Source organism: Apium graveolens, chromosome 5 (assembly GCF_009905375.1).
Source record: "Apium graveolens cultivar Ventura chromosome 5, ASM990537v1, whole genome shotgun sequence".
NCBI classification, from domain to species: domain Eukaryota; kingdom Viridiplantae; phylum Streptophyta; class Magnoliopsida; order Apiales; family Apiaceae; genus Apium; species Apium graveolens.
In genome coordinates, this window is record NC_133651.1 from 40,816,005 (window position 1) to 40,887,600 (window position 71,596).

At 36.1% G+C, this 71,596-nt stretch overlaps 7 protein-coding genes and 1 non-coding gene across 12 annotated transcripts in view; 5 read left to right on the top strand and 3 right to left on the bottom strand.

Moving 5' to 3' along the window:
* The first annotated feature begins 6,749 nt into the window (after positions 1-6,749).
* On the top strand, positions 6,750-8,613 carry LOC141660899 (uncharacterized). The gene is made up of 3 exons (XM_074467880.1): positions 6,750-6,936; positions 7,028-7,165; positions 8,228-8,613. The coding sequence occupies exons 1-3, from the start codon at positions 6,787-6,789 to the stop codon at positions 8,405-8,407; spliced, it is 468 nt and encodes a 155-aa protein (XP_074323981.1). The 5' UTR covers positions 6,750-6,786; the 3' UTR covers positions 8,408-8,613.
* A 1,358-nt stretch (positions 8,614-9,971) lies between these two features.
* On the bottom strand, positions 9,972-12,528 carry LOC141661464 (protein NRT1/ PTR FAMILY 1.2-like). Its single transcript, XM_074468477.1, has 4 exons — positions 12,315-12,528; positions 11,877-12,094; positions 11,182-11,729; positions 9,972-11,068 (listed from the first exon to the last, which is right to left on the bottom strand). Exons 1-4 carry the CDS (start codon positions 12,412-12,414, stop codon positions 10,264-10,266), a joined length of 1,671 nt encoding a protein of 556 aa, XP_074324578.1. The 5' UTR covers positions 12,415-12,528; the 3' UTR covers positions 9,972-10,263.
* Positions 12,529-28,027: 15,499 nt separating this feature from the next.
* LOC141662461 (small nucleolar RNA R71) lies at positions 28,028-28,134 on the top strand. The gene has a single exon (XR_012550577.1). It is a non-coding gene; the product is annotated as a small nucleolar RNA R71 (small nucleolar RNA).
* A 2,693-nt stretch (positions 28,135-30,827) lies between these two features.
* LOC141659995 (uncharacterized) lies at positions 30,828-31,370 on the top strand. The gene has a single exon (XM_074466950.1). The coding sequence runs from the start codon at positions 30,828-30,830 to the stop codon at positions 31,368-31,370; it is 543 nt and encodes a 180-aa protein (XP_074323051.1).
* Positions 31,371-42,717: 11,347 nt separating this feature from the next.
* LOC141723883 (peroxisome biogenesis protein 2) lies at positions 42,718-47,235 on the bottom strand. The gene is made up of 8 exons (XM_074525823.1): positions 46,888-47,235; positions 46,410-46,523; positions 46,153-46,306; positions 45,480-45,616; positions 45,226-45,326; positions 44,439-44,556; positions 44,080-44,246; positions 42,718-43,020 (listed from the first exon to the last, which is right to left on the bottom strand). Exons 1-8 carry the CDS (start codon positions 47,023-47,025, stop codon positions 42,894-42,896), a joined length of 1,056 nt encoding a protein of 351 aa, XP_074381924.1. The 5' UTR covers positions 47,026-47,235; the 3' UTR covers positions 42,718-42,893.
* Positions 47,236-47,725: 490 nt separating this feature from the next.
* Positions 47,726-53,566, top strand: LOC141723884 (tRNAse Z TRZ4, mitochondrial). The gene is made up of 12 exons (XM_074525824.1): positions 47,726-48,107; positions 49,232-49,321; positions 49,871-49,915; positions 50,004-50,058; positions 50,227-50,270; positions 50,401-50,814; positions 50,901-51,166; positions 51,264-51,411; positions 51,519-51,569; positions 51,763-52,163; positions 52,257-52,893; positions 53,174-53,566. The coding sequence occupies exons 1-12, from the start codon at positions 47,730-47,732 to the stop codon at positions 53,492-53,494; spliced, it is 2,850 nt and encodes a 949-aa protein (XP_074381925.1). The 5' UTR covers positions 47,726-47,729; the 3' UTR covers positions 53,495-53,566.
* A 5,080-nt stretch (positions 53,567-58,646) lies between these two features.
* LOC141723887 (uncharacterized) lies at positions 58,647-67,141 on the bottom strand. 5 transcript variants are annotated; one of them, XM_074525829.1, is made up of 17 exons: positions 66,986-67,141; positions 66,106-66,258; positions 65,867-65,964; positions 64,082-64,409; positions 62,697-63,126; positions 62,406-62,494; positions 61,996-62,130; positions 61,515-61,851; positions 61,151-61,269; positions 60,985-61,057; positions 60,551-60,771; positions 60,419-60,475; positions 60,270-60,324; positions 59,711-59,800; positions 59,449-59,619; positions 59,085-59,144; positions 58,647-58,998 (listed from the first exon to the last, which is right to left on the bottom strand). In XM_074525829.1, the coding sequence occupies exons 4-17, from the start codon at positions 64,129-64,131 to the stop codon at positions 58,906-58,908; spliced, it is 1,980 nt and encodes a 659-aa protein (XP_074381930.1). In that variant the 5' UTR covers positions 64,132-64,409; positions 65,867-65,964; positions 66,106-66,258; positions 66,986-67,141; the 3' UTR covers positions 58,647-58,905. The 5 variants fall into 5 exon arrangements, with proteins under 5 accessions (XP_074381930.1, XP_074381928.1, XP_074381926.1 ...); XM_074525827.1 differs by having other exon boundaries at positions 61,972-62,130; positions 64,082-64,388; positions 66,986-67,140; XM_074525825.1 differs by having other exon boundaries at positions 61,972-62,130; positions 66,986-67,140.
* Positions 67,142-71,238: 4,097 nt separating this feature from the next.
* Positions 71,239-71,596, top strand: part of LOC141659996 (uncharacterized) — a 438-nt gene continuing 80 nt past the window's right edge. The window contains exon 1 of the mRNA XM_074466951.1: positions 71,239-71,596. This exon is cut by the window's right edge and continues 80 nt beyond it. Within this exon, the coding sequence (XP_074323052.1) occupies positions 71,239-71,596 (358 nt within the window).

Consider the following 71,596-nt stretch of genomic DNA (forward strand, 5'->3'; position numbering starts at 1 on the left):
TGTATGTAAGTTAACAGATAGGCTCTGATACCAATTGTTAGGTCACACACACACTGTAGAGGGGGTGAATACAATGTATAGTACACTCAAATCGAACTTAAAGAACTTGAGTAACAGAAAACAAACTTTATTGAAACAATAAACTCTGTTACAATATAGAACTGTTACCTCTCAGTGATGAACAAATATCACGAGAGCTGCTAGGGTTATAAAGAATAATAACTTCGATAATGATAACACTTCTAGTGTAAACCCTATGCCTGTGTTTATATACTACACAGTTACAAGATAATCGCTAATTGATATGGAATATAATTCTGCTTCCTAAAATATATCAATCAGATATCTTCTATTCCAAGTATTCCATTCTTCACGAAATTCCTTCTTCATGCATATCTCTTCTTATGTTTTATCTCTATCTTCTTTCCTTTAATCAGCTACTGTCCTTATCTGATTGTCCTTCAGTACTTAAGTTCTGATATCTATCTTCTGATGATTATCTCCTGATAATATAAGTACTGATATCCTTAAGTCCTGACTTCCAGTATAAGTACTGATCAACAGTTAAGTACTGATCTATCCTGTTCACACAAGATCTGAAAGCTAAACATAAGACATATTAGCCATGACATTATCAAATATATCTAACATTTTCTCCTTCCTACACACATGGGCATCCCCAAATACTTACCCGGATTCTGAACTTCATTTACACCCAACTGCTGGCACACATCCCTTGTATCTCGTCCAATAGTATTCGAGGAAAAATTGACTGATGACTTTGTGTAATTAATCATTTGTCCTGATATACTCTCATACCTACCCAGAATCCGCTTCATAATATTAGCTTCTGTCTTTGTGACTCGAAAGAAGAAGTAACAATCATCCGCGAATAATAAATGTGATATCGTAGGTGCACCCCGAGCAATTTTACACCCGTGCAATAAACCAACCTCTTCATTCCTTCGAATAATAGAACTAAGCCCCTCCGCACACATGATATATATATACGGAGATATTGGGTCGCCTTGTCGCACCCCCCGGGATGGAATGACCTCTCCAAAAACATTCCCATTTCGAATAAAACTATAGGAAACTGAATTGATCAACCCCATTATCCGTTCAATCCACAAGTCAGTGAATCCAAACTTTATCATCATGTTTCGAATAAACTCCCATTCCAACCTATCATAGGCTTTTGAAATGTCTATTTTAAACCCTGCAATTCCCTTAGTTCCCTGAGACAATCTTTTCATATAATGATTAACTTCAAACGCTATCAATGCATTATCATTAAGCAATCTCCCCTCTATAAATGCGCTCTGCTTATCCGAAATCAACAATTTCAAACAAGGTTTTAATCTATTCGCCATGACTTTAGAAAGTATGCGAACTAACACATTACACAATGAAATTGGTCGTAGATCAGTCATTGCTTGAGGTTCTTTAACTTTTGGAATTAGACATACCAGCGTTTGATATATTCCACTTGGGAGCTCTCCCGTACTCAGAAAATGCTGGCAGAATTGGACCACATCTGTTCCAACTATGCACCAATAAGTTTGAAAGAATGCCGGATTTAAACCATCTTGCCCAGGTGACTTATCCGGGTGCATGGAGAACACTGCACTTCTGACCTCCTCATACGTAATCTTAGCCACTAAGTTTGCATTCTCATCTTCTGTCACCTGATTCACTATTTCTCGGTCTGATAACTTGCCATTCAGCCCCAAAGTTTGGAACACTTCTGCATAATAATTCGTAATTACTCCTTGTATTTCCTCCTCAGTTTCTTTCCATTTACCCCCTGCATCTTTAATACGTTTAAACCCATTATTCGTTTTCCTTGCTGATGCAAACTGATGATAGAATTTCGTATTTTGGTCCCCATGCTGCAGCCACATTTGCTTCACACGTTGCTTCCAATACACCTCCTTCCTTTCCAGTAAATTCAAATACTCCCATCTCACTGCATTATACGTTTGAATCCCTGGTACATCTCGACGAGCTCTGAATTTCCTTAAGTTCTTTCGACACTCCAAAAGTTGTTGATTAAATTCATGACTGATACCCCCTCCCCATTCCTCCAGTCTGAGTGCACAATAACTCATTTTCTCCAAGATTGGTTTCCCTGCTGTATGTTCCCAGCTATCCTTTACTAAATTAAAACAATCCTTCTCTTTTATCCATATGTTCTCAAACTGAAACCGCTTACGCCTTGGCACATATACTTGTTTATTTAACTGTAAGTATAGAGGTAAGTGGTCTGAGGTAGCCACTTCAAGAACCCGAACTTCAGCCAAAGGAAACAAATTCCTCCATTGCTGTGTGGCTAAACCCCTGTCAAGCCGCTCCTGCACCCAGTTAGCCTTTCCCCTCGATTTCTCCCAAGTATATTTCTCTCCCACAAACCCCAAATCCACTAGCTCACAGTCCCTTATAACTTCCCCAAAACCATTTAAGCAACTGCGTGGATGGTCCCTACCTCCTCTCTTCTCATCTGCAAATATTAAGTCATTAAAATCTCCGATTATACACCATGGGAGATCTGATTTACCAGCCAGAGTACGTATAATATTCCATGACTCATATCTCTTTCCTCTCTCCGGGCATCCATAAAAACCAGTATATCACCAACGCCCAACCTGATCATTCTCTATCTCAAAGTCAATAAAATTCTTACTAGCTGCAGTTACTTTACACCCTCCCTCATTCTTCCACAATAAAGCTAAACCTCCACTGTGACCCTCCGCATCAATAACCTAACAGCCAGCAAAATGAATCTCCTTACAAACTGCTTCTAATTTAGATCGTGTGGTTAACGTTTCAGAAAGAAAAACAAAACTGGGCTTTAATTGATTTGTGATTTCTTTCAGAAATCGAACTATACGTGGTTGGCCCAGCCCACGACAGTTCCAAGCTAGTAATTTCATTGTTCTAGGCGGGCTTGCTCCGCAAGTCCTGCCTCTCGCAAGTTTTTTGGCCCAGTAATTTGTTTAGGCCCATTTGATAAAATCTCTGCACTGTCATCCGTGATATTTTCCCCCTCAACAGGCCTCCTTTTCGGGTCAGTTACAATTATCTCATTATCCAATATAACTCCTCCCGCGCTCCCAGATATTTGATTTGATAAATTATTTTGCCGGATTTTACTCCCAAGATCTTTCTGCACAATTCTAATCCCCCCATCATCTCCTAAAATCTCGCTTGATTGCCCATCCACTTCCATGAATCTCTCCTCCACCCTATCCCTGCCCTGCACGGTGGTTTCTGCCGTTGATCTTCCTCCTGTTTCTTCCCATGCCTTGTTGCCCTCATTTCCATTTCGAAGCCATTTTTCTCCCAAGTTTTGGGAACTCATGTTTCTTGTTGGTGCTCTTAACCAGGTTCCATATGCCCGAGGTATTTCTTTTTCAGGATTGGCATACATCAGGCTGCAGTCTCTGTCAGAATGACCAATTATTCCACAAACAAAACAGAAGCTACTAAGTCTCTCATACTTAAAATTCACCCAGCTCCATTCTCCTCCTTCTCTTTTAATCCTCATACGTCTTTTAAGTGGTTTATCCAGATCCATTGTCACCCGTACTCGAGCATTCATTCGCCATCCTCCACTCAAATTTGCCGGTTCAGATTTCACAAATTTCCCAACAAAGTTTCCTATATTCATAAATATTTGCTCCGAGTTGAAACCCTTTGGGAGATCATATACTCGAACCCACATATCACTTGTATGCAAATTAACCAGATGTGGATCCTCATTACCTTCAAGCCTATGGTATGCTAATAAGCTCTGCTCAAACGTCCATGGCCCCCCTTCTACAACCTTCTGCATATCCAAGATATGGTAAAAAACAAACGAGTATCGATGGCCTCCGATGTCATGGATTTCCATTCCTTCCTTTGGACGCCACAGCGAAGCAAGAACATTTTGCATGGCCTTAAAGTTAATATTTTTCTCTGTAAGAAAACGTCCTACCAAGACATATGTGGCTTGTTGATTTCTGACTTCTCCATCCGCAACAATTACTCCTCCTTCCCCCTCATCTTCCACCGTGAGCTGTGCATACAGATCCTCCAAGCTTGTTGCCGGTGCCGACATCTCCTTTCAAACTTTGACTTAGACACACAGATAATATGAAAGAACGGAATAATGACCTATACCCTTGTCACATGAACAAGACAAAACTTGCACGTAGGCAAGACGATCAGCTAAATACTTCCTATAGTTATTATATTTGTTCCCTACTTACATTGTTTAAACTTACATCAGCAAACTGTGAAATCCGATATATATGTGTATTTATAATGTTGATTTATATATAATTATTGTTTTTAAATATCTATTTCAATGATATATGTATTATAACAGTGGAGTAATTATTTGTAAGTAAGGATTCGATCAAAACAGGTATTTGTTTATAAATATTGAACAATGATATCAAGAGTATAATCAGCTATCTCTTTTGTATTTTTAATTTTATTGCAATTCGTTGATGCATATCATTTTTTATAAGACTAAATATTTGACAAAAATTGTGATACGGTTATGAATATTTTTATGGGTGTACATGTTTGATGACAGGAGCCATCGAAAATGAATATGATGCAATTTCCGATTAAGTGTCAATCTAGGTCTGAAACACCTATATAATTATAGAATAATTCAGTTTATTCTCCAATTAATATTACAAATCTTTCAACTAATGGGTTAATGCTTACTTATGTTAGAGATATGAACAACATGTATTGGATTTTTGGAAAATGAATCAAAAAAGATAAACTCTTGGATATGAGGGGAATACCATGGTAAGAACTGAATTACCTTGCACTCTTTTTTCTTTTTTCTGTGCATTGCTAATTAGTATGCCTTGGAGCCTTTAGACAGTTTTATAAATTTTAAACTAAATTGGCTACACATAATTGATATATATTATTAAAAAATATTTCTATATAATAATTTGCGAGACGGGCTGTGAAGCGCCGTCGAGTAACATTGATTATTATATGATTAGATAAGACAAATTTGCATAATGAAAATTATATTCTTTAAGAATTTTTGAATCTCATTTTATAAAATTTCAAATTAATAAATTAGCTATAAATATTTTTTTTATCGTAGATAACCCGCAGCCGCTACCCATCGGGTGCGCATTGGGTAAACCCTACGGGCTCACGCAATAGCCTGCAAACCACGTGAATCAGGATAAACCGCAATTAAACGACAAGCTCTGACTCAGGAGGCAATAACAATGATTATTATATGATTACATAAGGTAAACTTGCAAAATTGTGAAAATTATATTCTTTTATGAATTTTCGAATCTTATTTTGTAAAACTTTAATACTAAATTAGGTACACATAACTGATATATGTCAATAATAAATATTTGTATATAATAAAATGCGAGACGGCGCCGTGAGGCCCTGTCGAGTAACATTGATTATTATATGATTAGATAATGTAAATTTACATTATGAAAGTAATATTCTTTAAGAAAATTTGAATATTATTTTATAAAATTTTAAATTACTAGAATTAGCAATACATAATTAATATATGTTCTTAATAAAATAATTCTATATAATAATATGCGAGACGGCGCTGTGAGACATCGTCGTGTAACAATAATTATTATATGATTAGATAAGGTAAACCTGGAAATTTATGAAAATTATATTCTACTAAGAATTTTTGAATCTTATGTTATAAAATTTTAAATTGCTAAATCAGCTACACATAATTAATATATGTTATTAATAAAATTATTAAAAAATGGATTTAGTATCACGCAATTACTTCAATTTTTATATAAAAAAAATTAAAATAACAATAATTTTGCGGTTTCTTTGGAAAGAATACTAATTATAAGAATATATGACGTACTTGGAAAATCAAACTATTTGGAGTTAGTTTTTATTGCATGTTTATTTTGCAAAAAAAATCCGTTTGTAAAAATATGCTTATATAGAGATCGAGTCATCATATTATACTCGATTCATCATATTGTATGATATAATTACTTTATAAAATCTATATTATGTTTTATAAGATACATGGAAAATTATATTTTTTTATATAAACAAATAAAATGTCTTATAGTTCTTCTTTGTTGTCAAGTGTTACCAATATATATTGTATTTAACATTGATATACAATTCTACATTACTAAATTTAATACTTTTAAGAAGATTTTTAGCTGTTTATAATTTTAAGAATTATTAATGTCATATTTAATGTTATCATTCACGTTTAAGAGTCATAAATATAATGAGGAGATTCGACTGAAAAATACAATAACACAATGTGTGATTATATATTTTGTACAATGAGATTTATTTATATTTTTAATATAAAAAGATGATAATTAAATAAATATATAAATTTAAATTTATTACCGGATAAACACGAGTTAAGTAATCTAAATAATATCATAATTTAATGATGGTATTAGCACGCGTAGCGCGGGCATAGGTCCCTAGTTTTTATAATTCGTGACAAAAATATGATATTTTTATCAAATTGAACAATATTTCCCAGTTGTTTAATTAATTAAAAAGGCTGGTGCTAAATGCAATAATATTTTACTTTATACAGTAATCTAAAATTACTTATAATAGAGAGACGTTTTGATAGTAATATTTTACTTTATGTAATAATCTAAAATTACCTATAAGGCTGGTGCTAACTGTGTGGAGCAAAAATTTACTGCATTTAGCAATTATGTTAAAAAACTAGCTCTCAGACTACATAAAACATTTTTGTACGGTAACACATGACAAAGAATGGCATCAAAGATTTCAAAGAAATGGCTGGAAGACATGTCGAAAGGCATGGGGAGGGAGCTAGAGGCTGTCACGCTGCAAGGCCTGGAGATTAATCTCGTACAAAAGGGTTTAGTACGATGTACCTTCCTCGTCCCCCAAGACCTGTCTGTAAGTATGTTATAGTATTAGATTCCTTAATTAGTTTGTTATTAGTATTATCCTTAATCATGTTTTTGATGGGGGGGGGGGGTTAATTTAGGACAAGGATGGAAAGTGGGACAGTGGAGCGATGGCAGTTTTAGTTGATGATGTCGCAGCTTGTACTGTTGGCACCTCTGCCTTTGTTAAAGCCTCTGTTGACTTTCATCTCTCTTTTTATTCCCCAGCCACAATCCATGTAAGCCTCTGTTGCTCACACATGTCTTGTTTTTTTTTTTCCATCTATGGGCATTCCATATACGTACTACTCCTACTATCATCGGTCTGACGAGCCATGGACACACTCTAAACACTAACATCAGTTGACTTGTGCATACAAGGATGTCCATCGTTATTAATGATACAAAGAACAATCACAAATTGTCATCTAATACCTTATTGTGTGTCCATGGTCATATGGTAGAAAATCCCATTATTTATTTAAATTTTCTGCCAAACACGAATCAGACCAAACATATTAAATACTACGAAACTTGAATTTATTAACTGTAGAATTATAAAACCAATTTAGAGTTGGGAACAGGTACCAAAGCTCCAAATTTTATGAACTTTAGAGTTGCTCATTTGTCACATGTACGCCTGTTGTATTTGAATTATTTGTGTAACTTTGATTGTGGTTCAAAACTTGGACTATGTAGGGGCATTAATCATTATGTGTCATGTATGATCTACTATGAGTTAGTTGTATTTCTTGTTTGGAATGTGACCATTACTGTGAGAGGATTTGAACGGATTTTTACAGGTTCAAAAAAAAAGACAAAGCATTTTTAATATTTTGATGTTCTAAAATCTAAAGTATGCACTTAAAGGTGAAAATTGGAAACTGTTATTTATTGAAAATAGCACGTGTATTTTGATTTTCGCTATATACATGTCGATGAACATCTATAATTTTTCAACGAGTCAGTTGGATTTGATCATTCCGGTGGTACCTGGGCGAACATTACAGACTATGCAGATCGTACTCGAGTCAATACAGACTGACCTGACACCCGTGGTCGGTTTAATTGGATATTCGTGTAAATATTTCCAACAATGGGTCTAAATTAGTCGAAATAGTCCTACTTTATAGTTACAGACTTAAACACAGTTTAACACAAACGTTAATATGCATTATTTTCTTCCCTATTATTTTAACTTTTTATGAGAGTTTTGATGAATTTACGCCCCATTCGGATCTTGTTGGTGTAGAAATTTCGAGTAACATGGCAATCATACATATTTTACGGTGTGAAAACAGGAAAAAGTTGAGATAGAGGGAAAGATAGTAGGAGAAAAGGGAAGGCTAGTATCTGTGATGGTGGAAATAAAGAAGAAAGACAATGCAGAGCTAGTTGCTGTAGGCAGAGTATGGATGACTACTGATAACATTAACCGTTATCCGGATGCTCAAAATACAACCACCCCTAGCAAGCTTTGAACCTTACAACAACACAGATTGATGGATATAATACTCATTTGGTTAGCTGCAATCTGTTTCTCTTCCAGTCCATTTTCTAGATTTTTTAGATAGGGATGTACCAGAAGTTTATTTTGTAGAAGCCCATCAGATGTAGTTTGATGTACATTATTTGGTCGAAATATGTGAACCATCAACTTGATGAATTCATTTATATTGATATTTGATGTGATGCTGTGTAGTGAATATAGGGAAATTAAGTTAAAACGAAGATATTTTGGTGGTAAAGATGATGCCCTCATTTGTAAAAGTTCATCTTTTTTTGGTAGTTCGAATTCTCTGACACACCGTAAGGGGAGAGTATTTGAACCATCTATGTACCGTAAGAAATGAGGATGTGATACTAATAAGCCAAGAGGTTACAGATATCATCCTCTTGGTCCGTGGTACCATGTTCGCTTCTCTTACGGGATGTCGAGACAATTGTTATTATATTTGTTTCTATTATTATTATTCATTATGTAACTTAAAGAGGAGCAATAATTCATGCAAAATGGGCCTCATAAAAGCTGTAAGTTTTGAGTCAGAAAAAACTAGGCACAGAACGGACCATTGACAATACTGATGAACAAAAAATGTTAAAAGTAAATACCAACATTAACTAACTGTTTTGTACACAAAGGCAGCCCTTCTTAATTGATGAACAGTAATTTGTAAATATATAATTAATATTTGAAAATTGTAAAGATGAACTCTATTATTTGTAATTTTGAACATTTTCTTAAATAATTATGATATATAAGGTGGAAAGCTGAGTATGAAGAAAACGGGGTTACATCTGCAAGAGAGAAGACACCACAAAAGCTGTCTTATATATGTGTGAGTTTGTGACATACTTCCTAGCAGAACTTCTGACAAGTGATCACTCACTGTTTCATTAGTAATTGATAAGATAAAGTAATTAGATAATTATACATAACAAGCTCTGTAATCAGTTAAGTCCGGTGTTCTAGTATGTTCCCAGCACAAAATGCTCAATAACTTTTTCTACTCTACTCTTCTGAGCCTGAGGTATCCTACATCGTTTGTGTTTATCTCGCCCTGTCGGTTTCTATCTTGGAATAGATAACATAGCAAAACATGATCAAGTCTGGGTTTGATAAGGCACTTAGCTTTCATAAAATCTCCAATAATTTGGAAAATATAATGCCCCCCCCCCATAAGAAAAAGTGTAATCAATCATCATCCATCACATTCAAATGGTCCCTCAGCTTATGGCCTTTGGTTTTGTTTTTCAAGATTCTCTGATGAAGCCTATACTGTTGATGTATGTATTATGCTTCTGTTCTTTCATTTGTTTTCAAGATTCTTGCTTTCCATCAGATTTGATGCTTACAACTCCTGTGACTTGCAATCTAGCATTCTAACCCAACAACCTTATTAATACCAAATTTGTTATGTAATACTATGATATTTCATCACAAATGGTGCAATGCATTGCAATAAAGTTGCTTGTATATTTCCCTTGAGCAGATCCGTTGAGGTACTGGTAATGTATTCTCACAATTGCCCATACTTCAAAAACTATAGCTTAATTATATATATTACACAGTATTTTTACTAGAAAGAAAAATACATTAGTTGATTAAGAAAATTATCTGCCTAATGGTCACTAGTCTGTAATAAAGGGTACTACTATCTATGTAGTTACAGATGCATTTCAGGACAAGTTAAGCTGGTAGTAGCATAGATTTTGTCAATTCTTTGCCATTTTCAGATTCATAATGTACTCGAGAGCTTAGCTTCAGCAGCTCTATTGCAGAACCATTGATCGTCTCGTCTGGAATGTCGTTTACTTGTTCACAAGAACCATAAGCCTAGCTGCAGAACATGAAGTAAACTATGTTCATGGCACTTAAGATAGCAAGAAGCCAATAATAGCTATCATACTGTGCTTTGTTTATGTTACTAGAAGTCCAACTCTCTTTTCCCCCACTTTTTGTAGCATGATCCACCGTGCTGAGGATGAGACTAGCTAACAAATTAGCAAACGCCATTCCCACCCCGACTAAACTTGAGGCAATGCTGGACATACTCTTAGGAAACTGGGAGTAGTAGAACTCTGTTTGGCCAATGGCGTTAAACGCCTCAGCTAGTCCATTTAACACATATTGTGGCACAAGCCAATATGCAGACATGTCTACGACTGCACTTGGATTGTTCAAGTATCCTTGTTGGATTGCTTTACTGCGACGAAAGTGCTCCACAGCCGCAGAAGCTACCGTTCCCAAGAACGAAAGGAATAGGCCAATCCCCATTCTATGTTTCATGCCAATATGGACGGGTTCTCCTCTAATTTTCGAGGCAACTGGAAGCACTATCCTATCGTATATCATGACCCACACGAATAAGGCAATGATCGTAAACAACCCGAACGAGCCTGCTGGAACTTCAAAGTTTGAAGTGAGATGCCTGTCCATGGACTGTGCTTGGAAATATGGAAATGCACTTTGGCTTATGTTGATGGACATCATGATTCCAGCAGACCACAGTGGGATGACTCTAATCAGAACTTTTAGCTCTTCAACCTGATCCACCGAACAAAGTGTCCATGGGTTCAAAGCTATCCCATCGGAACCAACTTCTTCTGGATTCCTAATGATGCAAGCTTTATTCAGGAACCTAAAGCCCAGAATAAAAAAAAATACATTCACTTTCGTTTCAGAACAAAAAGTATTAGAATCTTAGAAGCCGATAGGTGATAATGTCATCTAAAAAATCTCATGGAATGATACCTGAATTTGTTAGTTGGGACATGATATGTTGATTCCTTTAGATGATACCATACTTCTGAATCTGTAGATGAGATATCTATATCCCAATTCCTACAAGCAACTACAAGAACTTGTATAAAACTAGTTAACAAGCAAGTTCTGATTTTGTGTTTGACATAAAATGAAGACGCAATAAAAAACAAGCAAGTAGACAAGAACATCAGAATTGCAGGAACTCCGAACCCGACTTTCCATCCAACATGCACTTGAATGTATACAATACCAGTCAATGCAATCACAACAGAAAGAGCTGCAGAAGCATAATACCACCCGAAATAGCGTTCTAACACTCTCAGATTATTTGAATTTTCTCTGTTATCTATTTGATCTGCACCAAACGCCAGTGAACAAGGCCTGATGCCACCAGCTCCTATGGATATGAGAGCAAAAGACGAAATCAAGAGAAAATACTGGGACGGTGAAGCTGATTTGCAGGCTTGTATTCGGGGATCACAGGGGTCAGGCCTTGCTTCTGGAATCATGGCTGTTAACCAAAGAAGAAACATCCCCTGTCATTTTGAACAAACAAAATGTATATCCATATGTTAGAACACCTTTCACTAGCCATGACAAGAAACGCTACATCTATATACTCGAATAGCTCTAAACTATCATTTAGTAACACAATTTTAACAGAGAAAAACAGAGAATATTACCAAGAAACTAAAAATGGAACCAAGGCCAATGGTGAGGAAACGGCCGAGATAAGAATCAGAGAAAAGAGCTCCAAAAATTGGCATGAAATTTGTAGCTGCAGTCCAGAAAAAGATCACATTTTGGGCTTGTGTAAAACTCATTCCATAATCCTTCATTAGATATACTATCATGTTAGGCAATAGTCCATAGCTAGCAACCTTCTCAAATGCCTCATTTGCTGCAGATACATGCATGTGGGTAACATTAACAGATTTTACCATCAATGCTTAAAGAAAAAGAAAGGGAAGAGATTTACTGGTGCCCTGGTACCACCCTCTCTCCCTTATAGGATGTCGAAGGTTCGAATCTTGTCAAATACGAGATACGTGTGTGAGTGTGTTAATTTTCATTATAAAAAAAATTGAACTTTGAAATTTTGAATATGTAATGCAGTGTACCTATAATGAATGGCATAGTAAATAGGCCACCCTTTCTCCTCTGTAGGGGTTCTTCTTGTTGGAGCTGGTACTTAATTTTGTGATCTGTAGACATCTCCATGTTTATCTTACTTGAAGAAAATATAGTAACAAACACTTCTACAGAGAGACCATTATGTAGTTACAGAGAGATTGAATGAAAACAAATCTTGTTTTTCTTGCTTCTTGTGGGGAAGGCATGACCTTTATATATACTAAATGGAAGTTGGGTTCTCTGAGCTTGTGACCTAATAGATATTTTCTAATGGAGCTCTTAATGTACAGTTAGTGTACACTAACTAAATTTTAGTTTAGTCTTGTATGTCAACAAATTCTGCTCATTATTCAGTACAAGGACTTACACTAGTAACAAAATTTTATGGAGATATTATGATGAAAGAGATTGGTAGAATTTTCATAACCATTGTTAAATATTTGTAGGGAAGAGGAAGAAGAGCATGAGGCATGTCGAGACTAACACGAGTTTACGTAAAACGAATGCACCTAATTCAACCATTCTTATTTCTAAATATGTCAAACGACCTACGACACATATCAAATCACCCGTGTTATATGATAAAAAAAATGAAAAATATTTGGGGTATTTAAAATCACTCTTAAATATAATCAATTCTTTTTGTGCCACCCTCAATTTCGGGGTTAGGAAATGAGGACTCACACACCATTACCTAATATAATAACACCGAATATAATAAACCCCGATTAAATACTAGCATGATCTAAACTGAATTAAGTATGAGACAAGATGACAACTACCAACCAGAATAAATATATTACAACCCAAAATAATAATAAATCCAAATTTATTCGATTCCAACATGAAACCGACAGATAACCCATTGTATCTGATCCAACTTATATAATTCTTTCAACTTATACGCTTGCTCACACACTCACAACTACAACTACCTGCTCTGGCATCTGGAAACCTACGGCATGGTAGGGACCGCCAGGAATGCTCTGGCGAGCGGTGCGCCTAAGTCTGGTCATCTTTTTCTTAACTGCCATGGTTAGCAAAATATATGAGCAAAGAAGCTCAGTAAGTAATTATATAAACAGTTCTATAAGGCAGTAACAATATCAATATCAACATATGAGGCATTTTACTTTAAATATTTAGGTGGCAGATTTCTATCTCTGGCTATGAAAGGGTTATGAAGAAGGATTTGGGACTTCAGGAATCAAGGCTCAGGTTAGGGTGAAAGCCGACATTCATCTCAAATCATTAGCAGGACTTCGAAGTGTTTCTCAACAAAAGGAAATAATCGATCAGATTTTGAAACTTATCATCAATGTAAAGTGACAGGGTTCACAACATTACAATCAAAACGAAGACTCGAGATATTCCATTTCATTTCATCTTTTAAAGAATAAGGAGCAACTGCTCCAAGTATATAAACATTTTCATCTTTATAGAGTATAAGAGAACCCTTGATTGAAATATCCATCTTTAAATTATAATACGGGTGATCAGCCCGTACCAACCTCCATCTGGTCGTTATGGTACCTGTGGCATTATAGCCTTATATTGGACTAGCCCTGCTAGCCTCTTATGTGACTGAAATAGTCCCACTAGCCTCTTATGTGACTGGACTAGTCTCACTAGCCTCTTACGTCTCTATCCAATCCATCGGGAATTCGTTTGGAAAACCTTGTATTGGAAAAATAAAAATAGTAGAATAAATTCATTTTAACATTACCAAGAATGTGAAATCATTTGGACTCAATCAAGTTGAAAATCATTCTCAAGTTCAATTCAAGATTTCAAGGAAAGTGAACGGATCAAGCGTAAACAGGGATCAATACCAAGGAACTGGATCAAGCGTAAACATGGATCAATACCAAGGAACTGGATCAAATGGTAAACAAGGTTAACTAGTTCCAATTCAAGAGAGAGTTTCAACAATCAACTCATGACAGGGTTCACGGGTCAACGAAGAATTTGGATTGATCAAGACATTAAGTAAGGAAGAATGTAAAAGTTCTTGTAGGGTTTACGGTATCATAAGATAACAAAGGAAACAATACGATATTCAGGGTACGAATCAACAGGGTTACTACAAAGGATCGAATATGGTGTGATATTAAATTGTCAAAAGAACAATATCAGGGTTTCTCAGAATCAATAACAGGTGTATCACAATTGCAATAAAAAGCCTATATTTAATCATGGCATCAATAATTTCCTCTCTATAAATAATTTACAAAAGAAGGCAGAGTTATTTGCCTTAAATCGATTTCCTGCTTTACTGAAACTGAACTACTGCCACCTAAGATTCCTTTCCCTTTTCTAGCCTAAATGCCTCTGCTAACCGAATCGACAATCCAAAACAGAATCCCTAATCAGCAACTTACTTGACACTCGACGTTTCTCAGAACGCCTAACGATTACCCCATATCGCGATAACACTTAACTCGTATACTCATGCATAATCATAGTATACTCACATAACACATAGCAAGTATATACTTGACCATATTCACATAGCATGCATTATGATATACTCATATACTCCAAATTTGCAGTTAATCATCGAACCACATAGTATGACTCAACGATATCACATAACATACTATACCTTAATACTCCAAACCTTACTTATATAACCTTATATTGAAACGACTCATCCTTTTCTTTTTAATCCCAAAATTCTAATAAAAAACATATAGCAAATAACTCAACAACCAAACAACTTATTCCTTTCATTTTAACTCAAAAATTCGAACCAAAATAATGGAACCAAGCCAAGAAATCAACATGCAACCACTTATTGTCATCATGCATAATCTATATTTTTATCCTAGCCTTATTAGGACTTAAACTAATTAAATGTTGCCATATCATCAATTCATACCACAAAATTCGAATCAAAACAAGGTCAGAAGCAATAAGTTATCAAATCACAAATCTCATCAACCAATCAAGTAGTTTAAAACTTATTTCTTTCTTACAAATCCAAGCCTTATTTGGCCCTAATCAAACCAACAACATGCAACTCTTAAATTAACATGCAAAGTCCATTTTTATCTTTAAAGCTTATCTTCACTCAATTCTTAACAAGAAAACCCTTTAAACTCTTTTTCTTTTACATAAAATCGAACCAAAATCCAATCATCAACATGCAAGTCCAAAGGTTATCTATTAACTAGCAATGATCAACATGCATGCCCAAAAATTAACTATTAGCCAACAATGATTAACATGCAAGCCCAAAAGTTAACTATTAACTAATAATGATCAACATGCAAGTTCAAGATCAAGCATAAACTCAAGTTCAAGTCACAACTCATCCATGCAAATCATTTAAAAGAAAAACTGAACCAAAATTTGGATTTTTAAACTAAAACCCTTTGCAAAACTTGAATCAAAACCAAACCCTTTTTTTACTAGCAAAATTTTAACCAACATCAAAACAAAACCATAAAAAAGCACATAATTTATTGCACTATACTCTCTTAAGATCATACACTAAGAAATTATGTTTTCTTAGATATAACCAAGAGATGTTGATGCAAAAACCTTCTTAAACACTTACATGCAAAGAGTATAGAAATAGAGGATTGAAAGTGATGAAGATCAATGGACATATTTTTGAATTCTAAGTAGGATTTGATGTTGCATGTAGGTGAGAGAGAGAGAGAGAGACAGAAAATTCGGGAGAGAGAGAGAGAGAAAATTCGGGAGAGAGAGAGAGAAAAGAAAAGAGAAAGAAAGAGTGAGCCAAGAGGAAGAAGAGAGTGGGGAGGAAGGAAGGAATAGTGGGTGTATTTATAACTGAGTGGAGGGAAAAATGGTTTTTTACCAACTAATTCTAGAAACTTCTTTTCTTTTATTCAAAAACTCCAAAAAAACGAATCTGGATGATACATAGCTCTATCAGAAAAGGTGAAAATGATATGAATAACAATTGTAAAATATAGATCTTGAAATTATCTTTCTAACCATATTTTAAAATAATTTTTGAACGTACGGTTTATTTTATATGAATTTTACAAGATTACGCTCAAAATAGAAATATAACCCAATAAAATTATTTTAAAATACGCCGATCATAAAATAATTTCATCTATCATTTTTAGAAAGTCTCCAGGACTATTTCAAAGATAATAAAATAAATTTCACGCCTTGATCATACTCAGATAATTTTATAAAAATATATAAAGGTTCAATAAACCTTATTTAAATTAAATAAATCCCTTAAAATCAATTAAAAATTTCCAGATCACATAATTATGGACATTAACAGGCAACAACATAGACTCACATATCACGGCTTATTTTGAAATATGCTCAAGCATAAAAATTCCCCCTTTTTATTAATATTCACTTTTCGCGTAACGGGTCGCGTCCTGACTGACGGGCCCGACGCTGAGCGTTTTCATCTACTCTTCACAATCATACTCTCTATACTAGCTGAGACGTCAAACTGAAATATAATATTCATTTAAACATTTCTATTTAACACATAATTCGTATTCATATATTTAAACACCTTAATCCCTTTTTAAGACGGGTTCCGTTCAACTTGACGACCCGACAATACAGCTTAGCCTTTTAGCTGACTCATCAAACTGGAACGAGTTACATTACGTTCTCAGTTACTATTATACAACGATAACAGTTAATCTACATAATCATTTAACCTTTTGTTCACATAAATTCATAATTATGACATAAAATTATACTTTATTCACTTAATCACGTAGCGAAATTCCCAGTCGCTACACTTTTAACTTACATTGTTGCAGTAAAATGAACAAATGTCACTTCTCATAATTTTATATAATATAAAGGTTTAGCCCGGACTTCTAAAAGGACCGGGTCCGAACTCCTATCTCCATCCAGTCTCGCATGCCACCAGCCCAAGCTAGTGACTCCCGGCGGCCCGATCCTGGAAAGCCCCAGCATGTGAGGCATATGCCCAAATGCGATATAGAGACAGCCGTCGTTGATCAATCATAAGAATAATCAGGGCACATACTAGAAGATCCTTAGAACATTCATCAACCATTCCCTACCTGACACGTATAAGACATCCACCCCAGTCAGGTGTCCTCCGCTCCTAGAACCAACGACTACGATTCAAAGATATCAACCCCTAAACCCTATCCTTGGGCTATAAATAGCCCAAGGAGGAAAGGTTTTGGGGTTAATCACTCTCTTACACTCATATACACACATATCCACCTTGCATTCCTATCTATCTTCATCTTCCCCAAAAGCGAGTTCTTACTCTCACACCAGAGGCGCTGCGGGACCCAAACCCCCTTCCGGTGTTGTTTTGTAGATACCCCACAATAGCTACACCACAACCGCAGCGAAGGATCCAGGCACGACATCAAAGGGGCAGCCCCACACCCAGGAGTTATTATTTGGCGCTGGAAGGAGGGCAGCGCCGCCCCTGGATTCACCTTCATCAGCAAGCTCTTGAAAGAGTCCATTTCTTTAACTTGTAAGAACCCAAGCAACCAAACTCACTCATAAATATGAATGTTGTTTATTTAAGCCACGTTTGTGTGTGCTCGTTATTTTAGGCCACGTTTGTGTGAGCCCTGTTTTGTTAATTTAAGCCACATTTTTGTGTGCTATAGATAGTTTTGATCGTTTTAGAACCCAAAATTTGCTTTAGTTGCATATTGCCTTTGTGTTCTGAGACCCAGCTGCACTTATTCTACGATATTGTTAACAAGTCCCAGAAAGTTGTTTAAACCAGTCCCAGAGAATTATTTGTTGTTGTTTTGGATAGCCTTTGTTATTTTCAAAAATAACCTTAGATCGATATTGTTAGTTTGAAATCTTGGCCAGTTGTTGTTAGTACATTTGAAATAATGGTAAGAGCAGGAAAGTATACTTTTGGGAGACCCTCTGCTAGTACCTAGGTCCAGGACCCGGACCACTCCCAGGCACAAGATCCAAGAGCCGACCGAGAAACACTCCAGGAGCAACCATTGCCACACACCCCCGTTCTGGAGAGTGTTGGTAAACCCCCGGGATGCCAGGAGCCTTATTGAGCTAAACCAATATAAGTAGTACTAATGTCCCGGTGGCTGAGGAACATATGGACAACCTCACCAACAATGAGCTAGAAGAAGCGATCTGGCTTTATAGGCAAGAGCAAGCCCGGATCCAGGAGGAAGCCGAATAAGAGGAGGAACCGGAAGAGTCCGGGGACTCCCAGCAATCCCAGAGATCTGTTTTTGACCGCATCAGGGCTAAAGGGAAGAAGAACCAAAAGGATCAGGGCAATAAGAAAGAAATAGAAGCAGCCAAATAGAAGAGGTTGGAAAAGATGATATAATAGATCATAAAGGAAGAAAAAGCAAAGCTTGAGCTAAAGCTTCAAAAAATAATGCAGCTAGAAGAAGAAAAGCTACTGGCCAAGTCCTGGACCAAGAGGAACCGAAGGGAACCCACCCCCGAGCTCATTTGTGATGATGATGAGGAGAAACAAAAGGATCTCAAGGATATGATCTATGAACTACAAAGGAAAATGGACAAAGACTCTGGAATGGAAATCGGGGAAACTATGACACCATTCAGCCACTCCTTGGAAGCTATTCCTCGGCAGAGGGACCTAAAACACTATTTCGATGGTTTGGGAGACCCAGAAGAATATTTGAATTATTTCGAGCAGATTGCACAAATATACTACTATAATGACTTGAAAACATCCAGGTTCTTCGCATCAACTCTCAAGGGGGGCCAGAGGTGGTTTAGCCGGATATCCTCCCGAAGCATCCACAGCTGGAAGGAGTTTCGTGGAGCCTTTCTGTTAGGGCGAAAACACACTCTAATATTCACGCAAGTATACGCATTCGCAAGTAATATATAATACTTTCTAGTTCGTTCCCACAGAGACTCAGACTAATTTATTGTCTAATTAAACTCACTCACCAATGTATGATTACTTCTCAATGTTAAGACACTAACACTTAGAATTGTTGACTAAATATTAACTATAATTAACTACTTAATTAATCACTTAATTAACACTGCAAATTATCAATAATAAAACACTCATGAGATCACACTACTTCCTTCAATAGTCATTGTTATTTCCTTTAGCATGTGACAATGATGATATTAATCGAATAACACGAAACTGATAGAAGCCAACTTTCATTGTACTAATACCATTCTACCAAACATCTACAATTAAGATAGAAGTTGAATAATCATCAATTATGTTGAGTTCCTATATGTCTACAGAAATTGACAACACAACGATTTAAGCACAAGTTATTCCTTTTGATTACATAGGGCAAATAAAACTGTTAGAGTTACCCACTAATCATGCACAACGTACATGAACCTATGCTAGCATGGCAAGTTCTAAATCTCAAGATCCACCGTCGCTTCACAAGAGATTAACACCCTATCTTATATGTTCGCGACGCACATAAGACGAATACGCACAACCAATACTAGATATCATACAATCATCACACACTAAAGTATTAAACAATTAACTAAAGAATTCCATAGTAAATCCGTTGCAACCCCATGATCACGATTAGCCCATAATAGCACTTATCGTCATCATGGGTTCATATGAAATCATGATAAACAAACACAAGAAAATAATAACTAAACTAATTATATTAAATCAGAGTACGCCACAAGAGTAAATAGGTTCAAAGTAAGAAAACTAGCATCCAACGTTACAACGAAACAAGAATCACAAGAAAATATGCTTCCTCTTCGTTGCTGTGTACTAAAACGGTCTTCTTCCTTATCTCCTTCGCTCCTTGCGTAATACCACGATCCTCTCTCTTGAAAACGTCTCCAAATCTACTTATATAATAGTCCCATAAAACTCAGATTACATAGAAGTGAAAGCCAAACAGAAATAGAAGTCCTAAAATAAATTATCTTTTTTCCCGACCCTGCGCGGCCGCTCAGCATAGCTGAGCGGGCGCTCAGCTTCCTGCGCGGCCGCTCAGCATTGTTGAGCGGGCGCTCAGGACCCTTCTGGAAAATTCCTGAGTTTGCTCCGTTTCTTTGCCGTAATCTGCCCATTTCTTCCCTCTCTCAATGATGAACACATGCCAAGGCTTATTCTTGATGATTACTCCTCTGAAATGCAACTAATACCCTGAAATGCATAAACACTAGAAAAACGCATCAAATACACAAAATACTTGATTTCAATGCACCAATTTAAGCCATTTTAAGATGTTCTAAGTGGTATAAAATGCCACTTATCACACCCCCAAACTTAAATCGATGCTTGTCCTCAAGCGTCACAGACTCAAAAACAAATAAAAACATGCATGAATGCAATCTATATGAAAATGCAGCGATCCCCCTTACTACGAACGAACCAACCAAATTGCAACATCTCAACAAATGCAGTTAGACGACTAAAGATCAATAAACTCATGCAAACGAACATACAGCCAGAAACGTGGTGTGTGCAGATGCTTAACAGATATGCTTCGGAACTAGACCAATTATTATGACTCGACTATCCTCAAGGCAATCACATGATTATACAAAGAATAAAAATTCTAGGCACAAAGTGACATACAACACTACAAGAATTCTGGAGCTTATTACGGAATCATGCTTTTTATTCACAACACAAATGCTTATTTGACCGTGCAATGAGTGAGGTCCACAAAAGACTTATACAATGGTATCCATGTAACGAGCGTTAGGTTAGCGGATCCCAGACTCTAAAAGCCTTAGGTCACTAGGTACAAAGTCCCCTAAGAACTTAATAACTCGAATACCAAAGAGCCCACTCCTGATCAATTATGCATAAAAACCACAAAAATTATTATATATTTTTTTATTTTTTTTTATTTTTTTTATTTTTTTTTATAAAATTTCTGAGCAAGTGCGTTTCGCTCCATCTTGCTCAACCCTAGACTACTCGCACAATATGCGAGCCGGCTACTAGCCATTTGACGCCTAGCCACAACTAGCAACAAATTCCATTTTTTACTCCAATTTTTTTTTCATGCCTTTATCGCTAAGAACCTATTATCGAATTCTAAGCATAATAAATAGATTAACCTCGAAAACAATCAAATCATAACAACAATCTAGCCCTTACGCATTCTCTAAGACTTAGTGAAATTACAAGTGCTTCTAGCATGCATATCAACCTACACGACTTAATATCACTTTAATGCTATCACTACACTCGCATCAATATCACAATTCAGTCGATAAATCATCGTAAAAGGGATCATGGTAAATGCATGAGCTACATGACATGATAAACAAATAAAGCTATATAAAAAAACTATATGGCATAAATTATGCAACTATATAAACTAAACTATCATGAATATGCAGTTATATGACACACACACAGTATTCCTTAACTACCACCCCCAAACTTAAAATTTTCACTGTCCCCAGTGAAAGTAGTAGAAAGGAACACATGGTATACCTACTCGGAGTCATCATCATCATCACCCTCAGTGGGTAGAGTATCAGGAGGCGGGTATGCAGAGTCCTAACCAAAAACTGGCCACTGAATATCAGCTCCAAGGCCCCGAAAAACAGTCCCTAACGCAAGGGTGAGCTCCTGAGCAAACCTGCTCTGCGTCTCGTACATGGCATCCATCCACCGTAAAAGCCTTCTATACTGGGTATCAGCCATCCCAGCACCCTCCTGAGCTCTCGAAGAACCAACCTCATCACGCCCAGGCCTAGCCATAGTAGCACCTCGTGCTGGACGCCCTCCTGAAAGACGATAACCCAGCCCATGCTCCTCGGGCTCACCACCGGTCCACTCCTGCATCCCATTCAGAGTCCCAGAATCAATCGGAGCTGCCGGCAACTGCAACTGCTCATGAGCCGACCAGTTCACTCCTACTGCTCGGCACAGCTTCGTAACCGTGGATGCATAAGGGATGTTCATATGCTTAGCTCCCCTCAAAAACTTCAGAATTCCTTGGTAGATAAACTCACCAAGGTCCACATAGTACTCCTCATTAAGAATTCCCCACAACAATTGTGCTCTCTCAACTGTGACCTCGTGTGCATGCGAAGAAGGCAAAATATTAGCACAAATAAATGCATTCCATGCACGGGCATACTTGTTCATAGCGATCGCCGGGAAGTGACGATACTCATTAGTGCCGGTCTTGAAGGTCCAAACTGTGCCCGGCCTACAGAGAGTCGCACAAATCAAATCCAAGTCAAAATCCTCAGCAGTCTTCTCATTCCAGTTCTCCTCCTCGGGCTTCCTCTCTCGCTGTCCAATCACACGGCGAATCACCGCAGGGTGATAATCAACCGCCAGCCCTTGGACCACAGAAAACCCATTCTTTTCGGCCTTCGCGTTCGCATAGAACTCGCGAACCACGCTCATCGGCACTGCTTCGGGCGACTCACAAAAAGCTATCCACCCCTTCTCCGCAATCATGGGTAGCAACTCACCATCCCTCCCCGATGGTAAAAACCCTCTCTCCTTCAGAATCGGCTTCCCCAAAAGCCTAGTGTACTCCTCCTCCGCAGCTCTGTCAGTCAACCGAGGCCTTGCAGCAGTACCCCTTGATGAATCAGCAGTAGGGACTGTGCTGCTGCTATCGATAGTTCGTGCTCTCTTGGGTGCCATTGATTCTCCAATAAAAGTGTTTAAGAACTTAGTTTTGGTGCTTGGGAGAGAGTTTAAGTGTAGGAAGTTTGTGGGAGATATGTAGGATATGTGTATGTATATATAGGGTGTGGAATAGGTTAAATTAGATTAGGGTTGGGGATTAAGGGTTAAAATGATGGGGTAGTGGGAACAAATCGTGGGTTTATGGGCTAAAATTGGTTTTTTTTCTTTTTTATGAACTTAAAAAATTTTCTGGCAGTCGACCCCTGAGCGGTCGCTCAGCAAAGCTGAGCGGGCGCTCAGGGGGTCACTGGAAAAAAAATTTCAGCCCCGTTTTTCTGATTTTTTTTTGTGTTTTTGGATAGGTTATTAACTTCTAAGGGTTCCTGTAATAACAAATCATGGGTTGCCTCCCACGCAGCGCTTCTTTTTCGTCATTAGCTTGACGTTGCGTACCTTTCTCAAGTAGTCAACAAAATGGCACTAACCACTTCTCGGTTTGCCATGTCCCCATAGTAGTGCTTCAAACGCTGACCGTTAACCTTGAATGCTTGGTCCGGATCATTCACAAAAATTTCCACCGCTCCATGTGGAAACACAGTTTTGACAATAAAAGGTCCAGACCACCTCGATTTTAACTTCCCAGGAAAAAGTCGGAGACGAGAGTTGAATAAGAGAACTTGTTGCCCCGGCATGAATAACTTAGGATGTAGCTTCCTATCGTGCCACCTCTTCACCTTTTCCTTATACATTTTGTTATTCTCGTACGCTTGAAGTCGAAATTCATCAAGTTCATTAAGCTGAAGCATTCTTTTCTTACCAGCTGCATCTAAATCCAGGTTCAACTTTTTCAATGCCCAGTAGGCCTTATGCTCAAGCTCCGCAGGTAGATGACATCCCTTACCGTACACCAACTGAAACGGGGACATACCAAGTGGAGTTTTGTATGCTGTTCTGTAAGCCCAAACAGCTTCATCGAGCTTTAAAGACCAATCCTTCCTTGACGGACAAACAACCTTCTCTAGAATGCGCTTGATCTCTCTGTTAGACACTTCCGCTTGACCATTTGTTTCCGGATGATAGGCAGTAGCCACTTGATGATTCACATTATAACGCTGCATCATAGAAGTGAACTTACGGTTGCAGAAATGCGACCCTTCATCACTTATGATTACCCGAGGTGTTCCAAACCTTGTGAAAATCTGCTTATGAAGAAAATTTAGCACTGCCTTTGCATCATTTGTCGGTAAAGCTTTGACTTCTACCCATTTTGAGACATAATCGACTGTCAGCAAGATGTACTGATTATTGCAAGATGAGACAAAAGGCCCCATGAAATCGACTCCCCAAACATCAAAGACCTCGACTTCAAGCATCACATTTAACGGCATCTCATCCTTTCTCGTCAAATTTCCCACTCTTTGGCAACGATCACACCTTAAAACAAACTGATGAGCATCCTTAAACAAAGTAGGCCAAAAAAAACCTGCTTGCAGAATATGAGCTGCCGTCTTCTCACCACCATAGTGTCCACCATAAACCATGGAGTGGCAGTCTCGTAATATCCCCTCGGTCTCACAGAACGGGATACATCTCCTGATGATCTGGTCAGCTCCCTGTCTAAACAAATATGGTTCATCCCACATATACCACTTCACCTCATGCAGAAACTTCTTCTTTTGAGCTGAGGTCAATTTAGGAGGCATTACATTGCTGACGAGATAGTTTACAATATCTGCAAACCATGGTTCTTCCTCCTGAACTGCAAACAACTGCTCATCCGAAAAAGATTTATTGATTAATGTCCTATCTTGTGAAGTAGAATCGGGATTCTCCAACCTAGAGAGATGGTCAGCTACTTGATTCTCAGTACCTTTTCTATCCTTGATCTCTAACTCAAATTCCTGAAGTAAAAGCACCCAACGAATGAGTCTCGGCTTCGAGTCCTTCTTGGAAACCAGATAGCGAATGGCCGCATGATCAGTGAATACTGTTACTTTAGTACCAAGTAGATAAGATCAAAATTTCTCGAAACCAAAGACTATAGCCAAGAGCTCCTTCTCAGTAGTGGTGTAGTTCATTTGGGCCCCATTTAAGGTCTTACTCGCATAGTAGACCACATGGAAGAGATTTTTCTTGCGCTGTCCCAGAACTGCACCTACCGCATAATCACTCATATCATACATCATCTCAAACGGTTCTTTCCAATCTGGTGCTGTAATAACTGGTGCAGTGATCAAACTCTTCTTGAGAGTCTCGAATGCCGCCAAACATTCATCATCAAATTTGAAAGGCACATCTTTCTCAAGCAAATTGCACAACGACTTAGATATCTTTGAAAAGTCCTTGATGAATCGCCGATAAAAACCCGCATGACCAAGAAAACTACAGACCCTTGTTAGAGACCTTATGCCCAAGAATAATGCCTTCACGCACCATAAAATGACATTTCTCCCAATTGAGCACCAAATTAGTTTCCACGCACCTTTTGAGTACGGCGCGAAGATTATTCAAACATTCATCATATGAATGTCCAAAGACGGAGAAGTCGTCCATGAACACTTTGACATTATTTCCAATCATGTCAGAGAATATAGCCATCATACATCTCTAAAAAGTGGTCGGTGCGCTACATAACCCAAACGAAACTCTGCGAAAAGCAAACGTGCCAAATAGACAAGTGAAGGTAGTCTTTTCCTGATCCTCTGGTGCAATACAAATCTGATTATACCCTGAATAGCCATCCAGAAGACAAAAATACTCATGACCAGCCAACCTGTCAAGCATCTGATCAATAAACGGAAGAGGGAAGTGATCCTTCCTTGTGGCTTTGTTCAATTTTCGATAATCCATGCATATTCTCCATCCTGTAACTGTTCGAGTGGGGATGAGCTCATTCTTTTCATTTGCTACCACAGTGATACCTCCTTTCTTAGGTACACATTGTACGGGGCTCACCCACGAACTGTCAGAAATAGGATAAATGATGCCAGCATCCAACCATTTCAGAATTTCTTTCTTCACCACCTCCTTCATGATAGGATTCAGTCTGCGCTGCTGTTCAACAGTCGGCTTACTACCTTCCTCTAGCAGAATTTTATGCATACAATATGAAGGACTTATCCCCTTGATGTCTGCTATGGTCCATCCAATAGCCGATTTGAATTCTCTCAAAATCCTTAAGAGCTTGTCTTCCTCACTACCTGAAAGGTCAGATAAAATAATAACAGGTAAAGTAGATGCATCACCTAAAAAAGCATACCTCAAGTGTTCAGGTAATGGCTTGAGCTCCAAGGTAGGTGCTTCCTCTATTGATGGTTTGAGCTTTCCTTCAGCATTCTTGAGGTCAGAAGTACCAAGAGATTCAAACGGCATGTCCAACTTTCGCTTCCAGGGAGAAGCGTTCAGATATTGTAATTGCTCGTTGCCATCTTCATCATCGTTGTCAAAATCCCCCACTAAGGCCTTTTCCAGTACATCAGACATTAGCATGCGATCGAGTTCCGAAGTAACCGCAGAATCAATCACATCCACTTTTAAGCACTCCTCATCTTCTGTAGGGAATTTCATTGCCTTGAATACGTTGAAAGTCACATCCTGATCTTGTACCCGCATAGTAAGTTCACCTTTTTGCACATCTATCAAGGTACGACCAGTAGCCAAGAAAGGTCTTCCCAAGATTATGGGAATCTTCTTATCTTCCTCAAAATCTAGAATAACAAGATCTGCAGGAAAGAAGAGCTTATCCACCTTGACTAGCACATCCTCCACTATGCCCCTTGGGTAAGTAATGGAACGATCAGCCAATTGTAGAGACATGTATGTGGGTTTTGGATCAGGTAAATCCAACTTTTTAAAGATCGACAACGGCATTAGATTAATGCTTGCTCCCAAATCACAAAGGCACTTGTCAAAAGTCAACTTGCCAATGGTGCAAGGAATGGTGAAGCTACCTGGATCTTTCAGTTTTGGCGGTAACTTTTGCTGCAGAACAGCGCTGCATTCTTCCGTGAGAGCAACGGTCTCAAGGTCATCCAGTTTCACCTTCCTTGAAAGAATACTCTTCATAAACTTCGCATAACTAGGCATTTGCTCCAGAGCCTCAGCGAAAGGTATATTGATGTGAAGTTTCTTGAACACCTCCAGAAACTTACCGAACTGTCTATCCAGCTTTTGTTGCTGCAATCTCTTAGGAAAAGGTGGTGGAGGATAGAGTTGTTTCTCCCCTGTATTACCCTCAGGCAGAGTGTGTTCAACAGTAGTCTTCCTTGGTTCCGCCGCTTTCTCCTTTTGCTTAGCTTCTTCATCTCTAATTTCAGCTTCTCCTTCTTTTGCCTTTTCAGCATCAGCAACTTTTCCAGACCTTAAGGTAATAGCCTTGACTTGCTCTTTAGCTTCCTTCCTGTGTCACTGGGAAGAGTGCCAGGTTGATGATTGAGCACTGCATTGGCTAATTGACCGATTTGATTTTCCAAGGTCTTGATAGAAACCGCCTGACTCTTGCATAACAGCTTAAGTTCCTCAAAATCAGCACTAGTAGGTGCAGCTGCACTTCCCTGTTGAGGATATGATTGCCTTTGAGCATACTGCTGTGGTTGCTGGAATCCAGGTGGGTTAAACTATTTACTCACTCCTTGCTGATATGGTGGCTGAATAGCATTCTGATTATTCCCCCAGCTGAAATTTGGATGATTTCTGTTATTAGGATGATAGGTATCTGGCACAGGCTGCTGTTGTCGCTGATAATTATTCACATACTGAACAGATTCGTTGACAAGAGAATACTGATCCGTAGCATGAGAACTTGCACAAAGCTCACAAACCATAGCTATTTGATTAACTCCATATGTAGCCAGAGAATCAAACTTCATTGACAGCGCTTGAAGCTGTGCTGCAATAGCGGTGGCTGCATCAACTTCCAGAATACCTGCTACCTTACCAGGCATCATCCTCTGAGTTGGGTTTTGATGCTCATTTGCAGCCATAGTCTCAATAAGATTATAAGCCTCAGTATAGCTTTTAGCCCATAAAGCGCCTCCAGCTGCTGCATCGAGCATGGGCCGAGATTGGGCCCCCAAACCATTATAGAAACCCGTGATCACCATCCAATCAGGCATTCCATGATGTGGACACTTTCTCAACATTTCCTTGTAGCGTTCCCAAGCTTCGCACATAGATTCTGTAGGTTGCTGCGCAAACTGAGTAAGAGCACTCCTCATAACAGCAGTCTTTGCCATTGGATAAAACTTCACCAGAAACTTTTGCGCAAGATCTTGCCACGTAGTGATGGACCCTGCTGGTTCAGAATGTAACCAGTCCTTAGCTTTATCCCTTAGTGAGAATGGGAAAAGCCTCAGCTTGATAGCCTCATCAGTCACGCCATTATACTTAAAAGTGCTGCAGATCTCGACAAAATTCCTTATGTGCATGTTGGGATCTTCAGTCGCCGCTCCTCCAAAAGAAACAGAATTCTGCACCATCTGAATAGTGCCCGACTTGATTTCAAAGGTGTTAGCTTGAATGGCTGGATGAAGAATGCTTGACTAAATGTCATCAATTTTTGGCCGAGAAAAGTCCATGAGAGCTGGATCAGCTTGAACAATACGATCACCCATGTTTACTGGTTTTTTTCCGCTCAGTTCCTGAATCCAAATCTTCAAAATCTAACTTCTCCGGAATATCAAGAACTTCGTCTGTCTCCTCAGCTGTATCTAAAGTCCTCTTGCGAGTACGAGAACGAGTTTGCATAAACGCTCGCTAAAGTACCTGAAACACAACCGGAAACAATAAGTAACTACTACGTCCTAATCACTGAGTCCTAATGACCAATGATGGTAAGTACATAAACTAAACAAATACGCCGAGTCCCCGGCAGCGGCGCCAAAAACTTGTTAGGGCAAAAACACACTCTAATATTCACGCAAGTCTACGCGTTCGCAAGTAATATAGAATACTTTCTAGTTCGTTCCCACAGAGACTCAGACTAATTTATTGTCTAATTAAACTCACTCGCCAATGTATGATTACTTCTCAATGTTAAGACACTAACACTTAGAATTATTGACTAAATATTAACTATAATTAACTACTTAATTAATCACTTAATTAACACTGCAAATTATCAATAATAAAACACTCATGAGATCACAACTTCATTACTACTTCCTTCAATAGTCATTGTTATTTCCTTTATCATGTGACAGTGATGATATTAATCGAATAACACGAAACTGATAGAAGCCAACTTTCATTGAACTAATACCATTCTACCAAACATCCACAATTAAGATAGAAGTTGAATAGTCATCAATTATATTGAGTTCCTATATGTCTACAGAAATTGACAACACAACGATTTAAGCACAAGTTATTCCTTTTGATTACATAGGGCAAATAAAACTGTTAGAGTTACCCACTAATCATGCACAACGTACATGAACCTATGCTAGCATGGCAAGTTCTAAATCTCAAGATCCACCGTCGCTTCACAAGAGATTAACACCCTATCTTATATGTTCACGACACACATAAGACGAATACGCACAACCAATACTAGATATCATACAATCATCACACACTAAAGTATTAAACAATTAACTAAAGAATTCCATAGTAAATCCGTTGCAACCCCATGATCACGATTAGCCCATAATAGCACTTATCGTCATCATGGGTTCATATGAAATCATGATAAACAAACACAAGAAAATAATAACTAAACTAATTATATTAAATCAGAGTACGTCACAAGAGTAAATAGGTTCAAAGTAAGAAAACTAGCATCCAACGTTACAACGAAACAAGAATCACAAGAAAATATGCTTCCTCTTCGTTGTTGTGTACTAAAACGGTCTTCTTCCTTATCTCCTACGCTCCTTGCGTAATACCACGATCCTCTCTCTTGAAAACGTCTCCAAATCTTTTTATATAATAGTCCCATAAAACTCAGATTACATAGAAGTGGAAGCCAAACAGAAATAGAAGTCCTAAAATAAATTATCTTTTTTCCCGACCCTGCACGGCCGCTCAGCATAGCTGAGCGGGCGCTCAGCTTCCTGCGCGGCCGCTCAATATTGCTGAGCGGGCGCTCAGGACCCTTCTGGAAAATTCCTGAGTTTGCTCCGTTTCTTTGCCGTAATCTGCCCATTTCTTCCCTCTCTCAATGATGAACACATGCCAAGGCTTATTCTTGATGATTACTCCTCCGAAATGCAACTAATACCCTGAAATGCATAAACACTAGAAAAATGCATCAAATACACAAAATACTTGATTTCAATGCACCAATTTAAGCCATTTTAAGATGTTCTAAGTGGTATAAAATGCCACTTATCACTTTCTCAGGAGGTTCCAGGAAAACAAGACACATGAGATGTACACGTGTCACTTGGAAACCATCCGACAACATGACAATGAATCTCTCTCAGCCTATATGAGGCGTTTTCAGGAAGCAATCAACAAGATCTCAAACTTGGACGAGCGGGAGGCTCTGAGCATCTTCAGGAAAAACTTAGACCCGGAGCATAATGAAAGATACATTGTAGAACTGATCAACAAGGAGCCCCAGAGTCTGGTGACAGCCTACTCCATGGCTGCCAGATTTATCAAAGAAACTAACGTACTCCAAGCTATGAGGATGACTCGGAATGGGGGATTTAGGAGCAAGAATTCTAATGACCGACCAAAAGGGGGCTACCATCAGGACAAAAAATTCAATCAAAGCCAGCATAATCAGGAGAGACAAACTACCCCAATATTCCAAAGGCTCAGTCCTAGGACAGAGTCCAAGTGACCTGGGACCAGCCAAGCAGTCCTGGGAGCCAAAGCAGGAGCCGGACTGGACTCCCCTAAACAGGACCTGGGAGGAAATCTTGAAGAAAATAAAAGACAAGTCATTTTATTACCCCCAAAGCCAATGCAGACTCCTCCGGAGAGCTGGCCTTATAATAGGCAGTGCAACTATCATGAAACACATGGCCACAAGATCGAGAACTGTTTATCACTCAAGTACTTCATCGAGGAGCAAGTCAAAAAAGGGAACCTAAACAAGTACCTAGTCCGGGACAACAACCAAAGAGGGGAAGGGCCAAAGAAAGGAAATAATGTAGTGAATGTGGTCCTAGAAGGCTCCCACTCCTCACCACGGAGCGCGGACTCTGGAGAAGAGGTACTCTCCATCCAATCATTCTTGGAGATGGTGATATCTTTCAGAAGCAAGGACTATGAAGGGGTCAACTCTAACCACAATGAAGCCTTAGTTGTCACTTTGGATATTTTTGACAATAAAGTAAGGAGAATGCTGATAGAAAATGGCTCATCGGTCAATATTCTCTTCAAGCATACTGTGGATCGAATGCATCTAAGGAGCGTCCGATCGAAAGACTGTCGGGAAGACCCACTCTATGGGTTCGGGAAAAATTCTATGTCATCAACACTCCTTCATCCTATAATGGAATAATTGGGCGATCGACTCTAACAAGGATGCAAGCAATAACTTCAATCTCCCATCTCAAGATCAAGTTCCCAACTCCGACTGGAGTCGGCGAAGTAAAAGGAGATTACGAAGTTGATGAGAGATGCTACAGTCAGACCTTGGTAATGGAAGAAACTCACCAAGATAACAAAAGAAAGGCCATAGTTCTTCGCAAACAGCAAAGTGTCAAAAAGCACTGCCCTCGTTCAAGGGAAGAAACAGGAAGAGAAGTGCAAGTCATTGAATCCAATCCGGATCCAAAAGCAACCAAACCAAGTTCGGAAGAACTGAAAAGCAACCAAGTCATGGTAGTTATTGAAGTAAATCTGGTCCTAGACCAGGCCAATCCTATCATGCAAGCAATCAAAGAAGAAGGATCAGCACAAGCTAATACCTACTTAAAGAAAAACGCCGAAGCCTGGATTCATCAAATGGTCTCGACCCAAGACCAAACAAAAATTGAGGCCACAATGGAAATAGAAGAAATTCAGATTGATAAAAGCAGTCCTACCAAGAGGGTGAAAGTTGGAACCGGACTCGCAACAGCCTTTAGAGAAGAACTTGTATCCTTACTCTGGGAGTACATAGATGTGTTTGCCTGGAGTCCAAGAGATATGCCCGTATTGCACGAGTCCATAGCAATGCACAGCTTGGACGTCAACCCGAACAGAAAGCCGGTCAAGCAAAAAAAAAGGAACTTTGCCCCGGAGAGGTAAAGGGCAATAGATTAGAGAAGTTGCTTAAAGCAGGAATCATCTGAGAAATCAAATAATCGGAGTGATTGGCGAATATAGTCATGATGAAGAAGTCAAACAGAAAATGGAGAATGTGTGTTGACTACACCGACCGAAATGATGTATGCCCGAAGGACCCCTACCCTCTGCCCAATATTAATCAGCTGATAGATGCCACATCCAGACACATCATGCTAAGATTTATGGACGCCTTCTCCGGGTACAACCAGATCAAGATGAACCTGAAAGACGTACTAAAGATAATATTCATAACTCACAGAGAAGTCTATGCTTATGCGATGTTGCCATTTGAACTGACAAACGCATGATCCACTTAACAAAGAGCAATGTATAAGATATTCAAGTCCCAGATTGGACGAAACTTGGAGTCCTACATTGACGATATGATTGCAAAATCAACAATAATCCCAGGACACATCGAAGATCTGAAAGAATGCTTTGATAACCTAAGGAAGCATGAACTCAAGTTGAGTCCGGAGAAATGTACCTACGGATTTGGAGCAGGAAAGTTCTTGAGGTTCATGATCAGCAATCGAGGAATTGAAGCTAATCCTAAAAAAATCAAAGCAATCCAGGAGATGAAGGCTCCCAGAACCCAAAAAGATGTGCAGAAGCTAGTGGGGTCACTAGCAGCACTTAGAAGATTTGTTTCAAAGCTAGAAGAAAGATGCTTACCCTTCTTTGATCTACTCAAATGAGCAAACAATAAGAAAGAAGTTAACTAGACTCAGGAGTGCCAAAGAGCATTTGAAGAAATCAAGGAATGCCTCTCACGACCACCATTCCTAACTAAGGCCCAACCAGGAAAACCTATATATATATCTATACTTATCAGCTGGAGCCTTGTCAGTCGGGGATGCCCTAATTCAGGAAGAAAATGGAATACAAGAATCAGTTTACTACGTGAGCCAGGTACTAAAAGATGCGGAGACCAGGTACCCGAGTTTGGAAAAGTTTGCCTTCGCTTTGGTAACAACATCGAGAAAACTCAGACACTACTTTCAAGGAAGAGAAATCAGGGTAGTCACAAACCAGCCATTGAGGAAAATAATTCACAAACCAGATGTATCGGGAATGCTAGTAAATTGGCCTATGGAGTTAAGTCAGTTCAATCTAAGTTTCATTCCCAGGACTGCCATCAAAGTTCAAGCACTTGTTGATTTTATAATTGAATGCAACTTCCGGAGGCAGAACCAGAACCAATGAGCATAGACCCAGTGAGCAATCAAGCTACAAACCCGGGAACCTGGACCTTGAAAGTAGATGGATCATCAACAAGCGAAAGGTCGGGAGCCGGACTCATCCTAAAGAGCCTTGAGGGATTCATGATACAAACAGTTATATCCTTCGGCTTCCCGATAATAAATAACCAAGCGGAGTATGAGGCATTGATTGCAGGACTGAAGCTATTCAGGACTCTTCGGGTCCAAGGCTTAAACATCTACAACGACTCCCAGATTGTGGTCAAACAAACAAACGGAGAATATATAGCGAAAGACCCAGTTCTAGCAAAATATCAAGTTTTGGTTCAGTCTTCAGAGCTACATAGCATCAATCCAAAGACACCAAGTCTTGCAAATATGTCGAGAAGAAAATGAAGAGGTGCATACCCTGTCCAAGCTAGTCTGAAACTCATCAGATCTGGACTGCTCAATTTACTTCGAGAGTTGCAAAGGTCATCTATCGAAACTGAAGAAGTATTGGAGATCCACAAAAACCAGAACTAGATGACTCATTTCATTGATTACTTGGAAAATGGGGAGCTCCCAAAAGACAAAGGAAATGCTCAAATATTAAAAGCCAAAGCAACTAAGTTCTTTCTTGAAGAAGGACTACTATACCGCCGGACCTTCTCATCCCTTATCTTGAAATGCGTCGGCCCAGCAGAAGCTAACTATTGTTTGATGAAAGTCCATGAAGGGATATACGGTTATCACATGTCTACAAAAGCCCTAGATCACAAAATCATAAGAAAATGCTACTACTGGTCAACCATTCACCAGTATGCAGTAGAATTCATGAAAAAATGCATGAAATGCCAACTCTTCAGTAATGTGTCCCGGAAGAGCTCAGTCCTACCCTCATCAGTCCTACCCTCATCAGTCCTTTATCCAATCCCCTTTGATGTTTGGGGAATAGATATCATGGGACCATTCCCTCAGGCTAGAGGATATCTCAGATACTTGTTGGTTTTAATTGATTACATGACCAAATGGGTTGATGCAAAAGCAATGAGGACAATCAACCAGCAAGACTGCATAAAGTTTATGGACAATATTTTGACGAGGTTCGTGATCCCAGGAGTCCTAGTATCAGACAATGAGCCATAATTCGTCGGATCAGAATTCGAGTCCTACCTTCAAGAGTGCGAGATCAAGCATAAAAAGTCATCAGTAGCATATCCCCAAGGAAATGGTCAAGTAGAAGTCACAAACGGAATCCTGCTCCGAGCCATTGAGAAGAGAGAAAATGGCCAGAAGAATTGCTAAGCGTGTTGTGATCCTACAGGATAAGCCCCCGGACAAGCACATGAGAAACTCTTTCAGCTAGCATACGGTATAGAAGCAAGGGTACCTATCAAAGTGGGATCCCCTTCTCACAGAGCAATAAACTTCGACGAAATAGCTAACAAAGAAGGACTCAGAACAAATATGAAACTAATTGATGAAGTCCGGGACCAAGCTGTAGCAAGGATGAAGAAATATAAGGAAAAAAAAGCACTTCAGCAAGAAGTCCAGGGTCAAAAACTTTCAAGTTGGAGACTTGGTGCTTCGAGACACAGAAGCCTCGGATCCTACAAATACTGGCAAGCTAATGCCCAAATGGGAAGGACCATATAAGATGAAAGAAGTCCTCAGACCAAGAATTTACAAGCTAACGAATATGGATGACTCCGAAGTTACAAACACCTAGCATGAACTCGGGCTAAAAAAGTATTACCAGTAGCAAGGAGAAAAACAACCGCAACAACCAAAAACTTGTAGCCTATGGAAAGCAACCGTTTACTCTATATTTTGTATAAAGCAAATTTGTTTTAATGGAAAGCATTTCTGATTACACTTAACAATTTTTTAAATGCAACCTCTGTTAGATATATTTGAGATGTCATGTCTAATATGATTTGTGTTTAGTTTTCAGAACTTAATAACATGACATATCAGGACTTACTGAAATCAGGACTTACTGAAGTCAGAACTTAATATCAGAACTTAAGATGTCAGAAGATACATATCAGTACTTAAGTGCGGGAAGATTTCAGATAAGGAATGCGGCTGATTTACAGGAGAAGATCTGGACTAAAACAATAGAAGATATGCATGGAAAGAGTTAGAACACTATAAGACTTGTAGAAGATATCTAATTGATATATTTTAGGAGACAAAATTATATTCCATATCAATTAAAATATATCTTGTAACTGTGTACTATATAAACACAGCTTAGGGTTTACACTATATGTGTTATCATTATCGAGAAGATTATATATTATAACCTAGCAGCTCTTAGTGATATTTGTTCATCATTGAGAGAGAATAACAGTTCATATTGTAACAGAGTTTATTGAATATACTTGATATTTGTTACATACTTGTGTTCAAATCGATTTGATTGTATAAACACTGTATTCAACCCCCTTCTACAGTGTTGTGTGACCTAACAAGTGATATCAGAGCTTTTCTGTTAACACACATACAGTAAAGATCCAAATAATCATGTATGAAGAAACACAAACTCCAACCAAGCCCACCAAAACTCAAGAAACTCAAAAGGCTCAAACCCACAGTCGATATGAGACTATTAGGGTTCCCATACTGAGACCTTCTGATCCCATATGGAAAGTGAAGATGGCTATATTTCTGGAAGCTACAGATCCAGAATAGCTTGACAGAATTAATGAAGGACCATATAAGCCTACCAAGCTCTCTGTTGTAGTTGCTGATCAACCAGCAAAGTCCATACCAAAGGAGAAAGGTGATTACACAGCTGAAGACATCTCATCTATTGCCAAGGATGCAAGAGTAATGCATTTGCTGCATAGTGCCATTGATAATGTCATGTCAAATAGGGTAATTGGAAGCAAGACTGCAAAGGCGATATGGGATGTTTGGAAACAAGATGTCAGGGAACTGATGCAATCAAAAAGAACAGGAGGACTATACTCACTCAAGCGTATGAGCACTTTGACTCAAAAGCTGATGAGTCATTAACTGACTTATATGACAGGTTTGTCAAACTCTTGAATGATCTGTCACTGGTGGACAAGGAATATGATCTTGAAGATTCAAATCTAAAATTCCTTTTAGCTCTTCTTGAAAATTGGGATTTGAAGTCTACTACCATAAGAGACAACTATGACCTTACTGAAACTACTCTTGATAAAATTTATGGTATGCTCAAGTCTTATGAACTTGAGATGGATCAAAGGAGCAAGAGGCATGAAAGAAAGTCAAGGATAGTTGCTCTTAAAGCTGATGAGGAATCTCCTAAAGTGGTTGCCTCAAAGAGGGGCAATTGAAAGGCTCTTATAGTAAAGTCTGATTCAGAGTCATCATATTCTGATGATGATTCAGAAACTGAAAGTTTACCTGAAATGGATGTTGATGCAGAGATGATACAACTGTGTGCTCTTATGGTGAAGGGTATCACAAAGATAGCCTACAGGAAATTCAGAAAGGGCAAGAAGTTTTCCAGGAAAAGTGGAAGTTCTGATAAGAAAGGGTTCAGAAAGTCTGAAGGCAAAGGAGGAAAGTCTGACAGAGGAGACAACTCAAATGTCAAATGTTACAATTGTGGTGAAAGAGGCCACATATCTCCTGACTGCAAGAAAGGAAAAAGTGACAAAGGCAAGGCACTTGTCACAAAGAAGAAAAGCTGGACAGACAATTCAGATTCTGAACATGAGGTGAACTATGCCTTGATGGCAAATGCTGATAGCAGTACTGAAACTGCTGAATTGAAGGTACCTCAAACAACTTATACTTTTCATACTGATGATATTACCGAGTTGAGATTATATCTTAAAATCGTGTTCGTTAGTTATAGAGATCAGACTTTAACATGTGAAAGATTAACATCTGAAAATCTTGCTTTTAAAAACAGAAATGACTATTTAGAAAAGGAGTTAATTTTTCTTCATCAAACTAAGAAAGAAAGAGATGATGCTTTGTATGTTAGAGATGAAGTATTAAAGTTGAATGAATCTCTAAAAGCTAACTTAGAAAAGGAAATAGAGATTATCAGAATTTGGATTAACTCTGGAAGAACAACTCAGAATTTATTAAGTAGTGGAAACTGGAAAGAGGGCTTAGGTTATGGAGATGATAAAAGTGAGAAAGGAACTGTGCAAATTGAGCCATTTATTGTTAAACAGACTGCTAAGCCAAAGGTAAATCTTGTTAAGTTTGTAGCAAAAACTGTAAAGTCTGATTCTGAAAAGATGAAAGAGTCTAGGACAGAAGTCAAAGAAAAGTCAACTTCTAACAAATTAAAACAGGAAAAACCAGCTGAAGTTAAAATAGGTTTAATGACAAAGAAGCAGCTTAAGTATAAGCTGAAAGAGATTAGAAATATGAACAAGGTAAAAGAAGCTAGGAAAAATAGGAATGGAAAGGAAGGTGTGAATAAAAGCAATAATTATATGCCTGTTCCTAATGCTCCTAGAAAGAAATGTTATAACTGTGGAAACTCTAACCATCTTGCTTCTTTTTGCCGGAAAAATAAAGATATAAACTCTTTACCTCTTAGACCAGAAGTTAAGAGTCAGTCTGTTAGGTTTAAGGCACAAAATCCTTATTTTCATTGTGGTAGTTTATGGCATTCCATTTATACTTGTAAGGAATATCATAGTTTGTACTATGATTATTATCAAATAAAACCTTCTTTGAAAAAAGTTAGTATTATTCCTTCTAGTGTAAATTCTGATGCAAAGTCTGATATAAATTCTGATAAACATCATGTTAGCATAAACTCTGAAATTAAATCCGTTGCAAATGCTAACAAACTTAAAAATGCCAAATGATCCAAGAAAGTCTGGGTCCTTAAAACTAACCAATAGTGGTCTTTGTGATTGCAGGGTAACAGGAAAACATCATAGTTCTAGACAGTGGATGTTCAGAACATATGACTGGAAATAAAGCCCTGCTATCAGACTTTGTGGAGAAAACTGGCCCAGGAGTTTCTTATGGAGATGGCAGCATGGGAAAAACTCTGGGATATGGCAATATCAATCTTGGGAATGTCATCATTGAATCAGTAGCTCTTGTCTCAGGACTTAAACACAATCTGCTAAGTGTGTGTCAAATCTGTGACAGAGGTTATCATGTGAATTTCTTTGAAGAACACTATGAAGTTGTAAGCAATTCTACAGGCAAAGTGGTTCTAAAAGGTTACAGATATGGTAACATATATGAAGCCACACGTTCAACAAGTTCTGATGATTCTGCATTCTGTCTGTTGAGTAGAGCATCGATTGAAGAAAGCTGGAATTTGCACAAAAGACTCTCTCATTTAAATTTCAACAACATAAATGAGCTAGTAAAGAAAGATCTTGTGAGAGGACTGCCAAAATCAGTATTTGCTCCTGATGGCCTTTGTGATTCATGTTAAAAGGCAAAACAAAGAAAATCTTCATTCAAGAGCAAAACTAAATCCTCAATTCTTGAGCCTTATCACCTACTACATGTTGATCTATTTGGTCCAGTCAATGTCATGTCTATTGCAAAGAAGAAATATGTTATGGTTATAGTGGATGAGTTCACAAGATACACTTGGGTGTATTTCTTGCACAAGAAGAATGAAACTGCATCTACTCTAACCGATCATGTCAGACAGTTGGATAAATTGGTCAAAGATTCTGTTAAAATAATAAAAAGTGATAATGGCACTGAGTTTAAGAATTCAATCATGGAAGAGTTCTGTAAAGAGTATGGAATTAAGCAGGAATTTTCTGTACTTGGAATTTCACAGCAAAATGGAGTTATAGAAAGAAAGAACATGACTCTCATTGAAGCTGCACGAACTATGCTTAATGAAGCAAAGCTGCCAACCTACTTTTGGGCTGAAGCTGTACAGACTGCTTGTTTTACACAGAATGCAACACTCATAAACAAGCATGGAAAAACACCATATGAGAAGGTGAAGAAAAAGAAGCCAAATCTGAGATACTTTCATGTATTTGGATGCAAGTATTTTGTTCCTAAGACTCATCCTGAACAGCTGTCAAAATTTGATCTAAAAGCTGATGAATGAATTTTTGTTGGATATCCACTTTCCACAAAAGTCTTCAGAGTCTAAAATTTAAGAACAAGGGTTGTCATGGAATATATCAATGTATCTTTTGATGATAAAAGATTACCGGACTTGAAGATTCCAATGATCATGATCAGCTGAGATTTGAAAATGAAGATTTAAGTTCCGATTCTGTAAATTCTGATGGCTTAAATCCTGATCCTGTAAGTTCTGACGAGTTAAACTCTGATGTCATTGAAACTGTGGTAACTACTCCAAGGAAAATTGCACCTATTCAGGGGGAGCAAGCTGAAGATCCTACCACAACTCAAGACTCTCAAGAAGCATCAGAACCTGTCACTGGCTCTTCAAGTTTTGATTCATCAAGTTCTGATGAGTCAAATTCTGATAATTCTGGAAACTATGATTCTTCAAATCCTGAAGGATCCAACTCTAATTCTGAAGTCTCAGAGAGCATATCTACAGGGGGAGCATCAGAAAATGCTGATGAAGACAGCATGGATCATGGGGGAGGATCCACTTCTAGAAATCAACTTTCATCTGCAAGGAAGTGGACCAAATCACATACACCTGACTTAATAATTGGAGATCCTGAAGCAGGTGTCAGAACTAGAACTGTAACATCAAATGAATGTCTCTATCATTCCTTTCTATCTCAGACTGAACCAAAGAAAGTGGATGAAACTCTTCAAGATGATGATTGGGTGCAAGCAATGCAGGAAGAGTTAAATGAATTTGAAAGAAATAAAGTCTGGACCCTAGTGCCAAGACCAAAGAACAGATCAATTGTTGGCAAAAAATGGGTGTTCAGAAACAAAACTGACAGTGATGGCATAATTACAAGAAACAAAGCAAGGCTGGTTGCCAAAGGCTAATCTCAACAGGAGGGTATTGATTATGATGAAACATTGGCAGCAATTGCTAGATTGGAAGCCATAAGAATTTTTTTTGACTTATGTTGCTCACAAAAAGTTTAAAGTCTTTCAAATGGATGTGAAAAGTGCTTTTATCAAATGGAGAATTAGAAGAAGAGGTATATGTTTAAAAACCTCCAGGATTTGTAGATCCAAAATTTCGAAATCAAGTCTACGGACTTGACAAAACACTTTATGGCCTTAAGGAAACTCCAAGAACATGGTATGAGACTTTAGCTCAATTCCTTCTGGAAAGTGGATTTCACAGAGGTACAATTGATAAAACACTGTTCTACCTCAACCATGGAAATGACTTACTTTTAGTATAGATATATGTTGATGATATCATATTTGGTTCTACAAATGCCAAACTTTGTGAAAGGTTTGCAAATCTAATGCAGTCAAGATATCAAATGAGTATGATGGGAGAACTTAATTATTTTCTGGGACTTCAAGTAAAGCAAAATGAAGAAGGTACTTTTATCTGTCAATCTAAATACACCAGAAATTTACTCAAGAAATTTGGAATGCAAGATTGTTCAACTGCATCCACTCTCATGGCCACTGCAACCAAGTTAGATAAAGATACTGGTTCATCAGTAGATATTACTAACTACAGAGGTATGATTGGCTCTTTACTCTATTTAACTGCAAGTAGACCTGATATCATGTATGATACCTGTCTTTGTGCAAGATTTCAGGCTGATCCAAAAGAACCTTATCTAATAGCTGTGAAAAAAAATTCAAGTATCTCAAGGGTACAGCTGATCTAGGATTGTGATATCCTAGAGAATCAGATTTTAAGCTAATAGGTTACTCAGAGGCAGATTTTGCAGGATGCAAAATAGACAAGAAAAGTACTAGTGGAAGCTGCCAATTTCTTGGAGGCAGATTGGTTTCTTAGCTTAGCAAGAAACAGAAATCAATTTCCACGTCAACTGCAGAAGCAGAATATATTGCTGCAGGAAGCTGTTGTGCATAGATTCTTTGGATGAAGAATCAGTTACTGGACTGTGGGTTAGAATTTTCTAAAATCCCTATTTACTGTGATAATCAAAGTGTTATTGTTATGACAGGTAATCCAGGTAAACTTATATGAATATATCCATGTATATATAGATTTTATACTTAATATGGGTCATTGGTAAATTTATTTACCCATTGGGTAAATTTTGTGGATATATCCCTAAATCGAGTGATTTTAACTTAATATGAGTTATGGGTAAAAAAAATTACCCATTTGAAAAATGGGTAAATGAAGGAGTATACTTTAAGAATATATAGATGTCATTTTAAAATGATCTATGTAATTCTTATGTTTATGCAGTAAATTTTAACAATTGAAAGTAAAATATATAATCATCGTTAACTATAAGTACCATCAAACAGCATTTGATCATTTAAGGTTGGTAATTGTTTTGCAATAGACGATGGGGGTGACTTTTTTTTACAATATTAAGATATCAGAAAATTAAAGAAAATTTTGTTATATTTAGTTTTAATAGCTATATAATATATAGAGATCGAGAAAACTTCTGATATCAAGATTCAAGAGTATGATTGTTAGAATGAGTTTGCGAACTTTACCTTTACCATTAGTGTTGCTCAAGATTATGAAAATTGCAAATCACAATTAAAGAAGCACTATTACAGAAAAAAATTACATGACGTAAATAGTAGTGATATTTTTGTAATCCAGCAATAAGTGATCCAGCTACCCCATTGTACACAATAAGTAATTCACGCACAGAAAAGATAGAGAAACAAGAAAGAATACACACATATTTTTGTAGAGGAATACAATATTACAAATAGATTTGCCTATCTCCCACACGAATCCTACATATTGGGTGAACTAGCTTAGTTGCCCACATGCCCCAAGAGATTTCTGGTTCAACCACGACAGTGTACACTATCAAAGAACGCTTTACCTATAACTTTGTTAAATCTTGCATACTAATGAGGAAAAAAAAAATTGACCAGTAGAATTCAGAATTCAAAATTGTGCGAGCATATTCATATCCCTAGTGAAATTGAGCAAATCCACACTTTCTATGATTACAGTCTATAGTGGTCTTATTTTAAGAATGTGACCAATTCTTGCTGAAGTATTGTAAAGTGCAAATAGTGAAATACCAGTACACATCTTTCAAATTTTAAGATTTCTGGTGGTAACCAGTAAAGTGCAAATAGTGAAATACCAGTACACATCTTTCAAATTTTAAGATTTCTGGTGGTAACTATCTTAATGTGGCATTTCTAACTTGAGGTACAACAAATACTGTATAAGCTTCAAGCTCCCCCTAGACGAATTAATATGGCTCAAACTACAATCATAAATGCCAGTAATCGACAACACCAACAAATCTACACACTTCAAGAAAACAAATAACGAGAGAAAGAACAGAAAACAGATGATGTAATAACTACCTGAATAATAACTTATAAAGAATGAATGTACTTATTTGAAGAGGAATGCCTCTGGATTCCTCAATTCAATTGAAGTGCCACTTTCAGGCACTTCTTATACATCTTTGTGAATATCCCATTGTCCTTTTTCAATTTCCCATATCCTCTTTCCAAAATATTCATCAACTTGTACTAGCACTGTCTTTCAAGCCACCATGCCGTTGCATAGCAATCACCGGCTCATTGCATCTAGAGCATCGAAATGACGTAGTCGCAGAGCACCTTGTTCGAAGGCAATAGTAACAATATCTGTCAACAGTAGAGATTACATGTCAGATATGCATATGCCAGGATGAGGTTTTGCAACTACAAACACATTAGCTCGTGTGCATGAAATGTTCTAAAGCACCTCATACAGAAAGGTAATGTACCTCACATCTTAATAAGGAAAGTTCGTGGTACCAATGCTTTACTTTCATTTTTAAGGCAGAGATATCAATGGTAATATAGAAAAATAGAAACTATCATTCTCACACTGTCGACAATACCCGACTTAACTCCAGGGAAAGAAACTAATTTACCAAATACTCCCTCCGTTACATAATACATGTCCACTTGGGAGAAAAAAAATTGTTTCAAATTAGTTGTCTACTTCAACTTTCAATGAAAGTTTATATTTCCAAAATCAACTCTATTTCACATATCTCTAATTTATATTTCCAAGATCAACCATATTCCACAAATTATATTCATTAAATGCAATTAATACAACCGTTTTTTTATCAACATTCACTTTTCTTAATATGTGTGATTTACTGATTTTTTAAAAGTGGACATGAATTTTGAAACGGAGGGAGTAAATTTTTTCAAGATACACGTTTTTGGATTAGTCAAAATTACATTCCACATGACATAACTCTACAACTACTAAGAATCTTTAAATGAGACTCATTTTATTAGCATGAGGCAGCGAAATCTGTCAAGATAGAGAGTAAAAACACCAAGCGGGACACATACTCATGCTCCAGACCTCAACCCAACACTTTTCATGGTGATAAACTTCGGTTACATACCTTGACAAGTACAAGTTTATACGTTAGGAATTCTTAAAAACCGTTAATATGAGCAGAACTCTCCTACTAGGGTCTGGATGTAGTAAATACAATCTCTACCATGTGACCTCAATTCTAAGTAATATTAGACCAAGAACCTAGGTTTCTCCCAGAGTAACCAATCAGATTCTTTGCAAAGCCTATCAAGAAAAACGTAGCTGATATTTTTGGAATACTTGACTACTAAATTTATCAAATTAGGACTTCGATCTCAAGGGAAAAGTCAACAGAAAGCTATCAAAGTCAAGAAACACACCTGTGCTCACATGGAAGTGCCAAGAAAGGTAAGGTTGGATTAGTCTGACATATAGGGCATAAAGTTTCATCCTCTGCAGAAGTTGAAGACTTGTCCTTGCCGAATGGAAGAAGAAAATTTTTAACAGATGAAGAATTGAGAAGGGGAAGAAGCAATAACAACATTTCCTGCAAATCAACAGTAGTAAACAGTTTTACTAATAACAAAGAATAATGCGGCATATGACACTGTCATCACACTCATCCACAATGTTTCTGTGGAGCCCTAAATTAGTCAATATATAGTGAGTGCGCCAAGCTGCTCTTTAACGTTAACAAGGGCTACATACATTTAAAAAAATTAAAGGAAATAGAACTTACTGAGAATTCATTCCACACCAACTGGCGATTCATGTATTCGAAACTAACAGCTCGGTTCATGTGAGGGCTTCCATAGACAAGTCTTGCTTGGATTGCTCTCTCAATAAGGTTTCTATACCTGCATAAAATGAGAAATAGAGAATGAGAAAGTGGACTACAGCTAAGCACTTTAAGTTCACAAACATGCCAAAGATTCCGGGACCTACTGCATCAGAACTTGTCATACATCAATATATCACCCAACTACATCCAGCTTATACATCTAAGCATTTCAGTCATATATTCACATATCAAAATAGGATGCTAGGGGCCACTTAAGCCTTCATTAGTCAGCAAACTGAACCATACCTAAGCAAATTTACATGACAAAATTGTAACATAAGCAAAGCTGCCATATTATTGTAATTGGGTCTTACAGTTTAAGTATTTACCGTGCAAAGAAAAATCCCGCACTCACACACAAAAAAAATATATTTAGCATAACACATAGGAATGTGATGAATTAGTAGTTCCTTCAGGCTGCAGAGTTTGAAAAAATAATAGAAATCATTCTAACACATATAAGCCTACAAGGTATGATATTAAATATTAATACAGTTCCTCTGTGAATATATAATCTTCAAGTTTCCCTAAAAAATATAATCTTCAAGTTATCTGCTATTATGTATACCATTAAGCATGCCACAAATCTCTTTATATATTGATATATGTATGTACATATACTCATAAGTCATAACACATGTGGTGTTTTTGCGTTAATTGATGCACCCCGTGCTAATAAGCATACCTTCCAGTGTAGAGAAATATAAGTAGGTTGCTAAAAGATGCTGCTTTGTAAAAGCCTTCTAAACGCTGTATTAAAAACCATGCTCGACGTGCCAGTGGCCTCTGCAAAATAGACCAATAAATAAAAAAAAAACTTATTATCCTTCTTTATGTTGATCATTATAAATATTTGTGCATATGTAGGAAGGAGAATACATAAATTGTGCATGTAAAAACACATATCTGGTTGTGGCTGAATGAAATATATGATAATACCTGTTCAGAATCACCCCATCTACGAAAAGCAGAAAACGATTGAAGACGAGCCCATATATATTGACCACCAACAGTAGCAAAACAGTACCATAACTTTTGAGCAAAAGTAAGTCCAGGTCCTTCCAAACCGGTTCTAACTAAAGCAAAAGATGCAAACAATGATAATATACAGCTTAAAAATTGCAAAAATATAAAATGGACATAAGAAAAACCATTTTGGTAACTAGATCAAATACTTTGCATATTCTGTTAGTTTGCACACAGCTAAAGCAAGAATCTTATCCCACAGATGAAATTAATTATACAATTTTAGAAACCAAGTAATATCAATTACAAGAATTTTATTTAGTTTTTAATTTCCAAAATTCCCATGGCTACAATAAAAAATAATTTCTCAGAAGTTTAACTTTACGTGCATATCAAGTCTAAGTGATAATAGAATGTTACAGGATGATGTACCTAGTTTTCTGAAAAGTGAAACCACGTGATGTAAGCAGACTTTTTAATAATATTTATCTGATGGAGTTTCCCCTCCAGCTTGTTTCACATATAAATATAAAGAAATACAACCACAAAGATTTGAGCAGGTATGAAATCATATTAACATTCATCAAATCATATTAAACAGCTATCAGCAGCATATCAGAACGTGCGTAAGAAAAAAATTCCTTACATTTTCCTCTTGTTTCCAGGGCACGTTCATCTCTGTATCTTAAATTCATGAGAGCATTTCCAGGAGTAGGCTTATCAACCCATATCGAAAATCTCCAAATGAGGAATTCGAGGAAAGCATCAAGTTCTGGTTCGTAATGGAACAGCATTCCTGGCTAATCCCAAAATAAACAAGGGGAAACAATCAAATGCCTGCCAAGAAAACATATCCTCTAAACCAATAATAATGTTGAATTATCTAATTTCAAACTTGTGTACCTTCATTAACGAGAAAACTTTAAGTAATTGTTCTTTCAACATGGCTGACATTTCAATGTCCAGCCGCCCTGCATCGACCTGATTGACTCTAGATATCGAAATAGGGATAGTTGACTGAAAAATCCCAAAATCTATATTTAGTCAAGTGGGGGAACCATATTACAAAGCAAACACGAAATACTAAATCAAATTCATTTTAACATCGCTATCAGATTACATACAAAGCCAACCACATAATAACACTACATAATTCAAAGTCTCAAGCTTTTTTACCACATATGTAGACTAAAAAACTTTCTTAAAACTAATATCAAACATCTTTAAATTTCCCATTAGGGTTTGCAAGAATTCATCAAAACAACATCTAAAAAACACTTCTAAACAATTAAAACCTAAGAACAACAAAAAAAGAATGAATCTTTAACATAAAAATCAAATCTTGATTATAAAATCAAAAAAATTGTAAAATTTCAAGAACCTGGTGAGATGGGGTCAAATCTTTCCACAAAGGGTATAATCTTTGATGTGTCTTGGCCCATTCATCTTCTGCCGGAGGTGGAGATGCGCCGGAGATGCTACCGGAAGAAGAAGAAGAGGCTAGGGTTTCTCTCACCATTTCAATTGATTGCTTGAGAAATAGTTAAATTCAGTAAATAAGCAAGTTTGTAAAAATATCCACCCCTCTTTGCATAGATTTGTGAGCCAGGAGGAGAGTGGTAAATACACCACTGTGTGTGTTTGTGTGTGTGATTGGCAATACACATATATATACTCCCGTCTGTTTTTGATAGATAGATACACAGATTCACTCCTGTTAGATATTTTTCCACATTGTTTCCTTTTGCTTAGATTCTCTTGGAATTTATTTTGTTTCTTTCCAAGTTATTAACAGAATTTAATGGTATTTTTCCATTAGTAATTCTTTTTTTTTTGCAGCTGGGGAAATTAGTAAGTGAGTAACTAGCAAAATTTTAAGTGAACAAAATATATTAATTTTTATAAAAAAATAATGTTAAATTAATATTTATATTCATAACAATATTTTTTAAAAATATTATTTTAAAAATGACTTCTAATCAAATATTGTCAACCTTTTAAACTTAACGTTGTGAACATTTCAACTCGAATTACAAATTTATTTCGAAGTATTCAAGATTTCGGAGAAAAATATTTGAAAATATCAAATTGTCTTCACAAGTAAACAAAAAATAAAAAAAATTCAATAAAAGAAATTTGGACCAAACCCGACCCGTTCGCAATCCCCACCTAGTTTTTTAAGCTTAAACCCTTTGATTTAAAACACCAATTACAAAACACACAATGCCCCAACTCCCAAACCTCCGTCTCTTATTTTCAAACCCTAATCCCTCTCTTCTTTACTCTCCTCTTAGATTCCCCTCTTCTCTCTACATTTTATTTAAACCCCCCACAAAAAACTTTCAAACTCTTAAACCCTTTTCAATTTTATCTTCTTCTTTCAACAAAAAAGGGCCTTTTAATAAACCCTTTAGTCCAATTAGCAGAAAGAACAGTTCTTTAAGTGCAAAGAATATAAAGAAAGGGACTTTAATGGAGGAGAATGACTCTTTTGTGTATAATAGAAAAAGAGCTGCTGGTAGAGATAAGAATGATAAGCCCAAGAATTTGCAGTTGAAAGTTCGAAAACTTAATCCTATCAATACCATTTGTTATGTTCAGGTATGTTTTTATTGTAATGTGTTTGTTTTTTTGGCTTTTTTTGTGTTTCTTGAGATGGGTATGTGGCAAAAGTTTAAATTTTTTTTACCAGAAAGATCAGTTCTTTAATTGAAAAGAATGTAAAAAAGGGGGTCTTTAATGGAGGAGAATGATTATTTTGTGTGTAATAAATAAAAGGGCTTGTGCTAGAGATATGAATGATCAGTCTAGGAATTTGCAATTGAAAGTTCGAAAACTTACCCCTATTTATACCATTTGTTATGTTCAGGTTTGTTTTGTTGTAATGTGTGTGCTATTTTGTTTGTTTTTTGGTTTCCTGAGATGGGTATGTGGCAAAGGTTGAAATATTTAGTAGAAAGATCAGTTCTTCAAGTCAAAAGAATGTAAAGAAAGGGTCTTTTATGTAATAGAATGATTATTATGTAAGGCCCCTCGGGATTGTGGTGATGGTGAATTGACAATACCGATAAGTTGTAGTATTGGGCTAGCTGGTTTGTTGAAGAAGATTATAACCTCTGGCGGGTTACTGCTAGTTAGTTATTTAGACCCTTGTAATCAGTGATTTTCTGACTGTTTCAGACTTCCCTATAGTATTTTTATGAGCTGTTGTGAATTTAGTCAATAATTGTATATGCTAATTCCTTTGAATTTATGGTGGTACTTAAATTTCTGCCCTTTTGAGCAATGTGCATAAATTTCAGATTCTAGTTGGACAAATGTGATCTTGTTTACGTAGTAGTTTGTATCGTTTGTTATGTGAAAGTGATTTACTGATTATTTATGGAGAATTTCTTGGGATTGTGGTGGTAATATTGGTTAGATTGTGATGTTAAAATAGATGCTACTTAAAGCCAATTAGAATTTTTTACTTGACAGTGTTTTAGTCTGGTGACACCTTTAATATATTGTTGATTGTTGATTAGCGGCTAGTGTTTTACTTAGTAAAATTATGAATCAGTGAAAAATGGCTATACAATGTCTGTGTTTGTTCTTATAAATTTTGTGATCTTAATTCTTAAGGGTTTGCATGTTTCCAGCAGTGTGTATTAATTCCAAGTTCTAGATATGGACTAATATTGTAATCTTATAATATATATTATTGGATAATTTTTTGTATATTTCAGATTCTGGGGACTGGCATGGACACCCAAGACACTTCACCTTCGGTCTTGCTTTTCTTTGACAAGCAAAGATTTATTTTTAATGCTGGAGAGGTAAGCCTTTTTTTGGTTGCATTTTGAGCCAAGTTTTGCTAAATTGTTTTTAATCTATCATTTAAAAATTGCATGCCAATATTTAGCTTCATGTCAGGCCGTAAGAATTTGTAGTTACATTTTTTTTATGTTAAGTTTTTGAAAATCGTAGACCCAAATGGAAGTAAGCTTGGATTCCATCTTCTTATGCCATTGCATATATATATATATATATGTCGATCAACAAATAGATCACATTGCACATGCTATCACTGAATTAAGTAAAGGACTCTCTGTTGCTCCAAGTTTAGGATATGCGAAGCACGACGACACTTCAAAAGTCCTAATCTTTGATCGAACAGTATTACAGACTCTGGAATCCCAATATTTAGAGTATTGTAGAATCAGTATATTATTTTGATGATTATTTAGTGATTATCTTTGTAGTTGGGGATAAAAAAGTTACCTTATAAAGTTTGAAATTAATTAGAAAAGTATATTTAGCACTGCTATAGGGTTGAGATACTTTGTATCGTTTGTGCTAGCCATATTTATATATTTTGTTCCCAGGGATTGCAACGCTTTTGTACAGAACACAGAATCAAGTTGTCAAAGGTATATACTGCACAATCAATATTAATCTCTTATATACTTTCACTGCTATAGATTCTCACGTTGATCGGCAATGCATATATTTTTCTAGATTGATCACATATTCCTGTCACGGGTTTGCTCAGAAACTGCCGGTGGACTTCCAGGTTTGTTCTTGATCTTTACACTGGATTTTTTTAAGGTGACCTCCAAACTTATATACCTCTTCATGGGAGTTATTGAGTTTGTCTATTTTGTACTTTACACTAAAATTAACTGGTGATCCAGTGTTTGAGTTTGAGGTATTGTGTTTATAACCTTTTGGTTATATTCAGGTCTTTTGCTTACCTTAGCTGGCATTGGAGACGAAGGGTTGTCTGTGAGTGATACAGTGGCTTGAGTTAACTATCTTTATTATTTTTTGGACATTTGATCATGTTAAAAACATACTCAATCATATTAAAAGATGTGATTAATTTGGCAACTAACTTTGTAACCACCTTTTCTAGGTTAATGCATGGGGTCCCTCAGATTTTAAGTATTTGGTGGACGCGATGAAATCTTTCATTCCTAATGCTGCCATGGTTCACACACATAGCTTTGGGGATGTACCCCGATTGAATGGAGCTGCTAATCATGATGCGAGGAAGATGGTTGATCCCATTGTTCTCGTTGATGATGAAGTTGTAAAAATATCTGCTATTCTCTTGCATCCAGTTTCTGCTTCTGAATCAAGTCAAAACCAAAATCCTGATGCAGCATTAAAGCCTGGAGATGTTTCTGTTATATATGTTTGCGAGTTACCTGAAATTAAGGGAAAGTTCGACCCGAGAAAGGCTGGAGCTCTTGGATTAAGACCTGGACCAAAATATCGCCAATTACAACTTGGAAACTCAGTGAAGTCAGATAAACAAGATATAATGGTAAATATGACTTTAATGAATTTTTGTATATATTGTGTGTCTGTTGTGCTTGGCTCTCACATTTGATTTTACTTGGATTTTTTAAGGTTCACCCCAGTGATGTGTTAGGCCCCTCTATTCCTGGACCCGTTGTGCTCCTTGTTGATTGTCCCACACCTTTGCACATGCATCAATTGTTTTCTATACAATCGCTTAACAAATATTATGCTGATTCATCAAACAAAGAAGAGAACTCTAAATTTGTAAATTGTGTTATACATTTGAGTCCTGCATTGGTTGCGCAAACCAGTGATTATCAGATGTGGATGTCACGATTTGGTGAGGCCCAACATATTATGGCAGGACATGAAATGTGAGTTTTTTGATACTGTAAACAGATTGAGGAAGTGTTATAATTCTTGTTGCTCTTTTTTCTGGATTTGAGAAAATGTGTCAACTAAAATTTGCAGGAAAAACATCGAGATCCCAATATTAGGAGCTAGTGCCAGAATTAGTGCAAGACTGAACTACTTATGTCCTCAACTGTTTCCTGCTCCAGGTTATTGGTCTATCCAAGATTTAATGGGCACTAATTTGGACTCAAAAGCTTCTTGCGAGGTTTGTTACATCACGTACTGTGCTGTTAATTGTTATTGAGTTATACACTGCTATTGTTGGGGTTTAATTGACCTTTTCATTTTGTGTGGGTTCCTTTAACGTTACAGAGCTGCATCCCGAAGAATTTTGAGAGCATTTCTGCTGAAAATCTTATGAAGGTATGGTAGAACTTCGGGGGTAGTTATACTATATAATTATATTGGTAACTCCTAATTTAAAAGAGAGAGATTCTCCGTATACTGGTTTAGACATCTGAAATTCCCGTAGTGCATTTAATTCATATTGAACAACACATTCAGTATTTTTATCAGATAATTTGACATAGTATATTGCTTGTTATGCGTGAATTAGTTCATTCTGCGTCCTTACACACAACTTGGATTGGATCGTTCTGGGATTCCAACTACCGTTGCACCTGCAGAGATAATCTCTGGGCTACTTTCAGAGATTCCAGAGACTGCAGAGGCTGCTCAACAAATTGCCCAGTTTTGGTCTGGAGCAAAAGAAACAAGGGGACAGATGGTATCTCAAGACAATAAGCTTATGATAGAAGAACCATGGTTGGTGGAAGATGCAATTCCTAGCTGTTTGGAAGGCATGACGAGGGAGGAGATGGAGATTGTTCTGCTAGGAACGGGTTCATCCCAGCCTTCAAAGTATCGGAATGTCAGTTCTGTGTATGTTAATCTTTTTTCAAAAGGAAGCTTGCTTCTAGATTGTGGAGAAGGAACACTGGGACAACTGAAGAGAAGGTAAATTTACCTGTTGTCTAAACTTTGGACTTTCATTTAGCATATTGATTTTCTTATTAGTATGAAAACTGATTATGTAAATATTGATTACAGATTTGGTGTTAAGGGTGCTGATGATGCTGTGAGAAATTTAAAGTTCATTTGGATATCTCATATTCATGCTGATCACCATACTGGTTTAGCAAGAATACTTGCTTTGAGACGTGATTTATTGAATGGGATTCCACACGAACCTATAATTGTTATAGGTCCTAGGCAGCTTAAGAGGTTTCTTGATGCATATGGAAGACTCGAGGATCTTGATATGCAGTTTCTCGATTGTGAGCATACAACAGAAGCTTCCTTGCAAGCTTTAGAACTAAACAATACACATCCCAGTCCAGAAAAACCTTCTGATTTTGAAAGTCAGCCGGCTGATACTACATTATTTTCCAAAGGAAGTCGTATGCAAAGTTATTGGAAGAGACCGGGAATTCCCGCTGACAATAAAGTGGCTCTTCTGCTACTGAAAAAATTGAAGAGAGTACTTAGAGAAGCAGGCTTGGAGGTTTTGATAAGTTTTCCTGTCATTCATTGTCCCCAAGCATTTGGCATTGCTTTAAGAGCAGCAGATCGACTTAATGATGATGGAAAAAGTGTACCAGGATGGAAAATTGTTTACTCAGGGGACACTAGGCCTTGTCCAGAACTCATCAAAGCATCTCTTGGAGCAACAGTTCTAATACACGAGGTAAGCTGTCAATTGTTATGTATCTGCTTTGTTACATATTTTTCATTCATATGCAATACTCTTGCGGAAGGGAGATCTTGGCGAAAAATGTTTGGATAAAATTTTCAGTTTAATTTTGTCCTCTCAACATTATTTATCAAATGATACATTTGTCTTCCTGAATGAAATGACTTGGGTCAACATCCTTCCCTCAGTTCTGGAATCTTATTGATGTCTATTTAGGAATACTCAAGTTTTCATTACTTGGTCTGGATTTATGTTATGATCATTATATGTGCAGGCGACATTTGAGGATGGAATGGTAGAGGAGGCTATAGCAAGGAATCACAGCACCACTAGTGAAGCTATTGAAGCCGGAAATTCTGCTGGAGCATACCGTATAATTCTCACCCATTTCAGCCAAAGATATCCGAAAATTCCAGTTGTCGATGAAAATCACATGCATAAGACGTGCATTGCTTTTGATATGATGAGCGTTAACTTGGCTGATCTTCCGGTTCTTCCCAAAATACTCCCCTATCTTAAACTTCTCTTCAAAAATGAGATGGTTGTTGATGAACTTGATGATAATTCAACTGCTGTAACAGCTATTGCAAATTAATTTGGTTAATTGTACAGACAGCTTTTAGTTTTCATTTAATTGAATGATACCAGTCCAGGTATAAACAGCTAATCAACTAGTCCACTGTCAAAGCTTTGCGCACACAAAGTTAATTAACCTTTTTTACTTAGTTTTGCCAATAATAAGCAACTAATTTCCAACATTTATAGTCACATATGTACATCATATAAAATCAAACATGTATTCGTTTTTGTTTTTTAAGTCAAATAAACAGTTTATATTTATCCTAACCTTTAAGTCCAGGAGTCACACTTCTAATTTACAAAAGTAAAAGTTACAATGTTAAATATTTATATGCAAATATGTGAAGAATACATAAATTCATTAGAAATATTTTTATTTAATTATTTTATTTATTTGTGTCATACATATAGTAAAACACAATGGCAAATAGAGCAAAGGGTAAAATACAATATCGACATCTAGCGAAAAAATGTTAAAAATAACAATTTTTTGATGCAAATGGCTGAAGATACCTATTCTGAAAGTGAATGACTGAAAATACCGTTTTGGATACGCATATGTGAAAAGCATATGTCATACCCTATTTGTTTATTCGAGAATTTAACTCAACTCAAATAAGAATGTAACAAGTAAATAGTGGATCTACCGTCAAAGAGATCTCTCAAAGTAACATCTGTAAAAGGATTCAGAAACAATATTCAGACTTGAAGAATTACTTCACTGGAAAAAGTTCAAGAAATTGATCAAGTCTCGGTGATATAAATCAAGATTGTGGATTTAATCAAGTGACAGAGATCTTGTCAGGGTATCAGATAATTACAGAGATTTAATCTGAAGAAAATCAAGTTATCAAAGTCAAGACATGAAGAAACGTCACGGAAGTTATTCACTCATGAACCAGACAGTACATCGAGTGTCAACATTGAAATGGTGGAATTGATTCATAATTTTCAGAAGATTTTCAGAAGAATGGTTGATGTTCAAGAGTAGTATTAATTCTCTATTAATTAATTAAGTCATATAATTTAATTAAGAAAATAAATTATATCTGCAAAAATTAATTTATTGATTAATTGAATTAATTGATTAATTAATTCTGAATTAATATTATGAATTTTCAGAATTGATTTTGAAGTTATATTCAATATTAATTCAGTATGACAATCAATTGAACAATTGTCATACCGAAAGTCATGCTAGTTCAATCAATTGTCATGCCGATTGTCTTGCTAGTTCAACAGATTGTCATGCCGATTGTCTTGCTAGTTCAACAGATTGTCTTGCTAGTTCAACAGATTGTCTCACCGATTGTCTTGCCAGTTCAATTGAATTGTGTTGATTGAATTATTAAAGACAAGGAGCAGCAGACATTCAGATCAATTCAACACACATTCAAGACAACTCAACTACTCAAGAACAAAAACAGCAGCAGCCGCAAAAACATTTAATCTGTCAACTGCAAATTCAAGATCATTTATTTCTAGCAATTTAAGTTAAATCTAAACCACTAGAAATCATTCTCTTATTCTTGTGTAACTATCTAGCGGATCAAAATCCCTAGAACTTAATCTCAAATTGCTTCTAGCATTTGATATTTTTTATTGCAAAAATAGAACAAGTTCATGTCGAATTTATTCTAGATTTGTGATAATTTATTTGAGATTAATCTCTTGTAAACGATACTGTTGTTGTAACACCTTTCAAGTTTAATAATAGTTTTATCTAACTTGAATTTTGTTTCACTTTTTATTCCGTATTAAATTCAATTAAATGGTATAGTTTGTATTAAACCCCCTCTTCTACAAACATATTGGGACCTAACAATATGTCATTTGGTTATCCTGTTTTATACTAGATACGCATTTGTCAAATGGGTATCCAATTTTTATTTTTAAGAATCTTTAGTAATTTTCTTAGATACCCAATTCTTAAATGCGTATTACAGTTATCCAATTACAAAATGCGTAATCAAAACGGTTTTTTCAGGTATGTATTTTAAAAATATGTATTTTCAGCCGTTACACTCAAAAATAGATATTTTTAAACATCACCTGACAAAAATTTATGGAGACAATAAGAAACTAATCAAACATGAAACCACACGCTAGATGTGCAAACGCATTTGTAGTTTCATGTTTGATTAGTTTCAAAAAATTTTGTATTGTGTCCAAAATTTCCAGGTTTGCACTTAAACCCAACACAACCCCTGAACCCTAAAAGGCTAGACGAGTGAACTGTGACTAAAACATGAAAGCTACACAGGAAGATCTGTTGACTGAGGTACTTTACAGGCTTGATGTCAAGTCTTTACTCTGTAGCAAAGCTATGTCGAAAACCTGTGCTCTCTCATTTCAAGACCTGGTTTTATCAAGTCTCACTATCAACGCGCAATTGTTGAATGTTGTAAGCACAATGAGACTCTGATTGTAAAATTTTACGGTGAAGAAGATGAAGAAAATCATCTTCAATTTTCACTCATGCAGCTCAATTCTGATCAAAATGTGTTGCCTGATTTAAAATATCCGTACTCTCAAGGTAAATATCCTTTGGAACCCTGCTACTAGACAATCCAAACTCATTCCGTCACAAGATTATTGGAACATAGACACTATAGGCTTTGGTTTTGATGATATTGGTAATGACTTTAAGGTTGTTAGGGTAGTTGCCACACGTCGTGATGGTTACAGCTACTATGTTTATTCTGCAAACACATTTACGTGGTGAACAATTAAGAACCACATGATTCATAATATTAGTAGTTTTGCTTTTAAATTACACCTCCGCGGTGTTCTGTATTGCAGAAATTACAATTTTATGGTGGCTTTTAATTTGAGTAAGGAACAGTTTGGTTGTTGTCTTAAGCTACCTTATAGTTCGAATGGTCAAGGCCTTATGGGCGATTCTTACATCACTGACTTTAATGGTTCTGTTACAGTCATTACCCCTATGCACAGAGGAGTGTTCAGTGACAAGTTAGACGTGTGGACACTCAACAATCTTTTTGACCGTAAAGTTGAGGTGTCATGGAACGTAATGTTCCTTATTGATGTAGGTGTGGCGGTTGGTTCTATTGAGGGTTATTTCAACCTTGGTGGTTTCTTGTGTCATTCTGAAGATCCTGGTTGGTTTGTGTATAACTCCGAAAATAAAGTGGTGACCTATGTTCCTACTAATGTTATTCCGACTGAAGTTTTCATGTATACTGAGAGCCTGCTATGAATTGCTGGATCCACAGCAGTCAATTGAACTACCTAATGAGATGATAAATGGGAAAGAAGTGCTCTAGTTTTTTTAATCATTGTATTTCTCCAATGAAGTAGTCTAATGTTTCTTATCATTAGGTACTATAGGTTTGCCTCTCCTTCCCAACATTTTCTATGTAATGTTTTCATTGTCAAAAGTCTCTGACATGTCAATTAATTGAGCTTGTATTATGTTGAAGTGTATTTTTAGATTATTGTTCGCAGGGAAGGACTAATATCAATATTAATCTCAAATCTCCTATTTCTCATAATTCAGAAGTGCGGAGAATAATTTGTGGATGTGTGTAATTATCAACTAATTAATCTAATAAATAAATAATACTATATAACAACTATGAGAGAAAACAATCCAAGAGTAAGGGTTCTTCAATGGCTATCATGAATATCTAATTTGTGTTCTTATTTTGTTAAAAACAATCATTCTAATGTTTATAAAATCCTCTCCCAAGGTAGATTATAGTGTCTACCTACAAGTATCCATTGAACGCCACTCCCATGGTCATACAAAGTACAATTATAGACTATTAAAAGCCAAAGATTATAAGTTTCACAATTCTCATATCAATCTCCCGATCTAATACTTAAATTATGTTTATCATATCATGTACTAGAATTACAACTCCTCTCCCGATTCGTTATAACTCCTAAATATTCAATTAGAAGTTAGCTACTCCTCTAATTGTATAAAGTGCTCAATGACAGATTAACAACAATAAGAAAATCACAATATAATCAAACAAACATATTAAGCCAATTGAATCCTATCCAACTCTTGGATTAAGGGATTAGCTACTCATGATATATAAAGAAAATAAATATATATTAGAACCACAAATCATGAGTTAAGAATTTGAATACAGAGAATACAACTTGAAGAGTTCCTTTGAAATCTGGACGAATTCCTTCGCTCCTTCTCCTAATCTCGCTCTCTAGCTGCCTTTCTCCCTTTTCTCTCAAGAATAATAGATATCTCTATTCTATTCTATAATACGTTATTGATTATCTATACAATATATAAAACCTAATATATAATAAAGAGTTTTAATACTTTTCCCAAAATTAATTGGATTCTGATGTAAAATTCGTAGGCTGACTTTCAGGCCTGATTCTGGGCTTCTCTAGTTGGATTCTTGGCTTCACATGGGTTGTAAGATCGCCCAATTTTGATGTCTAGAACTCAAGTTACGACCCAAACAGTGATGTATGCGCGTGCAGCCCAATAAATCCGATTTTTCTTATGATTTAAGTCCAATTATGATTTAAGTCTAAATAAGCCCAATTCCATCTAAAATTGGGAATTATTTATTTCCTATCATAAAACAATAAACTCTAATTGATAATATCCAATTAATAGTATAGATATTATAAATATGAGAATAAAATCCTTTAAAAAAAATAAATATATACTCCATTTTGGTTATGTTATGCTACTGGTGGGAACTTTCAGTCAACTATTTTAGCCTATTAGTTCAACTGAAGCAATGTGGGATGCATCATTAGCTTATCAATATGATTGATTTTCTATAAATATTGAAGCTTTGAATTGGGATTTTAGGATGTAAGAACTTTTATGCACTGTAATCTAGTTGGAGTACTTTCTCTATAGATGGTTACTCTGTCGTGAAACAAAGTTACACAGATGTAGTTCTAATTATGCTTGGACTAAATTCGTTGAGATCCAGTATTAAGTTAATACAGGATGTTACACTAGCTAGACAATCTTGCAAAAATGGGAATGACTCTTTAGAATTAAAAGATTAAGTTGTTTCAAGTAGGTTAGGACTTTGTAGAAGATCGAAATTGGTATTACTAGGAGTAGGGATGCCAAATATACCACAATAGCTGCTCAGATGATTGTTCTGTCAGGGATCTCATGGATGAAGAGAATACTCCAGGCCAGAATATGAGATTTTGTCACTGCTTGATGTTGCCAACGATGTATAATTTTAGAGAGTAAACATACAACTAACATAGATAATTACACAAGAAATATACTACTAAAGAAAAAGTTATCTTGGATACAACTATATTTTTGTCTTGACTTGGCAGCATGTCGTCAATGTTGAAGTACTTCCATCTAATAATCAACTTCGGAGGATCATCTTTAATGTTTTAGCAGAAAGAGCCTCATCTGCTACCATTCTATTTCAAGAAGCATCATCTTTAATGTTGCTCCATGTCTGAATTTTCATTTCCTTTGTTCTTTTCAAGTTGTTTCACCATGTTAAGCCTTTCAGAAGAATATGAAGATGGAATCTATATCACAAAACTAGAGTCAGAAGAATAGCTGATTATTTAAGATTTTTTTATGTCTAGTAATAAGAATGAATAGATTATATTACCAGTGCTGGAATGTATGTCTTGATTGCTATAATCATAACTACATGTGCCACTGCAGACATCTAAGTACATACAGAAAGATTGTTTGTCAATACCTCATACTGAATATAACAAATTATGAAAAATGAACTGTCATTACGAGCAACCCCAAATATGGGTGCTCATCTGTCAAGTGTAACAATAGTTACATGCTCATATACAACAGAGTTCTAAAATAATAAGGTCACATAGGACTCAAATATGTGCATAGACTAACTAATTCTATTATAACTGCCGAAAGAGTTTTCTATGTGCGAAACACAAGAGCCTCATAAGTAGTTGAAAACTATGTTGTAACTGAAAATGAAAAGGTAAGAAAATGCTTACAGGAATCAACATTAGGATCGTAACTGGAGCTAGCGTAGAAACATCAGCTAATGTTCGTGCAATCTTCTTCCTCTCTCTTTCTGTAACCTTTTCTCCCCATAGCTGCTTCAAAACAAGATTAATGGAAACTACTACGTCAACCAAAAGTAGCCAAGTGCCTATCCGTAGAGCCTGCAGGGCATTCAATTTGTGGTAAGCATCTAACCATGAACATTTTCAATTAGTATATTGATCCAACAAGATATTCAGGGCGTGTCCTTACAGTACTTGCAGACATAAGCTTGGAAGTGGTTTTACACAGTATACTCGAATAACTGGACTTGGAGGGTGGCTGCCTTTCGTTAACAACCCCCTGTTATTACATAGAAACTTTGTAAATAGTAGCGGATGCATGCAAAGAAAGGAAAATTATCCCAGCGTAGGTTTTTAGACAAAAAGAATTAGAGAACTAGAACGAACGAATTCTAGAGAAGTCCAGAGGGATATACAAACTTTTTTAAGAAATCACAAGAGAAGAACAAGAGTATTACGCAGCAATAACAGATACAGATATTTTTCCTGCTTATACCTGAGATTTCCAAGTATAATTGTTACTAAATCAAGTACCTAACAGTGCATAGAATACAGAGAATTGTCTAATAACTAACGTCTTCACACACTTAAAAGTACAGAAAATTAAATTCACCATTCCTTGCCTATAAACTGTTACTTTATCGTGTACTGAGGATTAAAAAAAGAAGAACATAATCCATGTTGATTGCTTTCTACTTTCAAGTATATGACTGGCTTTTGTCGACTTCTAATTTTCCTGATAAACTTACCAGGCAAGAATTTGTAAATTTCTTGGCGTCTCCCTCTGTCTTTTTTACTGGTTCACTGTCAGAGATAAATGGCCATAAACAAGATTAATAGATTTATGCTAAAGTATTTTTTTAATACAAAGTAAATGTGTAAAACTATATGACTTTACCCTGATCTGTCATATGCAGCCCAGTAGTCCTCCAGACAAATAGAAAGTAAGCTCTGACTGCAAAATGTCAGCAGATAATCTTATATAGACTGTAAACGATACATGTTTAGATAACTTGGGCCAAGTTGGTACCTTCGGTGCAAGAACTCATGCAACTTCGAATCTACGGGCCGTTGATTTGTACTAAAATAGTGGGCAAGCCCAGAGAAAACATCATAGCATATCGTAAAAACTGTGTACAGAATAATTTCTTGCTTTGCTTGTATAGTGCGTTTCTTAGACTTTCGCTTATCTTGAAACTTGCAATTATATTCAGCATAAAAGTCTAGCCACCCAATTTCATCAGTAATCACCTGCTAACAACAATTTTGACATTAAATTTATTTAAGCACCTAGTTAATATTGTTATACATGCTATGAGCTAGAAATTAAGCGCAGATAAAGTGCAAATACTTCATATGGGTCTAAACCATATTTTTATATATAAATATAAAGTGAGAACAAAATCCAGGAGCATCCCCTTTTGACCAGGTCATAGATCCGCGGCTCCATCACTGCATACTGACCTCCATGAAGAGCTGATATGCAATCAGGGAAGAGAATCTAGGATTAATGAATACGCTACCACACTCCAAATAGCTGCAAAAAAAAATATTGGATTAAAATTTAGAAACCATGTGAGGACAAAAGGTTAAATTTGTATCTGTGGGTCTAGTAGATCATGAAGCCTACTTGAGAAAATCCTCAACATGCTCATCAAGATCTTTAATCTTCATCCTTGATAAGAATAATCTTGTTTCCTTTCCCAGAAACGCAAAAAGGCCAAGAATAGCCAAATCATTCTCTTCATCCTGTCACGTCAAAATTAGAATCAGTCTCATTTTTTAATTGCGAGTTTACCGAATTTTTCTATTTGTAGGGGCAGAATTGGAGATTAAAATTATGTGAAAGGACTGACGGAAAAAGTATCTGCTAACCCCAATATTTACCGGAACATCAGATTCTAGATATTTTGACAAGAATTATTGTCTTCTCGGGTAAAAAATTCCTACGCTAGTGGTAAGGAGGCCCAATTAGCAATGACTCAAGAACTGACCTTGTTGTAATTTGCTTGTTTGCCTGAAATTACACTCTCTCTGTGAAATGCTACAGATAGTTTTTTCTGAACCAGGCCAATCCAAAATTCTATATCTTCAGTGCTTTTAGCAGGCATAATCTTTTTACCAAAATGCAACAGGAATTCTTCTTCAAAACCAGCTTCACTGGCCAAGTGATGCAGCTTACCCATAGAAACAAGGGTATATGACGAGTTCATGAGCTTTATTAGTATGTTTTCAATAGATACATATAGTGAAGGACCGGAAAGACGCCGTGAACCCAACTTTCTCACTGCAATACAGCAACTTATTGCCAAAATTATTCCTGCAACACCACTGAATAATTTGTGTTTAGAATTCTCTAGAATGCTAGGGCATATAAGGTATCGTATTACATACGAGATTTATGAAAGATCATCATATCATAAAGTTGACATAATTGCAGACAAACCAGACCTTCCTGCATAATCTAAGGACCACCTTTTGAATAGAGGAATAAATAATTCTGCTATGCGAGGCAGTTCTACCATTTCAAACCAATGTACTAAATTTGGATTCCTCGAGTTGAGCAGATCTTTTATGCATTTCCCAAGAGAATTTATCGTTGGGTATAATCTGAATAAATGGTTGAACAAAATGGTTAAACCCATGTAAAAGTTCCAGCATTTCTAAGATATGAAGAAGTATTGTACTTGTAGGTAGCTTAACTCTGAACAGCTAATTATATGTTACGTCCTGGGAAGTGGTAATCATATCAAGTTGCAAAAAGCACGATAGAAAGAAGTGCACAAGCCACAAAAATATAAAGAATGTTCATCGACAAGAAAAAGCTTGCAGAAACTTGTACTGTCAAAGCATATCCCAGGGATAAAAGCACACTGTATACTTACATCTCAGAAGCAGAAGCAGTAGGGTGACGCTTGTGAGAAAGAAACAGCTCTACCTCAATCGCTGCTTTAAATAAAGCATAGACAGCAACCTGTAGAGTCAGAAATCATACTTAATGCGTCTGATTATATATTATAGTTAGCTGTCAAATATTCTTATGTTAGAACAGATAAAAGTTCTATGTAACTAGGTTGCAGTCAACTAGTCAATAAAATCTTAGATATCTCAGGAACCTCATTCTCATGGTCTGTTGAGCAATCTTAGTGCCAGAGTTTTTGAGCATGCTTGCATACCTGATAAGATATTTTTCTGTGCCATGAGTAAACATCAACTCCGGTCCATGCCATTGCAAGCTCTGGATAGCGCCTGGCTGATTCAAGTGTCTGAACTGCAAGTGAAAAACTATTGGCAGATTCGTGAATTACCCATATAAGGCAATCGATACGACTATATTCAATGTCAAGAGAAAAAGTTTGAGCCTTATCCACGGGTTGCTCATCCTCAGTTGGTTGATCCATGTCAGAGGAAGACATGGATGGAACTACTTTTGGTTTATACCATCTTACTGAGTCCCAATTTGACAATAGTGTATATCTCAACATATATCCGTTCAAATTGTTTCTTGCAAGGGCAAACTTCCTGGGCACTATCCACTTTGACTTGGAGATGTGTGAGGTGCCAGGGATACACCCTATGCTGATTTCAGACTCGAAATCGGATTCTCTGCAACAAACACAAATACCTCAAAAACCTTGAGGTACTAACAGAAATCGCAAAATAGATTGTGCAGTTGTTTTGATGGCAAAATAGGCCCAGATATAGGACTATAAAAATATTCTCCTCAATCTCCAGATGGTACAGAAATTTTAGAGTTAAAAAAGAAAAAAGAGACTTAAGACGCTTCTATCTCTTGAGCTAGCTATTGGCAATCTCTCTTTTTTCCGCTTAACAGCTGATTATAAAAATAATTAGAGATACTAAAGCAATACATTTTAGCATAATTCAATAAAAAACAATGAGAGACACTAAAGCAATACATTTTAGCATAATTCAACAAACAAAACAGTAGGTACTATTTTATATTCACTTTTATTTCCTAAAATGAAAGCAATTCTCCTAAACCAAATTAATGTAAGAGGCAGTTGCATTTCCGTTACCAAACTTGACCCCGAGTTCCATTAGAATGACTATAGTTTAAATCTTCGTATTGGTGGTCATACTATCATTAAAAAGGGCGATAAGGTGGCTGTAAGTCCTCACCCTAAAATCTTAAAAGACGGAGTTCAAAGTGATTGCAATAAAGTAAAAAATGGAAAATATCTAATAAAAATATACATTTCTGATGTTTCATTCCACTCAATTAGAAAAATATCTAATTTACCCTCATCGATCTGATGTTAGTACAATAATATCTAACGTTTTTAACTCCGTTATGGAACAGGCAACGACAGCCACCGTATCATTGTTAAAAACAAACATTGGTTACCGATATGTAAATTCAAAACTCCAGAAATGTTTCTAGAATTTGGTGTAAAGCTGGCCGCTGAAGGAGTAAAGTTCGGCCACCGAAATCAACCGACTCTTAATTTAATCATAGCTACAGTAAAAAATCGATAAGGGGTTCACAAATACACGCCAACACACACATGCAAAGAAAAAATGGCAAAGAAAAGCTTACACGTGGCCAAAAGAAAGGTGGCTGATGTGCAGAGAGAACTTGGAAGCCATGGTAGGTGAAAGATAAGAAAAAGAGGAAAAATGAAAGAAATGTAAGTTATAGGAGTAATAGAGTAGAAACAAGGCAATCCAAATGAATCCAAGAAATTGGAGATGGATTTACTTCACCTGGCGTCACAGTCAGCCGTTACGAATTATTTTTGTTTTTTAGAATTGGACTCCGGCTACCCCAGTGTATTTCTCTTTTTTGTACTTGTCTGTAATACTCTGTACAACGCTTGCTGGCCTCCCTTCTCATTTTTCTTGGTCTATTCCATAAAATTGATGCACTATATAAATTGTGGTTTGTTATCAACTTATTATTAATGGAGTAAAAGATAAAATATGTGCAATTCGGCAGAAGAAAAAAAACATAGGAGTTGAAGAAAGATCAGATATCAGTACTAAATCTTTGTTAATGTAAGCTCATTACAATGTAGTATTTTCCCCAGAAGAATAACCAACGAAAAAACATAGATTGTCCAGAAGTCTTATAAGGTTTGAGACTGTTCCAAAATTTATCCAACTACTTAACTGCATTGTATACTTCACCTCTCAGCGAGTGATTGAAAATGATAACAATATGTCTGATCCTTCAACCGTAATGGCCCAGATCCAATAAACTTCCAGCGTTCTACACGATACACATGATTATGTGAAAACTTATAAAGCATTAGGATTGTTGTGAAGTAATTTGCAGTGCCATAACTGAGAGCGTGTTCATTCTACTATCATCTCATTTCTATTTCTATTTGTGGAGACTTCTAAAACCGACTCCTTCCCGAAACCAAGTTCTGACATGTCTTGCTTCGCCATTAGATTTCTGTATAACCCATTTAGAAGATTACAATTACATGACAGGAAGTTTACCGGAGAGAAATTTATTTTGATATTAAAAATTTCACCAGGGAAAGGCTGCTTCCAAACATATTTCTGAGTAATTGTAATATCAAACTGGTCTGTAGCCTGGCCCTGGATTATTCCAAAACCTCATCGGTGCTTAGAATTTCTATCTAGACTTCTTATTTTACCAAGTTACTGAACGTGGTAACTTTAAAAAGGTCAGCAATCGAAGTACAGTTTCTTCTGGATTGGCAGATAATGCCTTATCAACCACCTCAGCTGTTAATAGTGAGTATAATTAATTTAATAGTATTCACTCAGCAAAGGGGGTATATTTTAAAGATCTATCCCTAATGAAGACAATTAATATCTTTGTGCCTAAATCTTTACAAGTCATATAACAAAACAATCTCTATAAATCTTTACAAGTCACTCGAGATAACGGCTGAAATAGAACAGAAAAAATACCTACTAAAATCACACCAAGAACTCAAGATGTGGCTTTATTCTTCACATTTTCTAGTCATTTAAGTAGGTACCACAAATATGCCAATGATACAAGTTCTCAATATACTTTATCGAGCTACTTAGACCTATTGGTATACTCAGACAGAGTCACTCAGGTATACAAAAAAAACAATTATAATCAAAAGTAATATTTCGAATGCTTAGCTTGCAAACATGAAATCCGAATGCAAGTTGGTAAAGTAATCATCATACATAAAGCTAAAACATATACATAAAAAAAATAACTAGAAGCTTAAAACATTTGTGGTTGCATAAACAAAAAACATTTCATCACTTTGTGACAAAACCAATATCCTGCCATTTCATCAAAACTCATGAGAAGACAGCACATTAGAATGTAAACACGCAGTGCAGCGAAGTAAAGACGTTGACTTACTTTTTCATACGACATTCCAAGTAAATTCTGGACAGGTGTCTACACATGTCGGGCTTATGGCCAGAAGATTTAAGACAGCTAACATATTATTTTTTCTCCTGTAAACATGAATAGGAGACCAAACACATTAAAAAAATTAATAAGGATCCCCGATGATTATGCAAGTGCAGCTTGGAACTCTTAGATAGTGGCTTTTATACATAATAGAAAGCAACTATAAGATGACTTCTGAATACTACCAGGTCACACAAATGCATGTGGTCTAAAGGAAACACTCCCTTTTCTGGTGATACTGGTCTAGCTCCACTATTCCCTCCAAATGCTCCACGTGCGAAATTTCTTATGTACATCCATTAAAACGAAATTGCATAATTTCAAACATATCGATGCATCTGCACACACTAAACCTTATAAATGAATACTAAAAATACAGGTTAGGGTTTATTTCTTGTCGACTCAGGTTCTGAGTTCGATTCTTACTCACCCCAAAATTTGTCAGAACACATACTCATTTCTAAAGCATATAAGCCAAATTATTCAAAAAAAATCGTATAATACACACAAACACCTTAATAGTCGTCTAGACTGAAATAAGTTCATGACAGTATTATCTAACGGAGAAGAGGCCCCAAATGTAAGGTAAAATTTCGAGACATCCACTTCACAACAACGATCAAATAGTACTTGAAACAATTTTGATTCATTACACACGAAACCCTGCAGTAATTTACTTCTAGTTCATAACTTCACACTAGTTTTCAAATTTATTACTCTACTCCCGGTAAAACTAACACAAAAATCCTGCTCATTCAACTTCTCCACCCCAAATTTAACTAAGAAATGTTCAGCAATTCCATTTTGCAACTTCTCAAATTATAAGCACTGTTAAATCTCGATAAATGAATAGCAACCAATAATTTTATTCAATCAGGAAGAGTTCATTCATCGAAACTAAAAATAAAATATTCCTTCCTATTCATCTATGGAGCCTAAAATACACCATTTCAGTTATTGATTTGAGAGTAATATTTTCTTTTATGGAATTCTTATTTATCTAGCAGATGTTTAGAAACACATATAAACAATCCAATATACGTATACAATTGCATGTAAACATACCTGCGCTCATTTGAACATTATTAGTTCAAGGCAAGACACTTCTGGTGCTTCGCTACAGAAACAAAATGTACTAATACAATTATATATTTAAATGGCCCACTTTCGGTTTATCTTGGGCTCTTCCGTGTAGGCCCAATGTGCCCCCTTCTCCTTTTCTCGGTCTTCATTATCAAAATGTCATACAAATCAGTAATCCGCACTCATCACGCGAGCACCTTATAGCGATTATTAGAATAATCACCGGTACTCGGATAATCAGAAATCAATTGATTCAATTAATTTGATAATTTAAAATTATATTTAATATTTTAATCTACTAATCTTACTGTATCAATTTATAGAGTACATTGTTAATATTAGCCTAGATTTTTTTTTTATAGAGTACATTGTTAATATCAGCCGAGAAATGTTTTAGTTAAACAGGGGCTTTTTAGAACTATAATTAATTATCACATGATAAAGGAATAAATATACCTTCATTGTAATTAACTTTAGTTTAAAAATTAATTCATATATGGGTAAGAACAACCGGAGTTGATCAAATATTATCAATTAACCGAGGCTATTTTAGAACTATGATTATTTATAACTAGGTGAAGGGAAAAATATGCATTCATTGTAATCAACTTTAATTTAAAGATTAATTCATTTATGGCAAAAACAACCTGAGACAATCAAATATTTATATTAATTTCAGTATTTTAACAACCGGAGACGATGAAATATTTTGTTTAATTATTTGACGCAAATGCAACTAAACATTGTACAATAATTTTTTTCAAATGATTTAAACTCTTAAGTTTTAAGTTTTTTATAATTTAAAATTTTAATCTTTGAGAAGAGCTACATGCATACTTTAAGAGCAAAGGAAATAATTTTTTATTTGATGATTTAGTGTATAATACTCTACGTTATGTATATATTGGTATATATACGCTTGTTATTTATGCGTAGACAACGAACATAAAAAGTCAACTCGCGCTTAGAAATATATGGGATTATATATTTTGAGAGATAAATATATTTTGAGAGGTAAGTATTTAAGTGATATATAAAAAAAAGTTGAATACAACCGGAGGCAGGCGGATAGGACGATTGGGAGATATAATATAACACCCACTAAGATTAAACATTCACAATTTTTTTTACACATACAAAATTTTAAAAAAATATTTTAATTTTAAGAAAGAAAGTTAAATATTTAAAATGCCTAACTTTTAAAAAATAATAGATTTTCTATTTAATCTATTATATTTTTGTATTCTTTAATTATAATAAATTAGTTTGTAAAGTTAGGTGTGGTTTTAAATACAAAACATAAATATCTAACTTTCTTTCATGTCTTTGATCGAGTATTCCCTTTTTTCCGGTTCAAACGTAAATCCAAACAAATCAAGTTTGGTAACCAACATATCAAAACTGAACTACGCAACCGACTTGGAGATGATTTGATGAATGATTGTTTACTTGCATATATTGAAAATGATGTAATGAGTTAGTATTGATGATATTATTGTAAGGTTATAGAATATGGCACCTAGAAAAATGCTATTGTAAAGAAATATTGATATGGAGACATTGTTAATTTGTGCCTTCTAAATTTTTTTGCACTTTAAATTCTTTTTCTTGCACCTGTGAAAAAAAATCACTTGGATTTTAAAATAGTTCCCTTGAACATAATTCCTGGGTGCGGCTCTGAATACTACCGATAAGTATTGAAGCAAGATAACATCCTTCTTGGTGCATAATTGGTAACTTTAACAATATGATTTTTGCAGAGGAGAAAAGGGAGGTAAGAATCAACATGTTAATAATGTGTTACAAGATTATGATGAAGCAATAAGTGATGGTGGTTTGATGGAGAAAAATATTACTCAAAATTAAATATGAGACTACTAATCAAGATTGGTATAATTTATTCTCATCAATTTAGGTGAGAGTACTTGACATAGTTACTTCAAATCACTAGACTTTACATTTATAATTAAATAAATTAAAGTATTGGTAAAAAAAGACGATTTCGTTTTGAGAATACTTGACTTAAAGAGGGATTGCGAAATAGTTGTAAATAACGGTGCGATATAGCATGTTTGGATATAATGGAAAATATTATCCATGTCTGCGTAAACAGCTTTCTTGTTATAATTTATTGTAATTTCCATGTCAATGGTAAAATGGTAAATCTAGTCTTAGGAGTAGAAATTTTGATAATGCATTGATTACTTTTGTTCTTCACCTTGGCTATAAATACATGGCCTTGGTAAATGTAAAACTTGCACCAAACCTCCTAATATATGCTTTCTATCTCCCTCCGATTATCATTCTTTCCCTCTCATATTTAGTAGCCCCTTCTAATATTATTAAAGCTATTATATTACAACACCTTATCAGCACGAAACCCTGCCGAAACTGAGAAGGTATAATTTTAATTTAAGTATACATATACATGAGTAGACGTGGTTACACCCTCTACATCTAATTTAAATATATATGACCGGAGTAGATGTGGTTACACCCTCTACTAATAATTTAAATATATATGGCCGGAGTACCGCCTATTAAAATTATTTTACGGTACCATTTAATTTTGGGTAATACCGAAGTATAGTGGGAACCTTAATTTATAAATTGCATACTTATCGGATAATAACTTTTTTCCCCTAACTAACTTGTGCAGGATTGTCCACTTTAATTTATTATTGGTCGGAGATAACCTGCATACGCAGACGTCCGTAAGACGGGTGAAAATCCATTTGTCATTTTATATATAGATCTGTTTATAATATCAATGATAATAATGATATATACATTGATTATTGCATACTTGTTAACGCACTCGATTAAGTAGGATTTTATGTAATATTTATATTGATGAATTAAAATTTAATAATTTTCGTGTTAATTCAGATTTAGTATAACAAATATTACAAGCTTGTCGTTCGTTGCCTTGGACATTCGATAATTACTTATCATGGGTACAAGATGTAAAGTTGCATTTGGGTTCAAAGAAATTAAGCAACATAATAAAGGTAGAAAATAAATCCACGACTAAAGAAAACTTTACCTCTATAATTTTTCTCCGACACCACATGCATGAAGATTTAAAATCTGAGTACTTTGAAGTCGATGATCCCTTTATTTTATGGGAAAATCTAAAGGATAGGTTCGATCACCAGAATCTATTTTATCTATCTGCAGCTGAAAATGATTGGCCTAATTTAAGACTTCAGTATTTTAAGAATATCCGAGCATATAGCTCTGCTTTGTTCAAAATAAGTTATAGGCTTATTATGTGTGGTGAGAAAGTTACGGAGAAAAGAAAAATCGATAAAACATTATCAACTTTTCACCCCAACAATATTAACTTAGCAGAGATGTACATGGAGCGCAAATTAACTAAGTTCTGGGATCTTCTATCAACTCTCCTCGTTGCAGATCCTGTTAGACGGGTGTAATATATGCTTTCTATCTCCCTCCGATTATCATTCTTTCCCTCTCATATTTAGTAGCCCCTTCTAATATTATTAAAGCTATTATATTACAACACCTTATCAGCACGAAACCCTGCCGAAACTGAGAAGGTATAATTTTAATTTAAGTATACATATACATGAGTAGACGTGGTTACACCCTCTACATCTAATTTAAATATATATGACCGGAGTAGATGTGGTTACACCCTCTACTAATAATTTAAATATATATGGCCGGAGTACCGCTTATTAAAATTATTTTACGGTACCATTTAATTTTGGGTAATACCGAAGTATAGTGGGAACCTTAATTTATAAATTGCATACTTATCGGATAATAACTTTTTTCCCCTAACTAACTTGTGCAGGATTGTCCACTTTAATTTATTATTGGTCGGAGATAACCTGCATACGCAGACGTCCGTAAGGCGGGTGAAAATCCATTTGTCATTTTATATATAGATCTGTTTATAATATCAATGATAATAATGATATATACATTGATTATTGCATACTTGTTAATGCACTCGATTAAGTAGGATTTTATATAATATTTACATTGATGAATTAAAATTTAATAATTTTCGTGTTAATTCAGATTTAGTATGACAAATATTACAAGCTTGTCGTTCGTTGCCTTGGACATTCGATAATTACTTATCATGGGTACAAGATGTAAAGTTGCATTTGGGTTCAAAGAAATTAAGCAACATAATAAAGGTAGAAAATAAATCCACGACTAAAGAAAACTTTACCTCTATAATTTTTCTCCGACACCACATGCATGAAGATTTAAAATCTGAGTACTTTGAAGTCGATGATCCCTTTATTTTATGGGAAAATCTAAAGGATAGGTTCGATCACCAGAATCTATTTTATCTATCTGCAGCTGAAAATGATTGGCCTAATTTAAGACTTCAGTATTTTAAGAATATCCGAGCATATAGCTCTGCTTTGTTCAAAATAAGTTATAGGCTTATTATGTGTGGTGAGAAAGTTACGGAGAAAAGAAAAATCGATAAAACATTATCAACTTTTCACCCCAACAATATTAACTTAGCAGAGATGTACATGGAGCGCAAATTAACTAAGTTCTGGGATCTTCTATCAACTCTCCTCGTTGCTGAACATAATCATG

Coding starts and splice junctions, on each gene's coding strand:
- LOC141660899 (XM_074467880.1), top strand. CDS start 6,787: ATGGCATCAAAGATTTCAAAGAAATGGCTGGAAGACATGTCGAAAGGC. Junction 6,937..7,027: donor TCGTCCCCCAAGACCTGTCT/GTAAGTATGTTA, acceptor GGGTTAATTTAG/GACAAGGATGGAAAGTGGGA. Junction 7,166..8,227: donor ATTCCCCAGCCACAATCCAT/GTAAGCCTCTGT, acceptor GTGTGAAAACAG/GAAAAAGTTGAGATAGAGGG.
- LOC141661464 (XM_074468477.1), bottom strand. CDS start 12,414: ATGGAGATGTCTACAGATCACAAAATTAAGTACCAGCTCCAACAAGAA. Junction 11,730..11,876: donor GTTCCATTTTTAGTTTCTTG/GTAATATTCTCT, acceptor TCAAAATGACAG/GGGATGTTTCTTCTTTGGTT. Junction 11,069..11,181: donor GTCCCAACTAACAAATTCAG/GTATCATTCCAT, acceptor TCTGGGCTTTAG/GTTCCTGAATAAAGCTTGCA.
- LOC141659995 (XM_074466950.1), top strand. CDS start 30,828: ATGCAGACTCCTCCGGAGAGCTGGCCTTATAATAGGCAGTGCAACTAT.
- LOC141723883 (XM_074525823.1), bottom strand. CDS start 47,025: ATGGTGAGAGAAACCCTAGCCTCTTCTTCTTCTTCCGGTAGCATCTCC. Junction 44,557..45,225: donor ATATTTCTCTACACTGGAAG/GTATGCTTATTA, acceptor CATTTTATGCAG/GTATAGAAACCTTATTGAGA. Junction 43,021..44,079: donor GCACTTCCATGTGAGCACAG/GTGTGTTTCTTG, acceptor TACTGTTGACAG/ATATTGTTACTATTGCCTTC.
- LOC141723884 (XM_074525824.1), top strand. CDS start 47,730: ATGCCCCAACTCCCAAACCTCCGTCTCTTATTTTCAAACCCTAATCCC. Junction 50,059..50,226: donor AACTGCCGGTGGACTTCCAG/GTTTGTTCTTGA, acceptor GGTTATATTCAG/GTCTTTTGCTTACCTTAGCT. Junction 50,815..50,900: donor CAGATAAACAAGATATAATG/GTAAATATGACT, acceptor GGATTTTTTAAG/GTTCACCCCAGTGATGTGTT.
- LOC141723887 (XM_074525827.1), bottom strand. CDS start 64,131: ATGGCTTCCAAGTTCTCTCTGCACATCAGCCACCTTTCTTTTGGCCAC. Junction 63,127..64,081: donor CACCTTTCTTTTGGCCACGT/GTAAGCTTTTCT, acceptor TGTTTGTTGCAG/AGAATCCGATTTCGAGTCTG. Junction 58,999..59,084: donor AGACATACATTCCAGCACTG/GTAATATAATCT, acceptor TTTGTGATATAG/ATTCCATCTTCATATTCTTC.